Source organism: Hibiscus syriacus, unplaced genomic scaffold (assembly GCF_006381635.1).
Source record: "Hibiscus syriacus cultivar Baekdansim isolate YM2019G1 unplaced genomic scaffold, ASM638163v2 tig00110429_pilon, whole genome shotgun sequence".
Taxonomy (NCBI): domain Eukaryota; kingdom Viridiplantae; phylum Streptophyta; class Magnoliopsida; order Malvales; family Malvaceae; genus Hibiscus; species Hibiscus syriacus.
In genome coordinates this window covers 1,317,291-1,389,379 of record NW_024062733.1, presented here as the reverse complement: position 1 = coordinate 1,389,379, position 72,089 = coordinate 1,317,291, and the positions used below count along the sequence as shown (strand labels likewise).

The 72,089-nt window shown below is 34.8% G+C and overlaps 1 protein-coding gene and 1 pseudogene across 1 annotated transcript; one reads left to right on the top strand and one right to left on the bottom strand.

Annotated features, from left to right (window-relative positions):
* Positions 1-15,586: 15,586 nt before the first annotated feature.
* LOC120124874 (26S proteasome non-ATPase regulatory subunit 6-like) lies at positions 15,587-17,392 on the top strand. Its single transcript, XM_039143443.1, has 5 exons — positions 15,587-15,684; positions 16,632-16,722; positions 16,825-16,970; positions 17,069-17,287; positions 17,356-17,392. Exons 1-4 carry the CDS (start codon positions 15,602-15,604, stop codon positions 17,109-17,111), a joined length of 363 nt encoding a protein of 120 aa, XP_038999374.1. The 5' UTR covers positions 15,587-15,601; the 3' UTR covers positions 17,112-17,287; positions 17,356-17,392.
* A 31,278-nt stretch (positions 17,393-48,670) lies between these two features.
* LOC120124754 lies at positions 48,671-52,134 on the bottom strand (annotated as a pseudogene).
* Between the last annotated feature and the right edge of the window lie 19,955 nt (positions 52,135-72,089).

The following is a 72,089-nucleotide window of genomic DNA, read 5'->3' as shown; positions in this document are numbered from 1 at the left end:
TTCTATACTATGGTATCGGTACTTCTATACTATGGTATCGGTACTTCTATACTATGGTATCGATACTCCCTTTCAGTATCGATACCATTTCTGTATTCTGAAATCTATGGTATCGATACCTTTCTCTTAGTATTGATAGCCACATCAGTATCGATACTAATTGCATCAATATCGATAGTGTTCATCAGAATTCTTCAAATTTAAACCTATAGTATCGGTACTGTTCTTCCAGTACCGATACCCTACCCAGATTTTCTGTTTTTCAGCTCGATTTTTACCAAATTTTCGTTTAAATCTCTTACTTTTACCTCAAATATAATACCCCTAAACTTAACATCACTTAACCCAACTAACTTTCCTCCATTTAGCTTCTTATAACATCTAAATTCTCCAAAGAACATCTAAAACTAAGAATCATACTACTTTTTCTAACATGTTTTAATCACATCCAAGGCTTCTAATCTCTTATTTACTTATTTGACAAGTCAAATCTACTAATAAACCTCAATAAAAAAACTCATATTTCAACATACCATTCAAAAACTCATTTTCTTCAATCTCAAATAAATCATCCAGTTCTTAGTTTTAATCCTCTATAACCCTTCCTTAAGCTTCCATATCACTTAAGGTTTCAAGAACAAACTAAAAATGAAAGGAAAAACTAACTAGCTGAAGCCTTACCTTTGGCTATGGAGGAAAGCATGGTCATGGGGGAAAAAGAAGAAGAGTAGATGACTTAGTTTAGTTTTCAACTTTCCCCTTTTTCCCTTTCTTAAATCCCTAATAAAATGAATTTTAAATTTATTCCACTCTAAAGGACCAAAATGGCCTTTCATTCTTCCATTCTTACTAATTGGTCTTAATCAAATCATTTCTTATACTTTACCATTTATTCAATTTAATCCTCCAAATTTTAAATCATTTCAATATAATCACTGACTTGATATTTGGGTATTATAGATTGAGTGTCATTCAAGTTACCTTTGGAGTGAACTCGTGAGGTTTTGTGAGAGCAAAATTTGGTAAGGTCCTTTTAACATATTTCTTTTCTTTATTTTCACTAATCATGTCTCTTCCATCTAGCATTCTTGTAGTTAAAAGAACTTTGAACATCCAAAGTCAAGAAGATGAACAAATAGATAACATCTTCCATACCAAGTGTCAAGTGGAAGAAAAAGTCTGCATAATGATTATTGATGGAGGAAGTTGCACAAATGTAGCAAGCACCCATATGGTAGATAAATTAGGCCTAAAGACTTCCAAGCATCATTATCCCTTCAAATTACAATGGTTAAATGATGTGTGAGAAGCCAAGGTTACCAAACAAGTAGTTGTTCCTTTCTCCATTGGAATATAAGGATGAATTCCTTTGTGATGTGGTGCCAATGAGTGCAAGCCACCTTATTCTCGGACGTCCTTGGCTATTTGATAAAAGGCTACTCACGATGGATTTTCCAATGAGTATTCTTCCAACATCAAGGAAGGAATATCACGCTGGCACCTATGCTTCCAAATCAAGTCCATGAATACCAAGTAACTTTAAAGCACATATAGAAGAATGGGAGAAAGAAAAGAAGGCCAAAGAAAGCAATATTCAAAAGATAAACATATATGCCAGCAGAGAGATGTTCAGAAGCATTTGTCCACAAAGAAGGCTATACTTGTGCTTATATAAAAGGAAAACTTTCTACTTACTAACCCTCCTGAAGGCTTGCCTTCTTCCATTTCCACTCTTTTGCAGGAATTTGAAGACATATTTCCTGAAGAAATTACAGATAGTCTACCACCAATTCGGGAATTGAACATCAAATTGATTTCATTCCCGGAGCCCATTCCCAGACCAGCATACCGAAGCAAACCCGAAAAAACCCAAGAAATTATAAAAGCAAGTCAAAGAACTACTAGACAAAGGATACATTCGAGAGAGTCTAAGTCCTTGTGCTGTACCGGTCTTGTTGGTGCCAAAGAAATATGGGACTTGGAGAATGTGTGTAGATTATAGAGCCGTGAATCAAGTCACCATTAAGTATAAATCCTATACCTGGGTTGGATGATATGCTTGATGAACTCATTGGTGCCAGCATATTCTCTAAGATTGATTTGAAAAGCGGCTACCATCATATTAGAATGAAGGAATGCGACGAGTGGATAACCGCTTTCAAAACCAAACAAGGTTTGTATGAATGGTTAGTCATGCCTTTTGTCCTAACTAACGCACCACACTTTTATGCGTCTGATGAATCATGTCCTTAGGCCTTACATCGGTAAGTTCTGTGTTGTTTACTTTGATGACATTTTGATATACAGTAAGTCTCTAAATGATCATATTGATCATTTAAGGTCTATTCTTGGCACTTTGAGAAGGGATCACTTATATGCTAATCTCAAGAAGTGTGCTTTTTGTACTGACAAAGTTACCTTCTTAGGCTTCATTGTAAGCTCACAGGGCTTGGAGGTTGATCCAGAAAAGATCAAAGAAATTCAAGAGTGGCCAAGACCAACTAATGTCAGTCAAGTCCGGAGTTTTCATGGATTGCCTAGTTTCTATCGAAGGTTTGTACCAAAATTTAGTTCAATTGCCACTTCCTTAACAGGGATTATTAAGAAGAATTCAATCTTCTCTTGAGGCAAAGAACAAGAAATGACATTCATCGAACTCAATGACTGCTTAACAAAGTCCCCATTACTAGCTTTGCTAAATTTTGATAAAACTTTTGAAGTTGAATGTGACACTTCCGGAATAGGAGTAGGTACTGTTTTGAGTCAAGAAGGGAAGTCAATTACTTATTTTAGTGAGAAATTGAATGGTGCAACTCTGAACTATCCAACTTATGACAAAGAGAGGTATGCATTCATTTGAGCATTTGAAACATGGAAACATTATCTGTTACCAAGGGAATTTGTCATCCATACTGATCAAGAGGCATTGAAGCACATCAAGGGACAACACAAACTTAATAAGAGGCACGCCAAATGTATTGAATTTCTAGAGTCATTTCCCTATGTTATACACTATAAGAAAGGAAAAGATAACATTGTAGTTGATGCTCTTTCACACAGGTATGTTTTACTTAATACTTTGAATCCTAAACTCCTTGGTTTTTCATTCATCAAAGAGCAATATGCTACTGACTTGGACTTTGAAGAAAAGTATCAATTGTGTGAAACAGGTGCTGTAACATCCTAAAGACCAGGCTAGTGACCAAAGTGTAAGATGTTAATTTCAAAAAATTGAAAAGTTCATGACTTAATTAGAATATTTATGTGTAGGATTGAATAGTAAAGAAGAAAGTATGGAAGGGCATAATGGTTATTTGATAAGAAAATGATTTTTTAATTCATCCCTTGGATATTATATATCCACGTGGTAGGGAAAAGAATGGGTAAAAGAATCCAGAAGCCTCTTCATCTTTCTTCCTCCTCCCACCGTGAGCTTCATAGATAAGGTAAAGATTATTCAAGTTGATTATTTCTTGTAATTTATGAGTGGTTTTGACTCTTGGAGTACTACGAAAGCTTATGGAAGTTTAAAGAGAAGTAGAAACTAAAAGATTTGCAAGTTACGTGAGATTGAATAAAAAGGGTTTTTAAGTGATTTGATAAGAAAGAGTTAATAAATGAATTTTGAAGTGAAATTTAAAGTGTTATGGGAATTTGGATGATTAAGTGTGTTAGAGTAAAATAAGTTAGTTGTTATAAGTATAGTTAAGTTTGAAGGATTGAGAGGAAGTCATAATGGAAGGTTTAAGAGAGTTTTGGGTCCAATTTGGAGTTGGAACGAGTAAGTTCTGGGTAAGAGGTATCGATACTGGATGAACAGTACCGATACTTTAAGGAAAAATAGGTGATATCTTGGTATGGGTATCGATATTGGATGAACAGTATCGATACCATAAGGTAAAAGTGGATGAACACTTTAAAGAGTATCGATATCGAAGTAGTAGTATCGATACTAGGGGTATCGATACCAATGTTTAAGTATCGGTACCATTTTTATGAACGAATTCCAGAATGTAGAAAGGGTGTCGATACCGAAGTAAAGTATTGATACCACAATAAGGAAGTATCGATACTGTGCTTGGGGTACCGATACTAATCAGAATAAAATTGTAAAACAAGTACTTCGTTTAACTTATGTTATTAAGGATTGATTATAGTGATTCGAGTTCCGATATTTATACCAATTGTATTATTGTGTAGATATCAAACAAAAGCCAATTCCGGACGAATCGAAGATATAAGATTAATCAAGTGAGAGATAAGAGTTATAGGTGTTTCTTTGACTAGTGAGGCCAAGGTGAGTGCATACACTTATAAGATATAGTGATGTGGGAAATAAGACATCTGATGAGTCTATTTCCAATGTTTTGATTTCATGATTTTATGAATAATAGTATATTGTTTATATGGTTTCTATGTGTACATGAATATAAGTATAGTTGGTATATGTTATTATGTTACATGCATTGTTATACATGAACTATGTGTTATATGTTATCATATGTGTTACATGATCTATGTGGATATATGTGAAAATTATATAAGCTATGTGATATCGAACTACGTGAACATATGAACATGTGATATAAACTATGTGATGTCGAACTATGTGAACATGTGAACATGTGATATAAACTATGTGATATTGAACTATGTGAAAATATGAAAATATGAAATAAGCTATTTGACAATGGTCTATGTGAATACATGCCTATGTGATAAGCTATATGAATTGGTATAAAAGGTAAAGCCCATAAGTATGTGATATGAGAGATAAGGGTATAATTGGCATGCCAAGAGTCGAGGGTTCTACGCGGTCCTTCAGGAGAATATTATATGGTCCTTCGGGACATTTCTACGCGGTCCTTCCTGAAAATACTATATGGTCCTTCGGGAAATTTATATGTGGCACTTCGGTGCAATTTATACGAGCTGTGGTGACAGCATTTGTGCACAACCTCAATGCACTCACATACCTTAAGTTCTCAATGATGTACCATGGGCTATTAAAAGAAAAAGATAAAAATGAACAGTGAATGATAATGATAATGATGTTGGTAATGATAGTGATAATGATGATTATATGTATATATATATGTGTGTGCATATATGTGCTTTCGTTATATGTCGTGTTCCATGTTTTCTTTACATAATGGTGTGAAATGCTTAGAATATGATTAAGTGATGTAATGTTTTTATATATATTTTATATGCCTCACTAAGTCAATGACTTAACGTGTGAGTGTTTCACACGTACGTTTAGAGATGGAAGAAGAGCAAAGCTAGGCAAGTCAGGAAAGCATTTCCTTTCAGAAGATCAGATCAGAAACAAATTATACCGTATGTATTTTGTTATATTGAATGTTGTTAGCATGTAATTAAAGGTTTGAATTGTATATGCTCTGATCAGTTTTGTAAACAAACTTTATTGTATTTATGTAAATTATTAAGTATTTTATTTTCAGTTAGAATTTGAATTTTCTTTATATACTTTGATCAAGGGATTCCACCGTTTTTATATAAATAAAAGTTTAAATTTTCAACTATCTTTTAAAAGTAAACGATTTGAAAAGTAAATGTGACACTTTGGATACGGGTTGGGGTGTTACATTTAATGGTATCAGAGCTATGATTTAGCCGATTCTAGGCTCAAACTGAAGTCAAGTGTTTTTAAAAAGTTTACATGCCAACAAAAAGTGAAAATTTCTTATCTGGTAGTATAAGGAGTGTGTTGTCTTGCTAATAGAGTTATATGGTTATGTTTAATAGATGTCTGGCCACGAAAGCTCCCGAAGTGATGCGGGAGATGATAGACCTGAAGGTAGTCGCAATTCACTTGCCCTGGCAAGGCAAGGTGAAGAGCGGACACCTCAGGAAGTGCATGTACAAGATCAGGGGTTGTTTTTCAGGATATTGAATGTTATTATGACGTTTTTTCAACCTCCTTCTCCCTCAACTCCTAGAATGAATATAGTGAAAGAGTTAAAAGAGTTAGGAGCACCCAAGTTCAAGGGTGAAGCTGAGGAAGGTCCAATTGTTGCCGACCTTTGGTAAAATGATGTGAAGATAATGTTGGAGGGTCTCCACTATTTTGAAGTGGAGAAATTAGATGGAGTAGTTTCGTTACTACGCGGACAAGCTGGAGTATGGTGGACGAATGTCACCATGAGAATTTCAAGTGATCAAGTGATGTGGTTATTGTTTTTAGAAGAGTTCAAGAATAAGTACATCGGTGATCAGTTTATTAGGTAAATGAAGCATGAATTCGTGAGCTTGAAGCAAGGGAATTACACCGAGAATGAGTATGAGTGTGAGCTTAATAAGCTAAGTAGATTTGTTGCTGAGCTAATTCTAACTGAAAAGGATGTATGCATTGGTTTGTGGAGGGCTTGCGCCCTAGATTAAAAGAGTTATTGTTAGCTTTGAATCTGTCCTCGTTTCAAGAAGTGGTTAATCATGCTAAAGATCTAGAGATAGCTTAGAATGAGAGGTATGGAGAATAAATATATCATATAATTAAGAGAACTTGTTCTTCATCGAGTTCAGCACCATCAAAGAGAGGCAGAGATTCTGGTTTTCAACCTCAGACTAGGTCTTCATTTGCATCCTCTGCTAGAAGATCAAATTTAAGTCAATCAAGGTAATGTCAGCATTGTGGAAAGAATCATACCGGAGTATGTCGAGTGGTCTCTGGAGCCTGCTTTAGATGTAGTGACACCGGACATTTTATCCAAGATTGTCCATTGATGACTGATGAGTCTACAAAAACCGAACAATCTGTTATGGTAACTTAGAGAGTTAGAGGCAGAGGCCGAGGAAGAAATTAGTCTGAGTCGTCCACTCAACATGAAGTGTGTTCTAATACCCGGGTCTATAACATAAAGACTAATGAAGATCGCGATGATCTGGAGTTCATTTCAGGTACCTTTCAATTATTTGATAAATATGTGTTGGTTTTGATAGATTCGGGATCAATTATTCATATGTTAGTAGTAAATTGATGATAAAATTGAAAATCCAATTAGAAGTAATAAGTAACGAGATAATAGTGACTAACCCATTAGGGCACAGTACTTAGGTGAATAAGTTGTATCGAGTTCTTTTGAGGTATGAGAAATTTATTCCAAAAAACATAAGGAATTAAGAATGGTTATTTGATAAAGAATAAGGTTTTGTGCAAGTAGTGATGACTATCAAGGTTATGAAGATGTGATAAAAATTAGTAATCAGAGATGAGCATAAGTGATATGAGAAGAGTTATGAAGAAAAACGATGATCTATGTTGCAAGGATATTTTAATTTGTAAAGGAATTAAGAGCTAAGGAATTTAAATGATTGAGTTTAAAGGATCCAGTATGACAAGGGTTATTATGAGGTGTAGATTATAAGTTTGGTATATAAGTAAGCAATTTTTAATTCTCAATGGAAATGAGAAAGAGCTTTTATGAACAAATTGATTAAGTTAGCATTCTTTATTTTAGCAAGGTAAGTGTAATCGGAAGAAAAATGCCAGGCTAAGTTGACCAAGTATAACGTGAATTTGTTTAAGGTTATGTTTCTTCGCTATGTAGACGTAGTCAAAGATATAAGGATTTGTATAAATTAAGGAAGTTGAGATATAGTCGAATGATTATTTCCCTCTGATCAAGTTGTTAAAGATAGGCATGTTACTTTTGGATGGTATAGTTCCAAGAATTTTTTAGAGGATAAAAGAATATTGATATTAATTTTCAGGATAGTATAAGTAGGAATTAGAAAAAGAATATGTGCATCATAATTCGGATGAGGATTTTACAAGAGTAAAGGTTTGGGTTATGTTGCAAAACAATTAGAGAATGATGAAAGAAATCAATTGACTTATGATCTTGAATTGACAATGATTTGGGTTATCGTGTTGGTAGAACACTATTATATACATGGTGAATGATATTATACGGAGTTCTAAAGGTCAATAGTAGGTATAGAATCGAAGGAGTGAAAACACGGGTAATTGATTGAATTCCTTGGAGATTGAAGACAAGTTTATTAAATGCAACTACGAAAAATTAAAGTAGAGGAAGCAACATAAGAACGTGTGGGTGATATGCGTAGATAATTTTTCCATCTCTTTGTGCAATGAAAATTCGAGGACGAATTTTCTTAAGGGGGAGATTTGTAACATCCCAAAGACCGGGCTGGTGGCCAAATTGTATGATGTTAAAATTCATGTCTAATTTAAAAAAATTGAAAAGTTCAGGGACTTAATTTGAATATTTGTATGTAGGATTGAATAGAAAATAAGGAATGATGGAAGGGCATAATGGTCATTTGATAAGAAAATGAATTTTTAATTCATCCCTTGGATATTATATATCCACGTGGAAGGGAAAAGAATGGGTAAAAGAATCCAGAAGTCTCTTCATTTTTCTTCCTCCTCCCACCGTGAGCTCCATAGATAAGGTAAGGATTATTCAAGTTGATTATTTATTGTAATTTATGAGTGGTTTTGACTTTTGGAGTATTAGGAAAGCTTATGGAAGTTTAAAGATAAGTAGAAACTAAAAGATTAGCAAGTTACGGGAGATTGAATAAAAAGGGTTTTTTAAGTGATTTGATAAGAAAGAGTTAATAAATGAATTTTGAAGTGAAATTTGACTTGTCATAAGCTGAAATAAGAAATATAAAGTGTTTGAAATAAATTTAGAGCATGTTGAAATTGTGGTAAGATTCTTAGTTTCAAGTGATATTATCGAATTTTGGATGATTAAGTGTGTTAGAGTAAAATAAGTTAGTTGTTATAAGTATAGTTAAGTTTGAAGGATTGAGAGGAAGTCATAATGGAAGGTTTGAGGGAGTTTTGGGTCAAATTTCAAGTTGGAACGAGTAAGTTCTGGGTAAGAGGTATCGGTACTGGATGAACAGTCTAGGCTATTGCAACCAATGTATATTCTTCAATGGAAATGGGAGAATGTGACGATGAATTTTACGACGGGGTTGCCTTTGACTCCGAACAAAGTAGATTCAATATGGGTGATTGTGGATAGATTGACTAAATCAGCTCATTTCATTCCAGTAAGAACTTATTTCTCCATGTATAAGTATGCTGAATTGTACATCAGGGAGATTATCAGATTGCATGGTGTACCTGTTTCCATTGCTTTCGATCAAGATCCTAGATTCATATCGTGGTTTTGGAAGATTTCACATAGAGCGTTAGGAACTCGATTCAACTTTAGCACAACGTTTCATCCTCAGACTGATGGACAGTCTGAGCGGACTATCCAAATTCTGAAGGATATGTTGAGAACCTGTGTAATAGAGTTTAAAGGATCATGGGAAAAATACTTACCACTTGTTGAATTCGCTTATAACAATAGCTATCAGTCAAGTATTAAAATGGCTCCCTATGAGGCTTTATATGGGAGGAAGTGTCGTACGCCCTTGAACTGGTATGAGCTTAAGGATCAATAAGTTTTTCTTCCTAGGTTGATTCAAGAAACAGAAGAGAAAGTTCAAATGATTCAGAATAATCTGAAAGCTGCAGCTGATAGAAAGAAATCATATGCGGATCTAAAGAGGAAGGAAATTGAATTTCAAATTGGAGATAAAGTGTTTTTGAAAGTGTCTCTGTGGAAGAAAGTGTTGAGGTTTGGACGTAAAGGAAAGCTTAGTCCTCGGTTTATTGGACCCTATAAAATCGTTAAGAGAGTGGGACCAGTGGCATACCAACTAGTTTTGCCACCTGAAATGGAAAAGATTCATGATGTTTTCCATGTTTCCATGCTTAGAAGATATAGGTCTGATCCCTCCCATATTGTAACATCAGAAGAGATAGAAGTTCAACCTGACCTAACTTATGAGGAAGAACCGGTCCAATTATTAGCTCTTGAGGTGAAACAACTAAGAAACAAGAATATTCCATTGGTCAAAGTATTATGGAGGAATCAAAAGGTAGAGGAAGCAACGTGGGAACATGAAGAGGATATGAGGAACCAGTACCCCCATCTCTTTATGCAATGAAAATTCGAGGACAAATTTTCTTAAGGGGGAGATTTGTAACATCCCAAACTACGGGTTAGTAACCAAATTGTAAAATTTCAGAATTTAGTGACTAAAGTAGAAATTATTGAAAAGTTTAAGGATTTATATAGAAATTTTGGTGTAGCATTAAATTGCAAAGAATGATGAATAGAAGGGTAAAATGGTCATTTGACTAATAAATGAATTAAAAATAAAATAGGATAAGGATATATACACGTGAAGATGTTGGGAAAGGAAAACAAAGTTTCCAGAGAATTCTCCATCTTTCTTTCTCTCCACCGTGAACCCAAGGTAGCAAATGTGAGTTTTCTGGTTAGTTGATTATTTGCTAAATTTTAGTTTGGTTTATGATCCTTAGGTGATACTTAAGCTTAAGGAAAGCTTAAGTTATCTTATAATCAAAAGATGAAGAAGTTATAAGAGATTAAAGAGAAGGTGCTTCTAAATGAATTTCTGGAAAAGAGTTGATAAGTTGAATTTGAAACTAAATTTGACTTGTCATCAACTTAATTACGAGATATGAAGTGATAGAATTGGATTTAGAACATATTGAAAAATTGGTATGATTATTGATTTCTATATGGAGGATGGGATTTTGAGGTTAAGGATGTATTAAATGAGTATAAATTGGTTTAAGCATATGTATGTGAGTTAAGAACATGAAAGGGGAGGAAACATGAAGTGTTGAAGCTGAAAAGAGTGAATTTTCATGCTTAAAATATGATTTATGGACAAAGTGTATCGGTACACATTCAACAGGTACCGATACACTCTTAAATGAAAAACCATCGAATTCAATAAGTGTATCGATACATAGGCAGTGTATCGATACCCCCTTGAAACGAAAACTTTTGAATGTAACTTGTGTACCGATACATAGGCGGTGTACCGATACATAGGCGGTGTACCGATACACCGGTTAAGGGATGTACCGATACCCTATAGAGTGTATCGATACCTACATTAAATAAAAATGGAATTCACCTTTCCTTTAGTTTAAGAAACGAAAGATTAGAGTATGTTGTTTGGAATACTGATATGTATCAATGTGTGATCATGTAGATATTGAACGTAATTTTCATCCTGGAACAATCGAAGAATTAGAATCAATTCGAATCAAGTGAGACTAAGGTGAGTGCTTAATAGAGTTATAGTTCAATGGAATTAAGACTTGTGATAAGTCTATTCCCTGTATTAGTTTTCATAGTATAATAGTTATGAACATGCATACATGATGATTGTTATAGATATGTGCATAAGTCATATAATGTTTATATGATTTGATAAACGATATATGATTTATATGATATATGATAGAATAAAAGAAATATGTGACTACAAGGGAAATGACATGAGTACATGAAAATATGAAGCATAAGAATAATGCCCATGTTATATGATATGAGAGCTATAGGTATAGTTGGCATGCCAAGAGTCGAGGGTTACATAGGTCCTTCGGGACATATACAGAGGTCTATTGGGACAAATACATAGGTCCTTTGGGACAAATTTCATATGCCCCTAGTGGGACCCCATACGAGTTGTGGTGACAGCATATGTGCACAACCTCAATGTACTCGAATACCTTAAGTTCTTAGTAATGTACATGGGCCTATAAAAGGTATCAAAAGTGTTTACATTAATACATGTTATCAGATTATTAATATTTACACTGAATCATATGTAACATGATTGAATAATTAGATTACATGTTCATATTATAGGAAATGCAGTATTATTATATTTTTATGCCTCACTAAGTCTATGACTTAGTGTGTAAGCGTTTTACATGTAGGTACTGAAAAGCAGGAGGATCAAATATAAGTTCAGCAAAACAACATATCTCCACTCGAAGATCAGAAGTACTTTACACAATATGTCTTGTTATGTAATAAATAGGTTGGCATGCAAACAAAGTCGTTAAGTATGTATGCTCTTATGGTTTTTGTAATGCTTTGAACATATTTATGTAAAGGGTTAACTTTATATAGTAATGAAAGTTTAAAAATTTTCACAATTTTTTATAAATGTAAACGTTTTGAATAGTCAATGTGATACCTCAGATTCGTATCCGGGCCGGATACGGGTTGGGGTGTTACAAAGTGATTCATTCAATGTATAAGATTTGTCACCATTTGAATATGGAAACAATTTGGGGACAAATCGCCTAAAAGAAGGGGGATGATGTGGTCACGCCTACACTAGATCCAGAGCCAAACAATTCAGAGAAGTACTCTTAACTAAGTGTCTTGAAGCTTTCAATTAATTTGACAAGTTAACACCACCCAATGCTAAGTTATATAATGTTTTAATAGATGAAATGTAACTTAACATATCCACATCTTTATATTACTTGTTGCATGATGTTATTTCAAGCATATTATTGATTTATATTAGTCTTGCATCCATTTAGCTAAGTTTCATTTCATTCAAGAATTGACAGCATGCTCATTCTTTCATTTCTTAGCTCATTTCCATTCAATTCAGCTCCTAAGTCATATACATTAGCTTACATATATTATATCATATAGTTCTTAGCTCATGACATGCATTCATAGCTCATAAGTCCACAAACATGCACGACAGCAAGGTAATTCATTCATTCCAGCTCAATTCCTTTTATTTACCTTGTTTTCTTTGCACATATAAGTACATGGAAGCACGACACACATTAGGGCAGCTTGAGGAAGTATTTGGCACTCTATGGTAGCTCACAATCTCCATGGCAGCTCGTGGAAGATAATGGGAAGCTCAATTCAGCTGGAGGAGCTAAAGGCTAGCTAAACTCAGATCGGTGGACTAAATGAAGCCAAGTTGCTAAAAGTGGCCAAATAGGTAGCTGAAGGCAGCTAGGAGAGTACTTAAGGAACCAAGAAGGTCTCGACTAGGAAGCTCATTCACCACCAGCCCTTGCATTTCTAGCTAGCTACACACTCAAGCAAGCTTGGAGGAGAACCCATGCACGCCCAAGGTGATGCACATGACCAGCCTTCATCCTATGCACAAGGCTGCACCACAAGGCTCTCTAGAACTCCCATATGCATGCCATATGACCAGCAAGGCGTGTGCCATGCGTGTCAAGCATCCAACCAACATCAACATTCGACCAAGGCATGTGTTGCTTCAAATTAGCGCCTAAATTGAAGGGATTCAAGGACTATTCGGCCAAGGCTAATGACTCTCTATTCCAACCGAAACATCACCTATGCTTCTAGATTATTTTTCAAATAATTAAGTATTTTTTAAGGGACACAAGGGTTAGTTGAACCACCATGTATACATTCGGCGATGTCTCTTCATTTCTATAAATAGGCTAGTTCTATTCATTTGTAAACACATCTTTCTTATAATTATTCAAGTGAGATTTATCTCTTTACTCAAGTCCTTGGTGACTTTTATCGACTTATCAAGTATTTCCATACTTGTGGCGTCAACCCCTTCCATTTGATACTTGTGGTTCCTAGATTATTATCTAGTGGGTCCAACTCCTTTCTACCACCCCTTAAATAGTCTTATAAGGTTGGGTATTTTCTCTCCTATAGCACTGGTTCTTCCTTAGTTTATTTAAGATAATATCCTACACTTTTCTTTGTTTCATAAGCCCAAACCATTACCATATCAACCATACTTCTGCAACCAACTCTCAAATCAGAAATAGCCTCTCATTTTCACCTACATCAACTACCAAGCCATTCTATTTGAGCCATTCACTTGTTTGCAGGTTGTTTTGCTTCCTTCCTATATCCGCAATCAAATCAAGGTACGAGTACCTTACATCATAAACACATTGGTGAGGCATCATATGGCAACTTGGTGGAGTGAAGTAACAAGCATGGTGGCTCAAAGTTAGCTTACAAGGTGTTATGATACCTCACATATCTCGAAGGAGCTTAATGGAGCTAAAAGAGTAGCTGAAGGAGCTGAACGGGAGCTTAATCTAGCTGGACATGAGATGAAGTCTGGGGAGCTGACAAGTGAAGCTGGGCTAAATGGATGGGAGCTGGAGCAGCTGGAGTGACACTAGGTGCCTAGCTAGCTACCTCACTTACCTAGCTAGCTACACCACCTACCTAGTTAGCTACACCACCTACCTAGTTAGCTACCAAGTCAAGCCACCTAGCAAGGGACCATGTGTTGTCCATATGACATCAAGTTGGTGCCAAACACCAAAGAGACACCTCCATTCGGCCTAGAGATACATCTTTCCCTCAAACATCATGTGCATTCTGCCTTGGAGAGCAATGCTTTCATCATGGTTCCCAAATGCATTCAAAGCCACCCAAATGCATTCAAAATGCTCCCTTGGCCGAACCAACACTTAACCATTCGGCCTAGGGCATGAATCTTCAATAAAAGACACGAAACTTCATCAAAAACTTGCTTTTTCAAAGACTTTTCACACTTAGACGAATTTATTACTTTGTTTTAGGCTTAGGGACATTATTTTTCATTAAATGAACATGTATCTTCCAAAGGGTTCAACCTAGCCAAATAGATTTGTCACCATTCGACAATGCCGTTTGGAAATCTATAAAAAGCCAATGCCTTGGCATTTGTAAGGCATATTTTTTCATATCAATATACTTGTGAGATTTTCTCTCTTTAAAGTTCTTTTTAGAACTATATCACTTATCAAGTATTTTATACTTGTGGCATCACCCCTTATATTTCTCACCTTGTTACTTGTGGTTCCTATCTCTTTATAGATAGTGGGTCGAAGTCTTTGTTTACCACCCTTAAAGATGCATATAAAGTCTGGGTCTTTGTTCTTTAACATTGGTTCTTCTTTTAGTCTTCTTTAAGTTACTATCTTCATTTTCCATCACATTGCCGAGGACCATCTTCACCAACAAAGGCCACCTTCAAGATGTGCAACATATCATCACCTTCATCACATTATTCTGCAGCCAACTCTTACATCATCTTATCTTTATCTTATTCCATCTATTTCAGTCATTACTTATCATTTATATCATTCTAACTTAAACTTTTCTTATTTGCAGCCCCAGCTTTTAAAGTGGAAACATCACTTATTGTTTATCCTAGATCGGGAAACAATCAAGGCAGCCCATTCTTCTTCACCCTTGGAGGAGTGTGGACGGTCTTACATCAAGAAGTGTGTATTTCTTTTAACTTCCATTTCCTGCGTGTTTGCTGAATAATTAAGAGTGATAGGAACTTTATCGTATATTTTAGGTTTTTCTCGTTCTGATTGTTGATGGGAAGTATAGGTTTTTGGTTCACATGGTTGGTTGAGGTTCATTTAATTCTAAAATTGATGAGCATATATTGTGGGGCTTTTAGCGTATTGTCAGTTCCCTTTGCTTGATGATTGGGAAGTTGTTGTGGATTAACATTTAGGGAAAGAGACAGGTTCCGAACTATTTAAGGATTTCAAGAATTAGAACTTTAATCGAGTGTTTTGAGTAGTTAAATACTAAATTCCTTTCTTTTTCCTTTTGTTTTCTCCATGTTTCAGTCGCAACTGATTGGACATTTTCCTTGACATCAGTGCCTGTTATTATCAGAGGTGTTTTAGTGTTATGGTGTCTTGTTTGGAGTTATAACAGTTACTAGATCAATGCCCTTGCAATGTTGTTATCCAAATGCAGCCGAGCCATGTAGATACGAGTTGAAAGTTATTCTTTTACCCCAAAGAACAGAGTAGGTACAACTTGTTGTAGCTGAATAATCTAAATTATTGAGATCTTAAAATACTCAAAGTGGGAAGAAGCAATACTTGCTGTTTCCCCACTTTTGGTAAATAATAAATACCGACTACAATATTCCAGTTAGTGGCAACCAGAGTGCAATGCTGATTTTATAAAACAGGAAATTGATCAAATCTATAGCATCATTTCTTCTAACACTTCCCGTCCATGAAATTCAAATGAATAGTGGAAATCCAAGTATGCAAGAGCCTTGAGGTGGGTAATTTTTTCCATCAAAAGCTCTTCTATTTCTTTCCCTCCACAACATAGAATAAGTAGTTAGATTTGAATCTGTCACATTTTGTTTTATTTTTTATACACGAATGTATAGACTTCCAAGATTATAACTCCTTGTCAGTTTGAGTCAATCTTTCTCTCTGCAGCATTCACAAAATAGTTAAGATGGATTTGAATTGGTAGCATTTTTCTGTCTGTATAAGAATGTGCACTGATTCAATATTATGAGTCATTTTCAATACAAGAATTGATATGAATAGTGGAAATCCAAGTATGCAACTGCAAGAGCCTTGAGGAGGGTTACTTTTCCATCTAAAGCTCTTCTATTCCTTTCCCTCCTCGACATAGAAAAAGTAGACCGATTTGAATCTATCACATTTTCTTCTTTCTATACAAGAATGTGTGGACTTCCACGATAGCAACTCCTTTTCAGTTTGAGTCAATTTCTTTCTTCTGCAGCAATCACAAAATAGTTGAGAGGGATTTGAATGTGCATCATTCAATATTATAACTCATTTTCAATTGCTTGAGAGTTTTCATGGTGATATCATTAGGATTTGGAACTAAATGGTGTTCTCAATTACAGAGCTAATCATTTCTAGGAAAGAGAACTGTTTTCTTCTTGAATTTTGTTTAAATCAAGTCTGCCCTTTTGGATTGAAGGATTACTGATGCTGAAGAAAACTTAGATGAAAGTGAAGTTCGAGAAGCGCATTTAGCTAAATCCTTATATTACATTCGGATAGGTAAAAAGGTATTTACTATTTTAAGTTATTACTCTTGAAGCTATTCCAGCTCATCTATTTATGTTTGAGTGCTGTATTCCTCATCTTGACCTCTGTGCTTCTCAATCTATGAGGAAGAATTGGAGCAACTGAAGGTGACAGAAAGCAAGACTGTTGTTGTTGGGCAAAACATGTACTTGGTGTTCTATACATTGCAAATAGGCTTGTTCTATATGGATTTTGATATTATTTCCAATAGCATTGATAAAGCGAAAAAGTATGTAATCATATTTATCAACTGTTTCTATTACTTCAAACTTTTGCATAACTTGAGATGTGTGCCTTTTACGTGCTGTGCTCCTGTTTTGGTTCCAGCTTGTTTGAAGGAGGGGTGACTGGGAGAGGAAGAACCGTTTAAATGCGTATGAAGGCTTGTATTGCTTGTCCATTCCAAAATTTAAGAAGGCTGCCAATCTGTTTTTGGATTCCATTTCAACCTTTACAACTTCTGATCTTTTCCCTTCTAATACATTCATATTTTACACTGTGCTTACAAGTATCATAACATTGGATTGAGTTTCCCTGAAACAAAAGGTAACATTCTTGTCCTATTACTTGTATTCTTTATTATCTGGGTCAGTTACAATGTCTAAATCTTGAAGGTGGTTGATGCTCCTGAAATCCTGACTGTGATCGGAACAATTCCACATCTTTCCGAATTTTTGAACTCTTATATGATTACCACTACAAATCCTTCTTCTTGGCCTTCGGTATGCATTGGTCTAACGATTTATTAATACATAGCAAATTGTTAGTTTGTGCCAAACTCCATCCCTTATCCAATTCTACTACTATCCAACATTTAAGAATTTGTCTCATGATGGGTCAAAGCTATTTTTTTCACGGATCTATTCATTCTATTTGTTTGAATTATATATCAGCTGGCCTGACATAGCGTATAAAACTGGACCGATATTTGCATCCTCATTCCCGGTTTTCCATGAGGGAAGTCAGAACTGTTGTGTACTCTCAATTTCTAGAGTCCTACAGGAGTGTTACAATAGAAGCCATGGCAAAGGCTTTTGGGGTGACACTGGAGTTCATTGATATGTGAGTAACCTGTAATCACCATTTTTCCTTCTCCAATACATATTACAAAACCCAAAATATAACCCAACCTAAAATCAATACCCAAATTCATTTTACAACCAGGCCCTAACCCAATACTCCACCAGGCCCTAAACTAAAACTTCATACTCAAACCGGCCCCAAGCCAAGACCTGAACCGGCCTCAAGCTAAGACCCGAACTGGCCCTAACCAAGCCACCCAAACCCCCCCAATCAATTGTAGCCGACTCAGTGCCCAACCAACACGCCACCATCTCCATCTCCATGCTCTTGCAGAAAATAGAAAGCAAGCAAGCAAGAATTTTGTAATCATTTTTACTTCTCTGTAAAATGGGTATAAAACCTGAATGAAGGTTACTGTAAAACGGTCGGTTTTCTGGTCAACAAAACACTGTAATATGGTTTTCTCTGAAGTAATAACAAGAGTTCAAAGGTTATTTCCATTCGGTTTTATATATATTCAAACTATATTTATTTTTATTTTTTTGTTCTTTTTCGTGTTTTGCTTTCGGTTTTGAATCTATGTGAAAACAAAAGTTTTTTTAGACATCGAAATAAAAATAGTCTTTTAGTTTCCTTTTAAAAAATAATAATATATATATGTGTGTGTATATATATATATATCAAATAACAAGCAAACTAGGCCCTTTTTTATTTCAAACAACAGTAATATCCAGCCATTTTTACAGTAAAAATACGAAAAAAATAAGAGGAACGTAGATCGGTCATTCATAAGCTCATTATGAATTCCGTGGGTTGCACACTTAGTGTCGATACGGTCGTTCATAAACTTATTATGAATTTCATGGGTTACACATTTAGTGTCGATACGGTCGTTCATAAACTTATTATGAATTTCGTGGGTTGCACACTTAGTGTCGATACGTTCGTTCATAAACTTATTATGAATTCCGTGGGTTGCACGCTTAGTGCTGATACGATCGTTCATAAACTTATTATGAATTACGTGGGTTGCACACTTAGTGTCGATACGGTCCTTCATAAACTTATTATGAATTATGTGGGTTGCACACTTAGTGCATAAATGGTCGTTCATAAACTTATTATGAACTTCATGGGTTGCACACTTAGTGCCGATACGGTCGTTCATAAACTTATTATGAATTTCGTGGGTTACACACTTAGTGTCGATAAGGTCATTCATAAACTTTGCACACTTAGTGCCGATACGGTCATTCATAAACTTATAATGAATCACGTGGGTTGCACAGTTAGTGCCGATACGGTCGTTCATAAACTTATTATGAATTATGTGGGTTGCACACTTAGTGCCGATACGGTCGTTCATAAACTTATTATGAATTCTGTGGGTTGCACACTTAGTGTCGATACGGTCATTCATAAACTTATTATGAATTTCGTGGGTTACACACTTAGTGCTGATACGGTCATTCATAAACTTTGCACACTTAGTGCCGATACGGTCATTCATAAACTTATTATGAATTATGTGGGTTGCACAGTTAGTGTCGATACGGTCGTTCATAAACTTATTATGAATTTCGTGGGTTGCACACTTAGTGCCGATACGGTCGTTCATAAACTTATTATGAATAATGTGGGTTGCACACTTAGTGTCGATACGGTCCTTCATAAACTTATTATGAATTCTGTAGGTTGCACACTTAGTGTAGATATGGTCGTTCATAAACTTATTATGAACTTCGTGGGTTGCACACTTAGTACCGATACGGTCGTTCATAAACTTATTATGAATTTCGTGGGTTACACACTTAGTGTCGATACGGTCATTCATAAACTTTGCATACTTAGTGCCTATACGGTCATTCATAAACTTATTATGAATTCCGTGGGTTGCACACTTAGTGCCGATACGGTCGTTCATAAACTTATTATGAATTTTGTGGGTTGCACACTTAGTGTCTATACGGTCGTTCATAAACTTATTATGATTATGTAGGTTGCACACTTAGTGTCGATACGGTCGTTCATAAACTTATTATGAATTTCGTGGGTTGCACACTTAGTTCCGATACGGTTGTTCATAAACTTATTATGAATTTCGTGGGTTGCACACTTAGTGTCGATTCGGTAAATGCAATACATACATTAAGCAAAATACATCTGACTATCATAACATATAAGTACATAATAAATGCACACACCTGGTTTGCCTCGCTATTATGCCCAGAATGTAAATCCGACTAATCGGCGACTTTATCCTTGCCTTTCTGTTTGCTTGACTCAGTAGCTTGATTATGATCCACACAAGCATCCATAATCACACATACCATACAATTGTAAATATATTTTCTTACATTTATATAAATTAATAAAAACTCAAAAGTACTATTATTCTCGAATTCTATTTAAGCTCATCTTAACCTATAATTTCAGGTTGCTTAGTATCGATACCTTTTCTATGGTATCGATACACCCTTCAGTATCGATACGATTTTTGCATTATGGAATACATTTTTTAATAATGATATCGATATCTCCCTCTTGGTATCGATACCTCACTTCAGTATCGATACTGCTTGCATAAGTATCGTACTGTTCATTGTGTTCATCCTCATTCCTCAAATTTAAACCTATAGTATCGGTATCGTTCTTCGAGTACTGATACCCTAACCCATATTTTACATAGTTCACTTCGATTTTTACCAATTTTCTGCCAAAATCTCTTATTTTTATCCCTAGCTATACCAATAAACTCATCATTAATTGAACCAACTGTCTTACATCCATAAATCTCCTTATAACATCCAATAACTCCAAAGAACCCTTTAAAACTAAAATCACACCCAAATTTCAAACATGTTTTTAACCACTTCTAAAGCTCCCAATCTCTTATTTACCTCTTTGACAAGTCAAATATACCTTTAAACTTCAATATCAAACCAAATTTCATCAAATCCTTTTAAAACCCATTATCTTAAATCTCAAATAAAACCTTCATCTTTTAGTTTTAATCCTCATTAAACTTTCCTTGAGCCTCTATAACACTTAAGGTTTCAAAACCAACCTAAAAACGAAACGGAAAACCAACTAACTAAAGTCTTACCTTTGCTATGGGGGGCTCAGGGCGTGAGGATGAAGAAGGAGAAGAGAACACTTCAGACCTATCTTTTATTTCGCATATTCCCCTTTTATTTAATAACCCCATTTAAATGAATATTAAATTCATTCCATCAAAAGGACCAAATTTCCCCTCCATTATTCCATTATTATTAATAAGTCTCAATCAAAATATTCTAAATCATTCCATATACTATTCAATTTGCTCAATTTAACCCATCAAAATTTAAATTTTTCACTATGGTCACTTATTCGATATTTGGGGTATTATAATTATCCCCTTAAGAAAATTCGTCCTCGAATTTTATGAAGTACCTAATAAGAAGAGGTGTGGAAACTACATCCTCATGTCCTCATCTCTTTCCCAAGTAGCTTCTTCTAATTTATGATTTTGTCAAAACACTTTAAGCAGAATGATCTTCTTATTACGCATTTCTTTGTTTTCTCGTGCCAAGATCCGCACTGGTTTTTCCTCGTAAGTCAAATCTGGTCGGATCTCAATTTCCTCTGGTGTGATGATATGTGATGGATCTGATCGGTACTCTCTAAGCATCAACACATGAAAAACATTATGGATCTTGTCCATATCGGGAGGCAAAGTTAACTGATAATCTACTAGTCCGACCCTTTTTAAAATCTGATAAGGTCCAATAAATATTAGACTCGGCTTTTCCTTTGCACCTGAACCGCAATACTTTCTTCCAAGGTGATACTTTCAGAAATACCTTATCTCCCACCTGAAATTCAATCCATTTTCTCTTCAATCACCATAAGACTTTTGTCGATCGGAAGCTATCTTAAGATTATCTTGGATAATTTTCACTTTATCTTCCATCTCTTTCATTAAATCCGGGCCAACAAGATCTCGATCTTTTAGCTCAAATCAATTTAATGGTGTTCGACACTTCCTCCCATACAAGGCTTCATACAGAGTCATTTTAATACTCTATTGGTAATTGCTATTATAAGCAAATTCCTCCAAAGACAAATATATTTCCCATGATCCTTTAAATTCTATCACGTATGCCCTTAGCATATCCTCCAATACCTGAATAGTTTACTTTGACTTCCCATCTGTCTGTGGATGAAAAGCCGTACTGAAATTCAATCGAGTACCCAATGCCTCGTGCAAAGACTTCCAAAATCTCGAAGTAAACCTGGGATCTCGGTCGGGTACTGGCGAAATTGGTACTCCATGCAACCGAACTATCTCTTTATATACAACTCCGCATATTTATCCATCGAGTAATCTACTCGAACTAGAAGAAAATGAGTCATCTTGGTCAATCTGTCCACAATTACCCATATTGAGTCCTTTTTACTAGGTTTTGAAGGTAGTCTTGAAACAAAATCCATTGTAACTCGTTCACATTTCCATTCTGGAATGGATATCGGTTGTAGCAATCCAAAAGGCACTTGATGCTCAGTTTTCACTTGATGATATGTCAGGCATCTTGCAGCAAAATCTGATATAACTCTTTTCATGCCAACCCACCAATATCGACTCTTTATATCCTAATACATCTTATTCCCGCTTGGATGCATAGTCAAAGGACTATAATGTGCCTCGGAAAGAATATATTTCTTCAATTCTTCATTATCTGGAATGCAAAGTCTTCTACAATAATATAAGCATCCATCAGTCCTAATTTCGAAGTCTTTGGCCTCATCTTTTTCTTTTTTGCGCAATTCTTGCCAAGCATTTTTCATCTTTTCCTTGCAGCTCTTTCATCCGATCCCAAAACATCGCTTTTTAGCTTAAGCTCAGCTATCAAGGCGCCATCTTCCTTTAAAGATATACGTGCATCTAAAGCTCGTAAAGCTGCAAAAGTCTTTTGGCTAAGTGCATCAGCTACCACATTAGCCTTTCCTTGATGATAGTCGATGATCACATCATAATATTTTAAATGCTCAATCCATCTTCTCTGCCTCAAGTTCAATTCTTTCTGAGTCAACAAATACTTTAGACTCATGTGATCTGAATAAATATGGCACCGCTCACCTTACAGATAATGACGCCAAATCTTCTAAGTGAACACAAGCGCTGCCAATTCATGTCATGTGTCGGGTAATTTCTCTCGTGAGCCTTCAGCTGTCTCGAGGCATAGGGCACAACTTTCCCTTCTTGCATAAGCACACATCCCAATCCATTATGAGATGCGTCACTAAAGACTACATAATCTTTACCCGACTGATGTTGTACAAGCACTGGTGCTTCTGAGACAATCCTCTTTAACATTTCAAAACTTTCTTGGCATTTCTCCGACCAAACAAATGGCACATCTTTCCGTAATAACTTAGTTAGCGGCGAAGCTAACATTGAAAATTTCTTCACGAACCGTCTATAACAACCAGCAAGCCCCAAGAAACTCCGAACTTCATAAATATTCCTTGGGGTTGCCAATCCAATATAGCTTGAATCTTTTTGGGATCTACTCTTATGCCTTCTGCGGAGACTGTATGGCCAAGGAAAGCAACCTCAGCTAACCAAAACTCACACTTGGATAATTTGGCGTACAAATTCTTTTCTCAAAGAGTCTGAAGAACAACATGAAGACGAGCATCATGCTCCTCTCTTGACTTTGAATACACCAAAATATCATCGATAAATACCACCACAAATTGATCCAGATAAGGTTGGAATACTCGGTTCATCAAGTCCATAAATGTTGCAGGAGCATTTGTCAATCCGAATGGCATCACCACAAATTTGTAATGTACATACCGAGTCCAAAAAGATGTCTTGAAAATATCTCTCCCTTTAATCTTTAATTGGTGGTATCCTGACCGAAGGTCTATCTTAGAGAACATTGATGCGCCTTTCAGTTTATCGAACAAATCATCAATCCTCAGAAGAGGATACTTATTCTTTATTGTTACTTTATTTAACTGTCGGTAATATATGCATAATCGCATAGATCCATTCTTTTTTCACAAAAAGCACAGGTGCTCCCCAAGGTGAAACGCTGGGTCTGATAAATCCCTCATCGAGCAGTTCCTGTAATTGGGCCTTTAATTCTCTTAACTCCATTGGATCCAATCGATATGGAGCCATAGAAACAGGTTCAGTACCCGAGTAAACATCAATCTGGAATTCCACCTCACGGTCTAGAGGTAAGCCCGGTAATTCTTCCGAAAAAAATATCCAGAAACTCCCTAACTGATGGAATATCAACTAATCTCACTTTCGAAATTTGAGTGTCTATCACATTGGCTAGAAAAGTTGTACATCCTTCCGACATCATTTTCCTTGCAATTATTGCTGAGATTACATTGGATGGTGATCTCGCTTTTTCGCCGATCACTACAATTTCTGAGCCTTGTGTATCTTTCAAAAGTAATCATTTCTTGCGACAATTAACCCATCCATGGTGAGGGGACAACCAATCCATGCCTAAAATAACTTCAAATTCGTCAAAAGGCAACTCCATTAAGTTTACCGGGAACACAATCCATTGAATCTTTATTGGGCATTTTCTACATACTCGAGTTACCCTTGGACTATGACCCATAGGGTTTACCGCTATCATCTCACTAAAAATTGGTTCTAAAGGAATTCCTCTAGCTCTAACCAACTTAGTACTAATATAAGAGTGGGTAGAACCAGTATCAATCAAAACAAATACAGGTTCATCAAAAAGATGAAATATACCTGTTAAAATCTCCGGGTCATCCCGATCCTCATTAATCTTAATATTATAAATTTGAGCCACTCCCTGAGTCTCTTTTCGCTGGTTGGACACATATTGTCCACCGAATTTTCCTCTTCCTCTTCTTCTATTAGATGTTGTTATTGATCTCTCAGTTTGCACTGATCTATCGCCGGATCTCTTTGGACAATTTTGAGAATACTGACCAGTTTCACTACAATGAAATTTACCATATGTCTGACATAGATTAGTTGTTTCTCTATATGCTCTACCCGAGCTAGCAACCAATGATAGTGATTGCTTATTCTTCTGCGAAACTGCATTCGAACCATCTTTGTTATTGTATCGGGAGCTAGAACCCTTGCCTTTCTTAGCATGATGGAAAGTTGAAGACATCCCAACTCTTTTTGTCGTCTACATACCCTGCTCCGCTGCTAGAGTCTCCCCTCGAGCTCTTTCAATGGCCTTAGCTTGGTTAATAACTTCTTCCAAGCTAGGAAAATTTAAAGCCAACATTATCTCTTACAACTTAGGCCTCAAACCCTCAATGAACCAATCACGTCGGGCTTTATCATTGGAAACTACCTCAGTAGCATAACAACTAAGCTTGTTGTACTCAGCCTCATACTCATGTGCTGCTCGATCGTCTTGTTTCAGATTAAGAAACTTCAGTAGCATCTCCCACATAAACTGCTCCACGATGTTCTTGTTCTTAAACTCATCTTGAAAGAATTGTCAGGTCGCTTCCTCAGGTGGTGCATACACCGTAGTGTTCGTCCACCACACTCGAGCTGATCCTCGAAGTAAGGATACAGCTCTCCCCAGCTTTTCAGAATCTTAGCATTAAAGACTTTCCATCATCACCATCACGTCGTTTGACCATAAATTCGCATCCATCAGACCTTCATCCTCTTCTCCACATAACTCAGGAGCTCCCAAACTTCTCAACTCTTTTGGGATTAACATCCACGGTGCTAGAGAGATAGGGGGAGGCAGAGGAGGTTGAAATCTAGTCAAGATTTCATCAAGGGCCTGCATAAAAGCTTCAAACTCTGGCACTGGCATACCCTGATGTGTCGGTGCACAAGCATTTTCGAACGGGATCAGATGCTCACTATTAGCTTAATAGCTCTCGCTACCCGACCCATCTCTAATTTCTTGACCAGTCGCTCTTCGCGAATTCGTAGAATCCGACATCTAATAGAATATACAAAAGGATAACACTTAAGTTAGTAAGGAGTGAAATTAATACATCAGCATATCATAACTATCAAAATACGAATTTATTATTTTCAAATCATTGTAAGTTCTTTGGGGTGCACACGTAATGCCGATACGATCATTCATAAGCTCTTTATAAATTTCGTAGGTTGCACACTTAGTGTCGATATGGTCATTCATAAACTTATTATGAATTCTGTGGGTTACACACTTAGTGCCGATACGGTCATTCATAAACTAATTATGAATTCCGTGGGTTGCACACTTAGTGTTTTTCGGTCGTTCATATACTTATTATGAATTTCGTAGGTTTCACACTTAGTGTCGATACGGTCATTCATAAAGTTATTATGAATTCCGTGGGTTGCATACTTAGTGTCAAATGGTCGTTCATAAACTTATTATGAATTCCATGGGTTGCACACTTAGTGTCGATTCGGTAAATACAATACATACATTAAGCAAAATGCATCTATGACTATCATAACATATAAATACATAATAAATGCACTCACCTGGTTTGCCTCGCTATTATGCCTAGAATATAAATCTGACTAATCGGCGACTTTATCCTTGCCTTTCTGTTTGCTTGACTCAAGAGCTTGATTACGATCTACAAAAGCATCCAAAATCACACATACCATAAAATTGTAAATATACTTTCTTACAATTATATAAATTAATAATACTCAAAAGTACTATTATTCTCGAATTCTATTTAAGCTCATTATATTAAATCAAAAATAAAACCTTCATCTTTTAGTTTTAATCCTCATTAAACTTTCCTTAAGCCTCTATAACACTTAAGGTTTCAAAACCAACCCAAAAACAAAAAGAAAAACCAACTAATTAAAGTCTTACCTTTGCCATTTTATTTCTCCTATTCCTCTTTTATTTAATAACCCCATTTAAATGAATATTAAATTTATTCTATCAAAATGACCAAATTGGCCATCCATTCTTTCATTCTTACTAATAAGTCTCAATCAAAATATTCTAAATCATTCCATATACTTTTCAGTTTACTAAATTTAACCCACCAAAATTTAAATTATTTCACTATGGTCACCTATCTGATATTTGGGGTATTACAATTCCCCCCCTTAAGAATATTCGTCCTCGAATTTTAAGAAGTGCCTTATAAGAAGAGGTGTGGAAAATGCATCCTCATGTCCTCCTCTGTTTCCCATGTAGCTTCTTCTACTTTATGATTTTGCCAAAGTACTTTAACCAGAGGGATCTTTTTGTTACGCAATTCTTTGTTTTCTCGTGCCAAGATCTGCACTGGTTCTTCCTCGTAAGTCAAATATGGTTGAATCTCAATTTCTTCTGGTGTGATGATATGTGATGGATCTGATCAGTACTTTCTGAGCATAGACACATGAAAAACATTATGGATCTTGTCCATTTCGGGAGGCAAAGCTAAGTGATAAGCTACTGGTCCGACCCTTTTTAAAATATCATAAGGTCCAATAAATCTCAAACTCAGCTTTTTTTTGTGTCTGCATTGCAATACTTTCTTCCAAGGTGATACTTTCAGAAATATCTTATCTCCCACCTAAAATCCAATCTCTTTTCTCTTCAGATCAGCATAAGACTTTTGTAGATCAGAAGGTATCTTAAGATTATCTTGGATAATTTTCACTTTATCTTCCATCTCTTTCATTAAATTCGGGCCAACAAGATCTCAATCTTTTAGCTCAAACCAGTTTAATGGTGTTTGACACTTCCTCCCATACAAGGCTTCATACGGAGCCATCTTAATACTTGATTGGTAATTGTTTTTATAAGTAAATTCTGCTAAAGTCAAATATCTTTCCCGTGATCCTTTAAATTCTATCACGCATGCCCTTAGCATATCCTCCAATACCTGAATAGTTCGCTCTGACTTACCATCTGTCTGCGGATGAAAAGCCGTACTAAAATTCAATCGAGTACCCAATGCCTCGTGCAAAGACTTCCAAAATCTCGAAGTAAACCTAAGATCTCGATCGGGTACTATCGAAATTGGTACTCCATGCAGCCAAACTATCTCTTTTATATACAACTCCGCATATTTATCCGTCGAGTAATCTACTCGAACTGGAAGAAAATGAGCCGTCTTGGCTAATCTGTCCACAATTACCCATATTGAGTCCTTTTTACTAAGTGTTGAAGGTAGTCCTGAAACAAAATCCATTGTAACTCGTTCCCACTTCCATTCGGGAATGGATATCGATTGTAGCAATCCGGAAGGCACTTGATGCTCAGCTTTCACTTGCTGACATGTAACACCCCCAACTTGTACCCGACCCAGATACGAGTTTGAGATGTCACATTGACTTTTCAAAGCAATATACTTGTATAAAATGGTAGAAAATTTAAACTTATAATAAGAAATCCATTAATTTACATAAGTTTAATACAAAAGTTCACAAAATAATCAGAGCATATACAACTTAAAGTTTTGATTACATGTCAACATTGATTTTCATAACAAAATAACCTACTGTTCAAGTTGCTTCTGATCTGATATCTGGAGGAGTGATGTTATCCCAGCTGCCTAACCTTGCTCAGTTGATTTCCTCGATCCTACGTGTGAAACACTCACACGCTAAGTCATCGACTTAGTGAGGCACAATATATATAATGATACTATAATTAAATATAATAACATGAAATCATATATTCATTCAATGTAAACTACTTAATCATGCATTTCACACATAATAATTTATCATAGTATTTAATGTTATTTCATATTATATCTTTCATTAGCCCATGATATAATACCGAGAACTTACGGTGTGTGAGTGCCTTGAGGTTATGCACAAATGTTTTCACCACAACTCGTACAAAATGCATCGAAGTGCCACGTAGAAATGCACCGAAGTGCCGCGTATGAATGCACTGAAGTGCCATATAAAATGTCCCTAAGGACCACATAGAAATATCCTTAAGTATCATATATATATTCCAAGGGACTAAATATGTGTCTCAAAGAATCGCATATATGTTCAAAAGGATTATATATATATCCCGAAGGACCACATAGAACCCTCGACTCTTGGCATGCCAATTATACATATAGCTCTCATCTACATAACATGGGTTTTTCACAATTCACATAGTTTATCTCTTATAGACATATAAGTTTGTAGATTTTATCATATCGTTCATGTAAATATCTCATACATGTTCACTTAGATCATTGTCTTATAATGCATATCATATGAGTTCATGTCATATATCATATCGTGTAATACAATCAAGACATGTTCACACCCTATCATTTATGATTATGCTTCTACTCATGCAATCATGTATTAAATAGGTTGGTACTAGACTTATCACAAGTCTAATTTCAATATAATACTATAAACATTCTATAAATATACACTCACCTTAGCCTCACTATTCCAAGCAACCCACATATATTTCTTTGTCTTCCTCTCGATCAATCTTACTCGTCAATTGTTTCGGAACTTGTTTATACTCGGTATCTACATAAATATGATTTCCAAAACAATTATCAGAATCCTTAATATTATGACTCGATCTTAATAACCTAAGCTATATGAAAGACATAATTCCCATTTTCCTTATTAAGTAGTATCGGTACCCAAGATACAGTATCGCTATTTCCCTTATAATGGTATCGATACCGTACTTAAGTATCGATACCAATTTCGATTCTGTAATCCTTACTTCAAAAATGGTATCGATACCTGCCTTATGGTATCGATACTCATGATATTGATACTACCCCTTTCGGTATCGATACCTCATAAAGATGTTTGTATAAAATGGCCTTATGGTATCGATACTGTTCATGTAGTATCGATACCTACGCACTATTATAACCTATAATAGATGTGTAGTATCGGTACCAACTCATCTGGTACCGATACCACCCACCCATAACAGACTTATTTCACCCAAAAATCATCAACTCTTTACTTAATTTCCACCTTTAAAGTTCCTTTCATACACCAAACCCAACTACAAGCACTTTAACTATCTTTTATCATTCTAACACCTTATTAACTTCAATATCTCAATCAAATTCTTGAAACCAAGAATCTTACAAATTTGTCAACATAATCCAAACTTCTTAAATCTTTTGGGATTAACATCTGCGGTGCTGGAGGGAAAGGGGGAGGCGGAGGAGGTTGAAATCTAGTCAAGATTGCATCAAGGGCATGCATAAAAGCTCCAAACTTTGGCACTGGCATACTCTGATGTGTCGGTGCACTAACGTTTTTGGACGGGATCAGATGCTCACTATTAACTTCATAGCTCTCGTTACCCGACCCTTCTCTAATTTCTTGACCAGTCGTTCTTCGCGAATTCGTAGAATCTGACATCTAATAGAACATACATAAGGATAACACTTAAGTTAGTAAGGAGTGACATCAAGAGTATTCTAACTACACCCTATCAGTAACCTTGACATCTTAGTAGCATGTAAACCCTTTTTACAGTAAAATACACACGGTTTCGGCTAAGAATCGGCTAAATATGGCTTTGATACCAATAAATATAACACTCAATTCCAGTATACATTTTCGTACACGAGTCATATATGTCACATCAATTTTAAAACTTTCCGCTTTTGAAAAACCAGTAAAAAAATATTGTTTCCATTCATAAAACATTTTAATTTAATAAATAAAACATTTTTAAATTGTAATATGTAAACAGATCTTAAAGGCTTTAACATATTTCATTTTTACATCATCATAAGTCAAAATACTTTTCAGAGCATTATAATAAATCTATTGCATGCCAACTAACAACATCAAAAGTAAATATAGTTGTCATACAGTTACTGATGAGGCGATCCTTGAATGACAAAGTCAGATACACTCCTTACTCTGCTCGCTAAAACCTACGCGTGAAATAAACACACGTTAAGTATTTACTTAGTGAGTCAATAACACTAATGAGGTAAAATCAATACATCAGTATATCATAACTATCAAAATACGAATTTATTGTTTTCAAATCATTATAAGTTCTTTGGGGTGCACATGTAGTGCCAATACGGTCATTCATAAGCTCATTATAAATTTTGTGGGTTGCACATTTAGTGCCGATACGTTCGTTCATTAACTTATTATGAATTCCGTGGGTTGCACACTTAGTGTCAATACGGTCGTTCATAAACTTATTATGAATTCCGTGGGTTGCAAACTTAGTGCCGATACGGTCGTTCATAAACTTATTATGAATACCATGGGTCGCACACTTAGTGTCGATACGGTCGTTCATAAACTTATTATGAATTTCGTGGGTCGCACACTAAGTGTCATTACGGTCGTTCATAAACTTATTATGAATTTCGTGGGTCGCACACTTAGTGTCGATACGGTCGTTCATAAACGTATTATGAATTCTGTGGGTCACACACTTAGTGCCGATACAGTTGTTCATAAACTTATTATGAATTTCGTGGGTCACACTTAGTGTCGATACGGTCGTTCATAAACTTACTATGAATTCTGTGGGTTGCACACTTAGTGTCGATTCGGTAAATGCAATACATACATTAAGCAAAATGTATCTATGACTATCATAACATAAAAGTACATAATAAATGCACTCACCTGGTTTGCCTCGCTATTATGCCCAAAATGTAAATCCGACTAATCGGTGACTTTATCCTTGCCTTTCTTTTTGCTTGACTCAGAAGCTTGATTACGATCTACACAAGCATCCATAATCACACATTCCATATAATTGTAAATGTACTTTCTTGCATTTATATAAATTAATAATACTCAAAAGTACTATTATTCTCGAATTCTATTTAGGCTCATCTTAACCTACAATTTCAGGTTGCTTAGTATCGGTACCCCTTCTATGGTATCGATACTTCTATACTATGGTACTGATACTCCTTTCAGTATCGATACTATTTTTGCATTCTGGAATCCATTTTTTAATAATGGTATCGATACCCCACTTCAGTATCGATTATACTTGCATAAGAATTGATAATGTTCATCGTGTTCATCCTCATTCCTTAAATTTAAACATATAGTATCAGTATTGTTCTTCTAGCACTGATACCCTAACCCATATTTTACATAGTTCACTTTGATTTTTACCAATTTTCTGCCTAAATCTCTTATTTTATCCCCAACTATTCCAGTAAACTCATCATTAATTTAACCAACTATCTTACATTCAAAAATCTCCATATAACATCCAATAACTCCAAAGAAACCTTTAAAACTAAAATCACACCCAAATTTCAAACATGTTTTTAACCACTTCTATAGCTCCCAATCTCTTATTTACATCTTTGACAAGTCAAATATACGTTTAAAGTTTAGAATCAGACCAAATTTCATCAAATCCTTTAAAAAACCCATTATCTTAAATCTCAAATAAAACCTTCATCTTTTAGTTTTAATCCTCATTAAACTTTCCTTAAGCCTCTATAACATTTAAGGTTTCAAAACCAGCCCAAAAACGAAAGGAAAAACCAACTAATTAAAGTTTTATCTTTGTTATGGGGGCTCGGGACGTCAGGATGAGGAAGGAGAAGAGAACACTTCAGACCTATCTCTTATTTCTCCTATTCCCCTTTTATTAAATAACCCCATTTAAATGAATATTAAATTTATTCCATCAAAAGGACCAAATTACCCCTCCATTCTTCCATTCTTACTAATAAGTCTCAATCAAAATATTCTAAATCATTTCATATACTTTTCAATTTACTCAATTTAACCCATAAAAATTTAAATTATTTCACTATGGTCACAAATCTGATATTTGGGGCATTACAGGAGGAGTCACCAGAGCCCTGAAAGGTTAACGGTCGCAATCGTTTTCATGACGATGGAGGTCGTTTCGTGCGAAACTGAGACTAAATATGTGACGAGGAGCCCGAGACGAGTCTCCCCGTAAATTTTGGTGGCCACCGACAACGACGACGGCCGACGACAACTGGGACGACGACCGGAGAAGGAACAACTACCGGCGACTGGTCGAATTCTAGAGAAAGGGAAATCTAAGTTTTTTTAAAAAATGAAAAAAATGAAATTTAGAAAGAAAAATGTTTGTATATATAGAAAAATTTAGGGGAAATCTCATTTTAGGTCCCTAAACTTTCCTGTGCTTTTACAAAATGGTCACTAGAAGGGACTGTTTTTAATATTTTCCCTTTTCTGTTTATTCTTCGATTTTTTTGTAAAATTACGATTTAGTCCCTATAACTTTAGCGTGTTTTTGCATTTTAGTCACCTGTAGGAATTGTTTTTGTGATTTACCTATTTTATGCATGATATTTATTTTTAGGGTTATTTTCCTTTTAGTCCATGTATGTTTATCGTGTTTTTTGTATTTTAGTCCATTATCTATTTATTTTTATTTTATTTCGATCTTATTTATTTTAATTTAGTCTTGTTTTATGTTTAATTTACTACCTTTTAGTTTAGCAATTTCACATTTATGCAATTGTGTCCTTATTTTATGTTTATTTTATTTTTTTTCCATGAGTTTTTTACTTTTTTATTATTTGTTATTTTAGTTATTTTAATTAAGTTTATTATTAATTGTTTTGTTTCATAATTTAATCGTTAGAATTAGTTTCTTAGATTAGGTTAACACTCAAATCGAACTTAGAAATTAGGACGACACATTAGTCATTAATTAGGGAGCAATTCGAGTCTAGTTTTTGCATAAGATGCATGATTACTCGAATCGATTGCTCGAATTTTAAATTTTATAATTAATTAATATTTTCAATATAAAAAGAGGCATTTTAGGCTTAGTTCCTTTTAATATGTTAATTTTGACAATACTTAGAATTTTGGTTTATTATTTAGTCCTCAACTTTAGAATTTATTGATTTAGGTTCTTAATCTTTTGGTCTTTTAAAACTCGATATTTTTAGTCCTTTGACATTTTAGTCCCCGAATGTTAATTAAACCTTTACTATTGACATAATCAAATAGGTTAAATAAAGCCTCTATTTTTAGCTAGACTTCGATATAGTCCTCTTAATTTAGGGAATAATTCGACTCGGCCCTCGCATAAATGCTTGAGAGACCATCTCGGCTATTGGATTCAATAATTGGTTTAAAAATCAAATATGGTTAATATTAGAACCTACACTTCTAGGTTTGTGCCTTTAGGCCCTTTAATTTTCATAATTTGACACTTTAATCTAGAAGAAGCCTTAATTTACTCTTAGTTTAACTAGGATAGATAAAGTTTGTCTGATTGCATTTTATTTTTAACCGTAAGGCAATGTTAACTTATTAGGGAATTAATTGTATATCTCCCGCAAGTATGCTCAGGGGGTGACTACTGGTGGTTCCCGAAATAAGTCGACATCCTTTTCAAAATCGCATCATGATTTTCTAAAAAAGAGGTAATATTCGGTTATCAAGCACAAAATTGATCTCCCGCGTTTATGCTATGGGGCGAATGCTATCGGCTTTAATAAACAAATAGCCTTTTCAACTTTGCATCCGTAATGATTTTTAAATTAAATAAAGAACGAACTCAAAATTTCCAATTTTAAATATAGGGTAATCAACTAGGTACCAATTTTTTGGTGCTTGTGGGGTGCTAATCCTTCCCCACGTGTAATTGACTCCCGAACTCGATTCCTGGATTTTCATAGACCTTAAAACTCGGTTTTTCAATAAAAAAATGTTTTATTAAAATCACCTGGTTTTTATGGTGTCCCAATCGCACCTTAAATGATTGGTGGCGACTCCTCACATTTCAAAATTCTTTCCGAAAAGAAACCACCGAGTCGGTATCGGTCTTTCCCTACCTCGACGAAAAACGGTGTCGACAACTTGGAGACTCCACTGGGAACATTTTGTTTTTAAAACAACTTGAGAGTCGAGCCACGAGTTAGTTACCCTATATTTATGATTTTGGAAATTACGAATTCGATCTTATTTAATTTACGGTTCATTATGTTATTTCAAAAGAAAAAAAAAGTTTTTCTCTCTGGTTAATGCTTACACTTCCGTGAAATTATTTAAGATTGTTGCATGTCATAGCTCTAAACCCGAGCTTAATCCAAGTTTACCTAAGTAGGGAGAAACGTCACACCTCATGAGGAGCATTGGGCTTCCTTGTGTGGGTATGATAAAGTATCTCTGGAAAGCATCCTAAGATGCCTATCCGGATATCGGATCCGAGGTACGCTTTTAGCGATGTGATCCCCTGAGTAGAATCTGATTCGCAAGTCTGTAATGGGCCAGAATCAGAGTCAACCTTAGCAGGTTGTGAAGATGGCTTGGGAATCATTTGCTAGAACCCAACCTCATTAGAGAATTTAGTAAATCTACCTCGCTAGAGCCATGTGGATAACCTAAGAGAACTAGAACGCATACAGTTAGTACTATTAATTTTCTTTATATGCTTTATTTTTCAGTCTCAACTTTGAGTAGAATTCAATTATTGTTGCTAAGATTACATTTCTTTGACTAATCATTTCAACTGACTTGATTCTTTTTGTTTCTACTACCATTGATTTCCTTTTTGTCTGGTCTTGTTGCATTTTTGCATGAACATGACATATCCTTCAAAGGTATTGATCCCTAAAATAATTGATCATTTAGAAGGTTCTTGAAAAACAATGCCCACAATAATTCCTTTCACTGGGATCTGTAGAATTTCGAAGATGCTCTACATAGATCGAGTAGCGTCAAGAGAGAGTCTACCTACTAAGGAGACAAGCCAGACATCTACCTCCTGAGATGACAAGGTGGACTCAAGAAGATTCGACGCTGAAGCCAATAGCTGAAGATCAAGAACCATCTCGAAAAGATTTCTGAAAGTAGGAGATGAAGTAAAAGCTTTGAAGACGATGCAGTACCCAAATGCTCGCGTCAGCTGGACAACTTGAAGATGGACCAGATTTTCATTTTCCCATTGTACCGAGACATTGTCGGTTTTTCAAGAATTGTTCAAGGAACAATTATTTTTTGGATTAATTCCTTGCTTCATTTATATCTTGCATTTTGCACACCCATTTTGCATTTGTATGTGCATCTTTGTATCTTTGCATTAGCATATATACATTGTACATTACATGGTATACATTGCATCTCAACGTGCATTAATTACGGATCCTGGGAGTAACTTACGGGGAATCTTGTCATAAAAGTTTTGAGGTACGATCAAGTCACCCTATTCGTACCCAAAAAGAATTGAGAGCTATGGATGTAATGTTAGCCCCGTCTGAAGTTCGAGGCACATCATGGAGGTATGTGGGGCACCGAACAGCAAGGTCCATAATTTAATTAACCCAAGAGCATAAACCTTTAAAAATAAGACATCCCGGTGAGAACCGAGAAAAATTCTTTCTTCCACTGTGAAACCTTATGCACTGGCTTTGTCCTGTTTGAACGTGTTTTTATTCTTTCATTATTTTCTCAATAAATATTTTGTTGATTCAACTTATGTCGTTTTCCAAGGTCATGAGCAATAAATCAAGTATTAATCTTGCAATTCTTTGAATATCAAATGAATTAAAGGTTTTTTTTACTACTTCATTAATTATGGATCTTTGACAAGTGGCAAGATTAGACCTTCCATACCCCCATTCCAAAGCCGAAAGAACCACTGCTTGGTTCCTTACACAAAATGACGCATGTTTACTACCATAAGACCAAACCTTGACTTCACTTCCCTCTGAAACAATAAAGTCATGCCCCTATCCTCCCCGATGCACCAAAATCCGTACTTTTACCTTTCCAGAAGATAAAACCTTTCCATAACATTACCTTTTTCAGAATTACGACTTTAAAGCCACACATTTCCCTTCCTAGACATAGAACCAACATTCATTTCCCAAACTCAATAACTCCTAGGAGGCATAATGAGGACCTTTCCTCCAAGAAAGATAAGATGGAGAGTTGCGGATCAAGTTTTTGCAAGAGAATTCGAATAATTGGGGTATATTAGGAGCAAAGTGAAGTAGGAATAAATGGAATCATTGAAATAATTCTATCATGCATTAATTACATTGTTTTCATGTAAATAAGATTAATCATGAATACTCGTCCCCTGGGGATACCTCTTTTATAAACACTTCCGTGTATGAGATGATGAACGGCTTTGTTTCATTTATCCTTTCAAATATATATATATATATATATATCCTTTTTTGTCCCCTTTTAAGCATATAGTATTTTTTCCTTCTGATTCAACCCTAACCAAGGATCACCCCCCACACTGGGGGAAAATGTGAAAGACATCCGCTCGCACGAGTGAAGATCATCAATTCAGATTTCGCTATAGAAGCAAGTCATGATGAAATAAAGTAAGAAATAACAAGATACCGTAAGGTGGGCCAAGTACAAAGCACTCAAAGATCAAATCGAGTTGACGACATAGAGAAAAACAAGAAAATATATAGCAAGAAAACACACAAAAAGAGAGAAAAAGAGAAGAAATAAATAAGAAAGAAAACTGATCAAATATTTTAAGACGAGAGGTTCAAAGATCTAGAATCAATTTGCCCGAAGATCAGAGAACACCAATGGAAAATAAAAAAAAATAAAAGACACGTAAGCAGATTCAAATCGGGAAAACACAAGATTGAAGACAACAGGACAAATTGATCCTTGGTTCGATAACCCTTAAACACTTGTTTGGGCCTATTTATCCCTTTCTTTCATAACCGTGAGCCCTGACCTACATTACGTGCCTAAAAATTCCCTTCTAATCATACATGGATTTCTAAGTGGAGAGACTATCTTCAGATTTCATTCTGCCCCTCATGGTTAATTTTATTTGCAAAAAAATGGTTTCCAAAATATTTAATGCATGATAGGGAAAAATAATAAAAGAAGGGTTTAAGACGTAAAATTTTAGATGACGTCTTGAAACCAAAGGAGAAATCGAGTTGAAAACCTGAAAAGACAGCTCAAACATGAAGATTGTCAACCACTGCACAGAATACGATTTTATACATCTTGATAAAGCACTACGCAACCCAAAGGCACTCACGAGGGCTGGGAACCAGTGAACATTTCCTGAAGAAAAGCATAACGACTGCTTCATCAGATCAATAAACATCGAATCGAGGACGCAAAAAGCCAACCTGCAACATATTTCCTCCCCAAATTAACCTGAAACACATTACCTTCCCAAGTAATCCTAAGCCTTATATTAGCATTAATCTTTACACTTTTCAAATGTATATAATTTTTGAAGGATTAAAAGAAAATTTGACTTATTTGATATTCAATGAACTCTTGTTTTACAATTTATTTTGATTGTGAATCGGAAGAAAATGACAGCACTTTTGAAATTTATTCAACAATTTTTTTCACATTTCTAAAAGAAAAGAAAAAATTCAAACAGGATAATATAAAGTGAAAAAGTTCATTAAGGCTGGTGAGGCTCATTCTGCCTCTATCGGAGAAAAAGAACAAACGATGCCAGAATAATGAAGCATTTATTAAAAGAAAATAATTTGAGAGATCAAAAGGATTGGAGGACATAACTTTTAACACTTCCTTCTGATGTTGTCAGAAGTAGATGATCGCCTTAGTTGAAAATGGAACATATCCCAGCTCACAGCAAAAATGAAAGACAAATATGTTAGAAGAATTGATCACTTCTTAGGTGTTCATCTGGTTGTGTCATCATGAAGAGAAACCCTCAAGTTATTCGTTAACATTGTTTATTAGCAACACAAGAGTGAGGCCATTCGAGATTAAGGTCTTGGCATAAATAGAGCCATGAGTACCCACATTGGGGCATTACCAAAACCATATGTCATTAAGATCACAAGATTTAAATCAAGTAGATCTGGCAGATGAGCCTCACCGCTTGGAGTGCCCAGGGAAGAATGAAAACAAACAGAGCTTACCTATAGAAACAGATCATTCATACTTCAATTGGAAGATGAGTTTTGAGAAATAAATTTGATTGAGCGATCGAGTCAATGACAGAAATGGCGTCAAGGCCATATACCTGGTCATAGCAAGAATTCGAGAGAGAAAACATTTCCTCTGAAACGAAGATAGAAAACAAAGGCCACAGGATGATCAGGTTGATCCTCCGAAGATTGTAAACCTAAGCGAGCAAATTGCTACGTCGATATTGAGGCTAGCTCCATTCAAAGATGATCAAGTGAATGAGGACTGAGGTCTCTGCTTTGATCCAAAAGAAGAATTAATGATCAACATTACATTTAGATTACATATCCATTGTCCTCACATATCATGCATGAAAGCATATATTTTTACAGATTGTTCAAAAGAATAAGAGAATGAAAACACAGAATTTAAGCCTTAAACGAAGGGAATTATATTTCGAGTGGCAAAACCTCAAGAATTGAGGAACCCAATCAAAGAAGAATCATTACTTTGATGTGGGGGAACGTTACCCAAATGACATGATGTTTTCAAAAGAATTTTTAAAGAAATCAGGTCTGATTTTCAGAGGCTCCTTGATAAGATGTTTTCAAATGAACTTTTAAAGGAAGCTAAGGCTAATTTTTAGGGGTTTCTTGATATTTTCAAATGAGTTTTTAGAAACTAAGCCTGATTTTTAGGGGTTTCTTGATGGTGATTTCCAATGAATTTTAAAAAGAAGCTAAGCCTGATTTTCAGGGGTTTCTTGATGATTATTTCCAAATAATTTTTAAATAAACTAAGCCTAATTTTTAGGGGTTTCTTGATGATAACTGAAAACGAAAGATTTTAAGAAACTAAGTTTGATTTTCAAGGGTTTCTTGATGAGTAAGTCCTTCGGGCCATCAGTAAGGCTTTCGAGCATGATGCTTAAATCCTTTGGGTCATCTATAAGTCTTTCGAACAAGATAATAAGTCTTTCGGGCCATCTATAAGACCTTCAGGCAGGATGTTTTCAACATTTCCTTTGCTCTATTCATAACACTTCGAATCAGCAACGCCCCACCAGAGGGGTTAACATTTCCTATTTCTCGATTCACAACTCTTCAAATCAGCAAAAGTCCTTCGGGCCATCAGTAAGTCTTTCGAGCATGATGTTTAAATCCTTCGGGTCATCTATAAGTCATTCGAGCAAGATGATAAGTCCTTCGGGCCATCCATAAGACCATCGGGCAGGATGTTTTCAACATTTCCTTTGCTAGATTCACAACACTTCGAATCACCAATGCCCCACTAGAGGGGTTATCATTTCCTATTACTTGATTCACAACACTTCGAATCAGCTTAAGTCCTTCGGGCCATTAGTAAATCTTTCGAGCATGATGCTTCAATCCTTCGGGTCACCTATAAGTATTTCGAGCAAGATGATAAGTCTTCGGGCCATCCATAAGACCTTCGGGCAGGATGTTTTCACATTTCCTTTGCTCGATTCATAACACTTCAAATCAGCAAAGCATCACTCAAGGGATCAACATTTCCAGTGGAAATATCATGATGAGAAGAACCCGTAGCTTGAATAACTGAAGATGGAGACTCAGCAAAGAGAACGAAGCAAAGATTACATCATTTGCATCAAGGACTCGACAATTTCACAGAAAGAGATGAATTGACATTCCCAGCAAAGAGTTCACAGCTTGACAAGAAGAAGAGAACAAGATGAAAAATGGTGCTTTATTATCTTTGCTTCATTCCCATTTCACAACAATAAGCAGAGAGGGGCAGCTGTAATCACCATTTTTCCTTCTCCGATACATATTACAAAACCCAAAATATAACCCAACCTAAAACCAATACCCAAACCGGCCTCAAGTCAAGACCACACTAGGCCCTAACCCAATACCCCACTAGGCCCTAAACTAAAACTTCAGACCTGAACCAGCCCCAAGCCAAGACCCACACTGGCCTCAAGACAAGACCCAAACCAACCTCAAGCCAAGACCCGAACCGGTCCAAACCAAGCCACCCAAACCCCCTAATCAATTGCTGCCAACCCAGTGCCCAACCAACAGCCACCGCTCTCTGCCCCAACCTATAGCCACCATTTTCTCCCCAACCCCAACAAATCCACTCCAACACGCCACCATCTCCACGTTCTTGCAGAAAATAGAAAGTAAGCAAGCAAGAATTTTGTAATCATTTTTACTTCTTTGTAAATTGGGTATAAAACTCGAATGAAGGTTACTGTAAAACGGTCGGTTTTCTGGTCAAAAAAACAATGTAATATCGTTTTCTCTGAAGCAATAACAATAGTTCAAAGGTTATTTCCATTCGGTTTTTTATATATTCAAACAATATTTATTTTTTATTTTATTTTTTGTTCTTTTTCGTGTTTTGCTTTCGGTTTTGAATCTCTGTGAAAAACAAAAGTTTTTTTAGACATCAAAATAAAAACAATCTTTTAGTTTCGTTTTAAAAAACACTAATATATATATATTTAATAACAAGCAAATTGGGCCCTTTTTTTATTTCGAGCAATAGTAATATCCAGCCATTTTAACAGTAAAAAATATGAAAAAAATAAGAGAAAGGCATATCGGAGTTACCTTGGGTCGTCGGAGGAGTCACCGGAGCTCGAAAAGTCAAACGATCTCGGTCATTTTCACGACGATGGAGGTCGTTTCTTGTGAAACCGAGCCTAGATCTGTGACGATGAGCCCGGGACGAGTCTCCCCGTAAATTTTAGTGGCCAACGGCCACCGACGACGGCGGCGGCCGACGACAACTAGACGACGACCAGAGGAGGAACGACCATCGGCGACTGGCTGGATTCTAGAGAGAGGGGGAGCCTCTCTCTCTAAGTTTTTTTTAAAAATGAAAAAAATGAAATTTAAAAAAATGATTGTATTTATAGAAAAATTTAGGGGAAATCTTATTTTAGGTCCCCAAACTTTCTCATGTTTTTACAAAATGGTCATTGGAAATGACCGTTTTTAATATTTTCCCTTTTCTATTTATGCTTCGAATTTTTAGGTAAAATTACAATTTAGTCCCTATAACTTTAGTGTGTTCTTGCATGTTAGTCACCTATAGGGATTGTTTTTGTGATTTTTATACATGATATTTATTTTTAGGGTTATTTTCCTTTTAGTCCCTGTATATTTAGCGTGTTTTTGAATTTTAGTCCCAAATCTGTTTTTTTTATTTTATTTCGATTTAGCCTTTGAATTTCGATTTATTTTAATTTAATCATATTTTATTTTTAGTTTATTCCCTTTTAGTTTAGCAATTTCACATTTATGCAATTAGGTCCTTATTTTATGTTTATTTTATTTTTATTCTATGATGTTTTTTACTTTTTTTATTATTTGTTATTTTAGTTATTTTAATTAAGTTTATTATTAATTGTTTTGTTTCATAATTTAATCCTTAGATTTTGTTTCTTAGATTAGGTTAACACTCGAATCGAACTTAGAAATTAGGACGACACATTAGTTATTAATTAGGGAGACATTCGAGTCAAGTTTTCGCATAAGATGCTTGATTACTCGAATCGATTGGTCAAATTTTAAATTTTATTATTAATTAATATTTTCAATATAAAAAGAGACATTTTAGGCTTAGTTCCTTTTAGTAGGTTAATTTAGACAATACTTAGAATTTTGGTTTATTATTTAGTCCTCAACTTTAGAATTTATTGATTTAGGTTCTTAATCTTTTAGTCTTTTAGAACTCGATATTTTTAGTCCTTTGACCTTTTAGTCCCCAAACCTTAATTAAACCTTTAATATTGACATAATCAAATAGGTTAAATAAAGCCTCCATTTTTAGCTAGACTTTGATATAGTCCTCTTAATTTAGGGAATAATTCGAGTCGGCCCTCGCATAAATGCTCGAGCGACCATCTCGGCTATTCGATTCAATAATTGGTTTGAAAATCAAATAGGGTTAATATTAGAACCTACACTTCTAGGTTTGTGCCTTTAGGCCCTTTAATTTTCATAATTTGACACGTTAAGCTAGAAAAAACCTTAATTTACTCTTAGTTTAATTAGGATAGATAAAATTTGTCTGATTGCATTTTATTTTTAACCTTAAGGCAATGTTCACTTATTAGGGAATTAATAGTATATCTCCCGCAAGTATGCTCAGGGGGTGACTACTGGTGATTCCCGAAATAAATTGATATCCTTTTCAAAACTGCATCATGATTTTCTAAAAATGAGGCAATATTCCGTTAACAATCACAACAGCTGATCTCCTGCGTTAATGATGTGGGGCGAATGCTATCGACTTTAATAAAAGAATATCATTTTCAACTTTGCATCTGTAATGGTTTTCAAATTAAATAAAGATCGAACTCAAAATTTTTTATTTTAAATATAGAGTAATCAACTAGGTACCAATTTTTGGGCGCTTGTGGGAGTGATAATCCTTCCCCACTCGTAACTGACTCCCTAACCCGATTTCTGGATTTCCGCATACCTTAAAACTCGATATTTCGATAAAAAAATGTTTTATTAAAATCACCTGGTTTTTAAGGTGTCTCAATCGCACCTTAAATGATTGGTGGCGACTCCTCACATTTCAAAATTCTTTTCGAAAAGAAACTCCCGAGTTTGTGTCGGTCTTTCCCGGCCCGGAAGAATAACGGTGTCGACATAACCAAATCTAGTGGTATCTTAGCATAGGGTTTAGGGTTCATTGATGGATACCCTTTCCCTACTTATATCATCGTTGTTAAAATTAGTTGAATTTGGTTGTATTATTTTTCCTACCCTGGCAAAATGTTTCTTTCTTCCGTGATCCCAAGGAACTTCACGTTTCATTGCAGCAGGGAATGAGTGTTTGAAACGAGCATAGTTTTTCTTGAAAGTCCTTTTAATACCCATCTTCAGTAGAAAAGCTAGAAAATAGGATCTACACTAGCATCAGTATTTTGGGAAAATGCAGGTTTTCTCCTAATATGTGAAATATTTAGAAGGGTGGTCATGAGGTCTCAAATGAGAACATTGTTAAAGAATAATAAGCCGAATATAATAGTAATGTATGGTAATATGATGACATCGAGACGCTTTAAAATATGCATTATTTTAGTTTTTTCTTTTCTTTTACTTTGGTCAATAGGTTGTTGTAAAAACAATAATCTTCAACGATATGATCGGTTGAGGCGTATTCTAGCTTTAAATTACACAAACAAGGAATTTCAAAGGTTGAATTACTCTAGTGAAATTACTTTGTTTTTGCTCTTAATGGATTATAATCCAAATTTTGGATGATTTTAATGAGTACTTATAAATTCACTTACGTGAAAGGATACGTTTTATAATCTTAATAAATTCATAACTTTGAATGGTCCTAATGAGACAAAATTGATGAATTCACTTACTTGAGAGTTTAAGTTTTACACACTTAAGGAATTAACAGTCCATGATTTGGATGATCCTAGTGACACGGACTTGATAGATTTATCGACTTGAGAGGTTCAACTTTAGGCTCTAATGATTTCATAGTCCAGGATTTGGGTAGTCCAAGTGAAATAGACACAATGAATTCATTAAATTAAAATGATAAACTATTAATTGTTCTTAAAGAATTCATATCTCATGTTTTGAGTTGCCTTTGTGAGACGAACTTGATCAATTTACTAAATTTTAAAATTAAAAGGTTGAGCTTTCTAAATGTTTTTAATGATTTCATATCCTTGCTTTGGATAATCTAGAGCACTTACCAACATCTTGATGTATATTGGCTAAATTTGTTGATCTATCACAGAAATCACGTAGAGAAGAAATTAGTTATCTTATAAATTTATTCGAATTTTAACAAGTTCTAGATTCATTACTTGTTAAGAGAAGAATTACTCGTTCCATTATTCATTAACTCCAAATATGTTCACTAGTACTTAAGTGACTAATTTCACTATTATTTTTCCCCGCATTCAAAATTATGTATTTATTTGCATTAGTGTCGCTTCTGTCGCAGCACTGCTCTCATCGTCGTGCTACTCTTGTCGCGTCGTCGGTCTAGCGTTGCCCTTATCACAGCGACAACCCTTCATGTTCCACCGTTTGGTATCTATTCTGCCACTGTTTGGTACCTGTTCTGCCGCTGTTGGTAACTATCCGACCAGCACTGTCTCCTCGCCGAACAGCCCATTCGATACTCATCCTAGTGTCGATCTCCTCAAATCTCCGATTGTCAATTATAGCAGTGTTCCCTACTAGTTCGCGACATATCCCAAGCTCTCAATTCCTCGGCAGTCATGGCATATCCTTCTTCGTCCAAGTCTGTCTGCACTGTTAGTGAAGGTAGTTCTCCTTTTACCTTCTTATCCCCTTCACCAAGGTGTGTCTCTTGGATTGTTGATTCCGGAGCAAGTGATCATATGACGGGCAACTTCAGTTTATTTTTCACATTTCACAAAAATGGTATCTCATGCAGTGTTCGTACTGCTTATGGCTCTCTATCACCAGTTAAGGGCAGTGGCTCAATTCGCATTAATAGCCACATTACTCTGTCTAATGTTCTATTTGTTCCAAGTTTGACTTGTAATCTTCTTTCGATTAGCAAATTATCTACCAATTTGGGTTTTACTTCTCATTTTACTCGTGATTATTATGAATTTCAGGATTTGACCTCGGGGATGGTGATTGGCAATGCTAGGTGTCGTGGTGGACTCTACATCCTTGACGCTCCTCCTATACTCTCGTTCCTAACCACTCATCTGCACCATTTATCTCTTCTTTTGTTTTAGTTTCTCCCACAGATACAGCTGCCGACATTATGTTATGGCATTTTAGGTTAGGTCACCCAAGTTTTTCTTATCTTACAATATTGTTTCCCAAATTATTTATCAATAAAAATCCCACATCATTTTCTTGTGACATTTGCTCTCTTGCAAAACACATTCAGAGTTCTTATCCTCATTCTCCCTCTCACTCGCCTAAACCTTTTTCCTTAATACATAGCGACATTTGGGGACCTTCATGGGTTACGAATTTACATGGAATTCATTGGTTTATTACTTCTATTGACGACCACTCTCGTACCACTTGGACCTTTCTTATGAAGGACAAATCTGAGTCGTGTACGATCTTGAAACGATTCCACAAAATGGTTGAAACACAATTCCAAAGTTCCATTGGCATCCTTAAATCTAATAATGGTGGGGAATACCTCTCTCAGTCGTTGGGATCCTTCTTCTAGGAAATCGGAATAGTCCACCTCACTTCATGTGTCGACACTCCACAACAAAATAGGGTCGCAAAACGTAAAAACTGTCATCTTCTTAAGGTAACCCGAGCACTACTTTTTTCTTCTAATGTTCTGAAATGCCTTTGGGGTGAGGCTCTCTTAATAGCTACTTTTATAATCAATTGTATGCCTAGTAAGATTCTTGCCTTTAAGTGTCCACGGGATATCCTTTCCACTAAATTCCCTCACTTCAAACCTTTTACTTCTTCTGTTCCTCTTTGTGTCTTTGGTTGTACTACCTTTATCTATGACCACAATCCTCATAAATCTAAACTTGATCCTCGGGCAATTCGGTGTGTCTTTTTTGGTTATTCATCCCATCAGAAAGGTTATCGTTGCTACTATCCTTCTACAAAAAGGTTTTTCACATCTATGGATGTCACTTTTCAAGAACATAAACCGTTCTTCTCAAAAACCGAAATCCAGGGGGAGAGTGAGTTTGAATTTCAATTTTTACTGATTATTATTGAGTTACTCATCAGTCTATCTTCTACTGAAAAATCTACCACTCCACAACCTCCTACCACCACCACATCTGATAATGCAAACCAATCCATTAATCCCATCGACTCTCATGGAACACCTACACCATCTACCGATATTCTCATCTACAAAAGACGACCTAAACAAACCCTACATTCCACACCGCAACCAATGCATTATCAAGAGCTAGAACCGAGTTTAAATCCATTGATAGACAAATAAGATAGTGACCAAAGTAAGTTGGATTTGGTAATTGATACTAATGAGTTATCAATTGATAAAAAAAAGAGTTAGACGATGTACAACTCATCCTATTAGTAAATTTGTTGCTTATGGGAAACTAATATCTGGTTTTAAGACTTTCAAACCTCATGTTGATCATATTTACATTCCAGAGACCATAGAGTAGCCATTAAAAAATCCTGAGTGGAAGAAGGCAGTTGAAGAAGAAATTTCAACTCTAGAAAACAGCAAAACCTGGGTCATTGTTGATCTATCTAAATACAAGAAACCAATCAGCTGCAAATGGGTCTTTACTGTGAAATTCAAGGAAGATGGAAAATTTGAGAGATATACGGCTAGACTTGTGGCAAAAAGGTTCACTCAGACTTATGGAGTTGATTATCAAGAGACCTTTGCTCCGGTTGCAAAACTCATCACTGTTCGAGTTCTATTATCCTTTGTAGTGAACAAGATTTGGATACTTCACCAACTAGACGTAAAAAATGCATTTCTCAATAGAAATCTTAAAGAATAGGTCTATATGCAAGTTTCACGAGGAATTCATTCTAGAAATAACTGAAATCCTTATATAGTCTAAAACAATCACCTCGAGCTTGGTTTGATAGAATCACGAAGGTAATGTTACAAGACAACTACAAACAGTGTCAATCTGATCACTTTGTTTTGTAAAAACTGCTCTTGATAAGAAGAAGTCAATCTTGATTGTCTATGTTGATGATATCATTATCACGGGTGATAACTTGGTAGAAAATCAATAAGTTAAAGACATTACTAGCAAAAGAGTTTGAAACCAAAGATTTGGGAACTCTGAGATATTTCCTAGGTATGGAGGTAGCGAGATCACGAGAAGGAATTGTCATAAATCAAAGAAAGTATATTCTAGACTTACTTTCTAAAACTGGAATGACTAATTGTAAGCCCTTGAAAACTCCTATGGAAGTTAACTTGAAATTGTGTAAAGATGGAAACCCGGTAAACAATGAACATTATCAGAAGCTAGTTGGTAAACCCATTTATCTATTCTAACTAGACCTGACATTGTTTTTTCCTGTTAGCATTGTTAGTCAATACATGAATGATCCAAGAGAAGAACATCTGGAGGCAGTTAATAGAATCTTAAGATATCTAAAGATGACTCCAGGACATGGGTTGATTTTCAGAAAACATAAAGACAGAACAGTTAAAATCTTCTCAGATTCAAGCTGGGCTGGAGAATTAACAGATAAAAGGTCGACCACGGGATACTACTCATTTGTGTAGGAAAACCTAGTGACATGGAGAAGCAAGAAACAATCAGTAGTCTCTAAAATCAATGCAGAAGCAGAATATAGGACAAAAGCACTCGGAATGTGTAAAGGAATTTAGCTACAAAGACTCTTAACTGAACTAGAGATGTGCGACAACAACAATTTTGAACTTCAAAGTGACAGCAAATCTGCAATAAGCATTGCAAAGAATCCGGTGCACCACGACAGAACAAAACATGTGGAGATCGATAGACACTTTATTGCAGAAAAAGTAAATGGCGGAATTGTGAAACTAAACTATGTCCCTTCACAAAACCAGCTAGCAGATGTATTGACCAAGGCACTTCCAAGGATTACCTTTGATGAAATTACATCCAAACTGGGTCTTCACAATATTTACTCCTCAGCTTGAGAGAGGGTGTAAGTAGTGTTTAAGGTAAACTATGAATCCTAACTTATCTCTAAAACTATCTCCTAATTTATAGAAAAGATGACTCTTATCTTATCTAGGTCTCTAATTCATGTATATAAAAATCTCATGTATCCTCTTGTGTAATATGCAATTGTTCTTTGAATAAAAATAATTTCAGAATAAAAAAACATGTTTACCAGAGCCGGAAAACTCTATTTCTACAGTTTCTTCTGTTGTTCTTCATTTCTCCCCATGGTTGTGCTATTGGTGTCAAATGGAGGAAAGTATAAAATTCGATCATAATTTTGCAAAAAAACGTATCTTGTTTCCGATAAACAAGATGGGAAAACAATCAATCAATTTCTCCATCCTCTACACCATTTTCTGGCTTCGGGGTACTTTGAGGTGTTCATCTTCTTCATTCTTATCATCTTCCTTAATGTATAAACCTAGTTGTTCGAGGGGATTACTGCCTTCCCGGAGATTTCCTCCTCCACATCATTTGCTGCCTCTAGAGCAGTTTGGGGAGGTTCATCTTCTTCTTCCTCCTCCTCCATGTATAAACCTAGTTGTTCAAGGGGAATACTTCTACAGTTCGCTCCATCTACAAAGTGCATTTCTAAGTCTTGTATAAACTGACTGCTCTCATTGATATCCACAGTCTTCTCCATCTGCAAAGCAAATAAACTTCTCAGTGACATTAAGACAATGACACAAAGCATTATCCCCCCGAAAAAGAAAAGAGATTTGATTTACCTGTAAAAGTGCTTGACGTGCAGCTTCTCTCTCTATCTCCCTCCTCCTTTTGGCTTCAGCAACAGCTTCTGCTTCTGCCTCTGCCTTTTGCCTAGTCTCTTCAGCAGCCTTGGCCTCTGCTTGTAATCTTGTTTTTTCTAATAAGAGAGAAAAAGAAAAAAAAAATCATAGAGCTAGAGATCGGGATGGTTACAAAAAAGGTTCCTATATTCTCCTCCAATTAAAGGAATGATTAAACAAAATTATGAAGTTTAAACCTTCTCTCTGTCGCCTTTCAAGTTCCTCCCTCTCCATCCTCAGTTTCTCAGGATCCCCCTTCTCACCCTGTGCTCAATCATGTTATAGATGAACCAAAAGGTTACGCATGATTAACTTCAAGTCTAACAATCTAACCACGATATATGTGAGAATAATTGAATCAGTCATCTGAACCAACCTTTTCAAGTGCCTTTTCTCGAGCTTTAAGGATGGTGTAAGCAAACCGGTTCTTCAACAAAGTTGCACGATAAAGCTTTTCAGGGGAGACTTGCCTCTCAGATGCAGCACTCTCCTCTATAATATTACAGCATTATGGGTGAGATCATGCCCCAACTGTAACAGTGCAGAGCCTTCTTAATAATTATGATTACCTTCTTGGTGGCCTTCTTCGTCGAAGGCACTAGACTTATCATGAGAATTTAGTTCAACTTGACAGAACTCATTTAAAGACTCTGTATGAGCACAAAAGTGTAGCCATCTTATATTGACACAAAATAGATTTTACAGAGGCATGCATGTGCATAAAAAAAATGAGGAAACTTACGGTTTCCATCATCAGGAAAAACACTACTTTTCTTTGATTCCACATTTGTTTCAGAATTCAAATGTTCCTATCACATAGGGATGGGAAAGACAAAAGGGTTAGAATGGTAATAAACTGTATCTCAAGCAAGTCACAGCAAACACTCAAAATTTCCAAATTATCATGATATCGAGATACCTTTTTAGAATTAAATGGACAGAAGCTTTAGCAGAACCTGAATCTGAAAAGAAAAATATACAACGAAAATTGCAGACTTTTAATAGAAACAGCGCAAGTTTATATTTATAGTGAAGCATGTTGCAAATTATACAGAAAAGGTCAAAAGTCCTTACAAGCTTACCAGTGCCACGACATAATTATGAGATCTAAAGCAGCAACCACACATATGTGATTTTTATAGTTTGATTAAAATGGTTCCCAATATTACTTAAATCAACAATTAACATGAAGTAGGAGAAACCAGGCAGTAGGCAACAAATTTCATCAACTAAAAAATTAATTAACAGAATGGTTTTGATTTGAGAAACTCTTCCATGGAACCATGAAAACCAGTGAAATGGTTACCATCTGGAGCTCCAATTTTATTGGGATACATTCCCATGAAGACATAGGATAATAAATTGCAAAATTGATAGCAAGAGTTTCATTCGAAGACCCAGAAGATAAAACAACGATAGCTTGTTACTCAAATGTTATTCCCCTTTCTTTCTTTCATCTCGTATATCATGCCCCGAGTTTCAAGATTCATCTCTGTTGGCTTTGCTCAAATCTAAATTAAAGAGAATCAAGTTACCTAAATACAGCTGAGACAAAAAGGCAGCCAGCAGAGAAAGAAAGCCAGACTATGGGTAAGCTTGAAAAAGGACTGCTCAAAAGATTCAATTCCATCAATGAAAATTTTCGGCACAAGATTCATATTCAGAAGGCAATACCCAAAGACTAAATTCCGATCCAAGTCTTCTACATATTAGGACAGATATCAAAACAATATACATAACCTTTTGCCATTCACTCTGAGTTGAGGAATTGAGTAGAAACCAGGAAAAACGTTTTACCAACCAATCAACAACAATGGAGAGCATCAAAGAATGAATGATCTCACGCTAAAAAAACAGCTTGAGGTTGACAAACTATGGTCTATAAAATTGTGAATAAGCTCAACAAAAATGAAAATATAACATCAAAACTCTTAGTATATATAACTTTCAAAGAAAACTGAAAACTTCCCATGCATAGAAAAGACTATATCATAACCCAGCATATTTTCCAGATTTAAAAACATATATTTCCTATTCAAGTTTTCTTCAATGATAAAGAGGCAGATGCTCATTTGGACAAGAATTGCTCAAAACAGGATCTCTGAAGCATAATAAATAAGGAAAAGTTCACTAACAGTACAATTGTACAAACCACTATAAGAAGAGCCTGATTCACCACTGAATCTACTGGAACTACTGCATCTGCTATTTCTATGAGTTGAACCCTTCTCTATCTCTACCAGAGGATAGCCACTACCAACTATATCTATGACCTCGACAACTAGATCATTGCCTAACAAGAAAGAGAAGAAGTATCAATTTATGTCATAATTTGGTTTACTGCCTTGCTATATGTAAATAATCCACAAATGCAAAGATCAGTAAATTACCTTTACAAGGCTGCAATGATGAATTGCTAAACCCTGACTCGTTAAGAAGCTACAACAACAGAAAAGACAAAGTAATATCATAGATGCCAATATCATTCTGGATAAAAGAAAGATACCAAAGGATGAAATAGATGCATAAGAAATTAAGAATACCTCCATTTCACAGGATTCAGCTTTTGCCTGGTTTTTCTGCTTCTTATGCAAATAATCATCCAAAAGTTTTCTCAATTGTACAATGTTCCATTACTTAGAACATCGATATAAATCTTAATCTCATTCTCTCCATCTTGACCATCACAAGAACTCAGCTCTTTAAGAAAGTCGACAATGTTTTCAGGCAATTCTCCTAACAAAGACTGTAATTCTGTGCTCAAATTATGCTTCTCCTGATCGGTCATGATTTGTCTGATGGGGTCCGGCTTGATCATAGTGTCTTTTGGGTTTATTTTTTTCTTTCTAAAAGGTAAAACATTACTATTTGTTTTGCCTTCTATAGGTGCAGCTGCTGTGGAATTCACAGCATCAACATCCATGGTTAAAGGAAGCTTCTTTTCTATAGCTTTCCTTCTCATTTCAAAATATTTACTGTGCCTTGGCCATGAAGTTGACATCATTTCCAGGTGGGTTATATGTCATTGCATTAGAAAATGTAAGGCGAACATCAGCAGCAAAGTCCATTGGATTTGAATAGTACCCTGATGTCATCCTCTACTAAAATGTTGGTCTAGGCAATCGGCAAAGAATGAAATGTTCAATTATAACTCTAATTAAAGAAATCCCCGATCGGTAAATAAAAACAAAACCCAACATTATGAACATTTTTTTCTTAAGTCCCCATTCAACGTAACATCAAGAATACCTAAAACTCTTTCTTTTCTTTTCTCGCCTCTCAAAGAAAATCAAATTTCATTTATTTTCCCGCTTTTTTATCTAATGATAGAAACGAATTCACGGCAGGATGGAGATTTGCTTAAAGAAAGAATTATTGAAGAAAATCGAACGAATCAATACTTACGGGCAAAAAAAGTTGAAAATGTAAGCTAAGATCGTTTATATCCTTTAGAATTGAGATCCAATCCAACCAAAAAAGAAATTCGAAATGCGGCTCAAGCCCTAATCCTGTCTCCGCATGAATCCTAATTTCAAAACCAGGAGCTCGCAGCAGAGCCACAGACTTTTCCCGATTAGAAACCCTAGATAGAGAAACTGAAACTCCCTTTCCTCTCAGTCCTGGACAAATCTTGGCCTCGCAGCTCGAGCAAAAGCAAGAAGGAAAATTAAAGAACAAAAATGTTAATAAGAGAACGAGAAAGAGAGAAAAATGTAGTCGTTAATAGGCAAGGTCTTACGCTTCGCCTCTCTACTTAATAGCCCAATGGCCTCTTTTCCCGCCGCTGCGGAACTGATGTCAGCCCTTGATATTTTCAGTTTATGAAATCCAACGGTTTATATTATAAGTTCTGATCCACCATCAGAGACTAGATCTGACGGCTGTTATTGGTACGAGTCAAATCTTTGATGACTTTCCTTAGCTCAATTACAATTAGGATGGACATAGGATTCCAACCTACAAGTTTTGATCTGATCCAATCCATTGAATCAATTTTTAAAAAAAAATTAGATTTTCATATTAGGTCGGGTTGAATTCGAGTTTAGGATGAAAAATATTCGATTTGATTTGACTCGAAAAAATTATGATTTTACCTTATATATTTAAGAATTATTACAATAATTTCCCTCAATATAATTAAATCTCTATTTAATTGAATAAAAGTAATATTTTTAATAAATATATTATTTTGGGTCAGGTTCGGATTTTATCTCAACAAAGTGGGCCAGGTTCGGATCGGGTGTGAGGTGTATATTTTCGAATCGAATTTGAATCAGGTGAAGGATGTATAATTTTCGGATCAGGTCGAATAGACTGAAAATCTGACACCCAGCCCATGCCATGCCTAATTACAATATATTTACAAAATATATATACTTAATACAAGAGTCCTAATATATTATCTTAATAGTTGAAAGAGGTATTATTTTCTACCAACAACTGATTGGTCTAGTAGGATAAGGCACTAGATCCCTTAAGTAAGATCAGAAGTTCGAATCCTGAAGATTACGAATGGAATAAACTAGGTTGGGAGGATCGTTCTTGCCTCTACAGTATCTGATCCGGATTAATCGATCAATAATCCGAATATTAATAATTATACCCAAAAAAATATTGTTTTCTCTAAAAATTCTAAATACAAATAACTGCATTTTATAGTGTTGTTAATGTTCAAAATATAACTCATTTCTAAGATCATTTAATTTTATTATAAATAGCGTTAAAGTACACTTTAAAAATGATATTCTCATCCTCATTATTCAACTTAAAATAGTGGATACTTTTTTTTCTTTTGAGAATATCTCTAATTAAATTTTTTCTTTAGAGACACTCCTTTTGATTTTTATAAAACTTTTTTAAGTGTGGTTTGGAATTGGGAGAATATTAGAATTACTAAAGTCCACTTCATCTTTCGTGTGTTCAAAATTTAGAGAGTGAAATTAATCTTGGAGACAATTTGTCCTTTGTAGCGATTACACACATTGAGGTGAATTCACTTCTAAAGTAGTGGTTAATACCATGAAACGGTTGATCAATTCTCTACTTACCTATTATATTATTTTTCAATCAGTGTTAATGTCTCGTTTTACAACAGTCTATTTTCCAACACATGGTGTATTGTTGGTGGTAATCATTCAAAACTATTCAAAAAAATAATTATTAATTTTTTTAGAGTAAATTACTGTATTGATACTTTTCTTTCATATTTCTACATTTTTACTTAAAAATTCAAAAAATTTAATTTTTGGTCACTTAGGTTATTGTTTTATTAAATTTTGGTCACTCATATTATTGATAGTTACATCTTGGTCACAAACTATTAACTTCCGCAAGTTTAACGACTTAGCAAGTTAGTCAAAAAGGGTTAATTTTTAATTTTACTTCTAAACTTTAGATATAATACAAGTTAAACCTTAAACTTTAGGTGAAATATCATTTTGACCACTAGAAGATAAAATATCAATTTAATCATTGAGTTAAAAAAAAGTCTCTCTTCAATACCACCGCTCACCACCGTTATCATTGATCATCGTCGATTGACATCGACTACCATAAACTTCGATTGTTAGACCCCAAAATTTATGATCCACTTCTTTTTTTCATTTTGAATACGGTTCTAGTATCCATTTCACCAAAAAAATATTCGAAACTCAATAAATATAGAGTAAACCCTTCGACTTCCTTTAAAATTAAACTATAATAATAAATTTATTATTTATATTCCTTTAAAAATGAAAATATTAAAAATCTAAATCTATATCATAATCAAATGTATAATATGTTTATTTATAATATTATTATATTATTTTTATTATGCATATAATGTTAATTATAATTCAGTTACATAAACAGTAGATTATGGTCCAAGGCCATTTTCAGGGGATTGTCTCATGAAAGGCGGACTAATATACGACTAATATACGGCGTTACCGGATACATTAAAAGATATTTAACAAATTTGGTTTAGCGCTACCAGAAATATCGAGTAATAATAATGTTGTAGGTGGAAATCATGAAGAAATATTAAAAAATTTGGCAACCGGCAAACTTAGCTTGTCGGTTTGTGTCGATACAAGTGAAAAATGTATCGATCCATAGCAATATAACAGGTAAAAATATGACAAAACCGGTTTCATTATGATAAAACCGGTAAAGCGCTACTGGATATGTTGAAAGTATCGATTAGATTTAAATAAGTATCGACACTTATGAAATTTAAAAGAGAAGAAATTATAGCGCCTATAAAGTGTCGATACTTTATAAAAATGTATCGATCCATAACAATATAACAGGTAAAAATATGACAAAACCGGTCTCGAAATGACAAAACCGGTAAAGCGCTACCGGTTATGTTGAAAGTATCGATACTTTAATATAAGTATCGACACTTTTGGAATTTAAAAGAGAAGAAGTTATAGCGCCTATAAAGTGTCGATACTTTATAAAAATGTATCGATCCATAACAATATAACAGGTAAAAATATGACAAAACCGGTCTCGAAATGACAAAACCGGTAAAGCGCTACTGGATATGTTGACAGTGTCGATACTTTAATATAAGTATCGACACTTTTGGAATTTAAAAGAGAAGTTATAGCGCCTATAAAGTGTCGATACTTTATAAAAATGTATCGATCCATAACAATATAACAGGTAAAAATATGACAAAACCGGTCTCGAAATGACAAAACCGGTAAAGCGCTACCGGATATGTTGACAGTATCGATACTTTAATATAAGTATCGACACTTTTGGAATTTAAAAGAGAAGCAGTAATAGCGCCTATAAAGTGTCGATACTTTATAAAAATGTATCGATCCATAATAATATAATAGGTAAAAAAATGACAAAACCGATCTCGAAATGACAAAACCGGTAAAGCGCTACCGAATATGTTGAAAGTGTCGATACTTTAATAAGTACGCGTAATAAATTATCGATACTTTCAAAGAAATAGGTAAATATCCTATCGAAAGTATCGACACCTGACATAAAAGTATCGACACTTGGGTAATTGTATCGATTAAATATAAATAACATATCCGGTGTAAATATAAAGGGCATAGCTAAATTTCCTCTGAAAATATATAGAGTTTTTGAAATTGAAGCGTAATTGTTGCTGCATTTCAGAAGGCGTTTCTAAAGCGAAGTTTGTTTGTTTATTGCTGCAGTCGAATCGAAAAGTACGTTGTTTGAAACCCTAGTTTTTTATTATTACAGTAATCGGAAATAGGATTTTTATGTGTTGTTTGGGATTTTCAAAGTAAAGAAGCATTTGTGACCGATTACATGTAGAAAGTGATATTCTAGGTAGATGATAAATATCGATACTTTTATTTAATATAAATATCGATACTTTTATTTAATATTATAGGTAGAAAATGATATTATAGGTTGTATAAATGTGTCGATACTTGGAGTATTGAGTGTTCCTATTCGTTTGAAGGAAATAGGGATTAGGGTTTTTGGGTTTGGTTTGGGGATTTTGAATCGAAGCCAAGAAGGATTTGGGACCGATTATATAATATTATAGGTAGAAAATAAATATGGATACCTGTATATAATATTATAGGTAGAAAATGATATTTTAGGTTGTATGAATGTGCCGACACTTGTTGTAGTGGCCATTCAAATTCTTTTGAAGAAAGTCGTTTTACCACAAGAGTAGTTATCAATATTTGATAAAGTGTATGTAACAAGTATTTGATTTGATTTGCGTAAACTGATATCTGAAGGAAAAATGAAGTCAATGGGTGGAAAAATTGTTGGTGGCGCAGATGACTTTGAAATTGAGGCCGAGAGTCGAAAGCAACCAAAGGGTGGATATATGTACTTCTAGTAAGTATCAATGTCTTTTTGTTATTATTGTTGAAATGGTAATTGGATTAAAGTATTTAAGAACTTTAAATTGATTACAAATTTTAAATGTTGACAATATAGTCGAATGCCAAATGATGAAGGAAGATGGCACACACATCGGTTCGGTATGTAAAATAAAATTGACATTGAGTATTATTTAGCGTTAATGTATTGATTAAGAAACATTTATGCTTAATATTAGGTGAAAAATGATGTGCTGGCGAAATGGAACTCGATGAGTGATGATGATAAGGAACCTTACATCAAACAGTCAAAGATGGATAGTGAAGAATATAAAGAACGGAGGAAAGCACATGAAAAGAAGGTGTTCATTAAACTTGTAAATACGTTGATACAAGATATATAAGAACAATAACATTATATATTGTTAAAAATGTAGGAAGTATCGACAAGGTGCAGCATAAACAGGGTGAATTCATTAATTGAACACCTTAAGGAGAAGGATCAGTTGAATGTGCTGAGAGATATGGGGTTTGGATCGTTGATAGGAGTAAGGGATCGACCAATTCGGAGGGAATTGTGTCGATTTTTGATGGAGCAATTTGATGTCAAACAATGTATTGCTAAATATGGTGATTATTCATTCCCTCTGGGGTCCCATGTGCTGCAGCCGTCTTGGGGTAGAAAATCAAGGCAAAAGTGTTGTAAAAGTCTATAAGAGTAAGAACTGGAAAGCACTTGCCTCCAAATATGGTTTGAAGCAGAAGGTGACATATGCTGAAGTTGAAGATGATATAAAAAGTGGATCTTACTGGGGGTGACTTGAAGGCCCGAGTTCTATTGTACCTTTTCGGGATATTTCTTTGTCCAACGGGTGCTACGTCAATGAACAAGGACAGTATGAAGCTCATTTGATGAAGGTTTAAAGGGTGAATTCAATTGGGTTGAATGTGTCCATTCGAGATTGATTTAATCAATAATCACCTTTTAAAAGGGTAGCCAGAGATACCTCAAAGGGTGCATAGCAATCTTATAGGTAACTGAGTTGAAGAACGTTTTTGTTTTTTATATAAAATGATAGTATAGTTATTATATAAAATGATAAATTTTATTATAAATGCAGGTTGCACTGTTCGATTTTTGGTGGGGCTGTGATAGTTTGTCGGCTTATGAAAGAATCGGAGTGGCACACATCCATGCATGGGGGAAGGAAGAGGTGGTTAGAGTGATGGCGAAGTTGAAGTTGGATAGACCGAGGAAGCAAGAAAGGGTAATAAATGTAATTAAATAATATTAAAAATATAATCAATGTATTAATATTGTAATTTAATTTTGAAGGTTATTGGCAAGGAGGTAGAGGCGGCAGAGGAGGAAGTGGAGGTAGTGGAGGAAGTGGAGGCAGTGGATGCAGTTGAGGAAGAGGAGAAGGAAGAAGAGATAGTACTAGTGGGGGATGACGGTGAGGGGGATGACGGTGAGGGAAAACAGAGTAAATTCGACATTTTGATGTCTGAATTAGCGGATGTAAAAAAATTTCTTTTTGATATTTCGAAAAGACAATAAGATTCGAAGAGAGGATAGACATGTTTACGAGGGAAGTGGGTGGAAAAATAGATGGAGTGGTGAAAGAAGTGGAGGAGTTGAGGGGTGAATTGAAGATGGTGATGGGTGGAAAAATTGATGGAGTGGTGAAGGAAGTTGTGGATTTCAGGGGTGAACTTACGGGGGTGAAGGGAGTGGTTGAGAAAAACTTGGGTGAAGGGAAAAATGAAGGGTGAAATAAAAATGATGAAGAGTTATGTAGAGGAAAAATATGACGAATTGAAAAAATATGAAGAAAATATGGAGGAAGAAGAAAAGATGGAGGAAGCGAGGAGGAAGGATGTCGATGTGATCTATACACCGGAGAGTGTTATAGATGCAGATTTGGAGTCAGAATGTCCTGCACCCAAGAAGAAGAAGCGTAAGGTAAGCTGAATAAAGAAAACTTAATTTTATTTTTATTATGTTGTTGTGACAAAAAATTTTATGCAAAATTGTAGGTTGAAAAAGACGAAATTCCAAGCGCAATTGGTGAGCTCGAAGCTGCAATGTGTGATTATTTATAGAATAGTGGGTTAGAATCGTCGTAAGTGAAATATATTGCTTTGTGAGTGTTATTTAAATATTTCATGACAAGATATTAATCCTAATGATTAATACAAACATGTTGTAATCGCAATGGGAAATCAATACGCTACTGTAAACGATGTTAAAACGTTGAAGCCTATGGAATGGGTTGGCGATGCGGTAAGTAGAAAGTAAAAAATATTAAAACCTATTGAATATGTTCTGATTGTGTAATTAATTTTGTTAGGTTATTGATTTGCTCGCCTGGATATTATGCTACGATACAAAAAATTTACCCAAGAAGATTAGCTACCTTCCATACCACTTATCGGTGAGTTAAATTAATAAATGTTGAAAAGTAGTGTTATAGACGGTAAATTAATAATGATTGTTGCTTAAATGTAGCAACAGGCATTGGAGGCCAACGGCAACTTAACAGTTGATGGTATTGCGAGCTTTTGGGGTCCCATATTGAATGACTATGTGAAATTCACCGGCTGTGACAAGGTAAGACACCATACGACTTTCAAATGATGTTTTCGGATATATAATGTTGAAATTGGGTGTGAAATTATAATGCATAATTTGTTTTCATCTGAAGCAGCTAAACAGAGAGTGAATGATGCTAAGAGATTGGTATGTATGAAAGGAAATTATGTAAATTATAATGCATAATTTGTTTGGATCATAACTTGATATTTTTTTAATGCAGATGAAATTATTAGATAGTTATAATAAGAAACGCATTTGGGTAGAAGCATGTGGCTCTCTAGGAAAGGTCCCCTTGCAAAGATTCAAATTTGTGGAGCATAAGATGAATGAGCAATTGAATGGGTATGAGATGTTATCATAAATAGAAAGCTTAATTTATACAGGTGTCATAATTGACATGTGTGGTATTCAAATTTTGTAACAGATATGATTGCGGCATTTATGTGATGATGCGGATGGAATTGATCACTTCTAGAGGGGCAACTGCTGATTTTGTAAGTGGAATTAAAAATTAATTTTTGGTTAAATTGTTAAAAGTTGTATATTGAATGTTGTGGTTTACAATACTTAACGTACTAACAATTTGAATATAGGTTGTTGGACAATGGGATCGTATGTGACTATTAAACGATCTCGTAAGCCACAATCAAAATAGAGTAAGAGAGGAGATGACAAAAAATGCCATGAGACACAAGAATAACAAAAGGAAGCGATGATGTAAATGTAGGGTTAATTTTGTATACGCTTTATAATTTTGTATACGATTTTGTAATTTTGTATGTGAATGTAATTGTGTATGAGATGAGAAAAGTTAGTAATATCAATAGGTTGTTGTACATGTTTCTTATACACAGTAGGAGTCATGTTGATACTTACGATATATGGAGATCGTTGTCTGCATTATTCCAAATGTCACTAACATAATTGTCATCATGTGCGGGACTGAATGGTCATTTCATATTTGGGTATGTACAATAACTACAAAATTCAATAACTTTAAAGTAATAGGTAAATTTACAATGTATGTGGTAAAAATAGACTTTTTAATGACAAAATTAGTAAACACGAAGATTTGTTTCCAACATTTTGTCCAGTATGGTTCCCAAACATAAAGTTTCCAAAAAAAGTAATAGGTTTAATGAGAGAATAGGTAAATAGATGTGTCGATTCGTTTATAAAAAGTATTGATCCCAAAAACATTGAGAACGATAATTTTAATGTAATAGGTAAATTTACAATATAACCAGTAGAAATTTATCGGTTTTATGAGAAAATAGGTTTGCATAATGTATCGACACTTGATAAATTTGTGTCGATACTTATTGTCCAGAATGAATGTACAAACGAGGTGCACGCGTAAAGTGTCGATACATTTATAAAAAGTATCGATCCCAAAAACATCGAGACTTAAAATTATAATGTAATAGGTAAATTTACAATGTAACCGGTATAAATATATCGGTTTTATGAGAAAATAGGTCTACATAATGTATCGACACTTTATAAATTTGTGTCGATACATTTTTTCCAGAATGAATGCCAAACTAGGTGCACGCATAAAGTGTCGATACATTTATAAAAGTATCGATCCCAAAAACACAGAGACTTAAAATTATAATGTAATAGGTAAATTTACAATGTAACCGGTATAAATATATTGGTTTTATGAAAAACTAGGTCTACATAATGTATCGACACTTTTTAAATTTGTGTCGATATATTTTGTCCAGAATGAATGCCAAACTAGGTGTACACATAAAGTGTCGATACATTTATAAAAAGTATCGATCTCAAAAACATCGAGACTTAAAATTATAATGTAATAGGTAAATTTACAATGTAACCGGTATAAATTTATCAGTTTTATGAGAAACTAAGTATGCATAATGTATCGACACTTTTTAAATTTGTGTCGATACATTTTGTCTAGAATGAATGCCAAACTAGGTGCACGCATAAAGTGTCGATACATTTATAAAAATTATCGATCCCAAAAACATCGAGACTTAAAATTATAATGTAATAGGTAAAATTACAATGTAACCGGTATAAATATATCGGTTTTATGAGAAAATAGGTCTACATAATATATCGACACTTTTTAAATTTGTGTTGATACTTTTTTAAATTTTGCGTTTTTTCCCTTATTTATAAGTTAGAATCGATACAAACTCAAATCGAAAAACCCTAAACCTAAAGGCAGAAGAGAACTTCCATCCACTCTAACGAATACCAGCATTCATAATAGAATCCGATCAGATCTTCAAGTAAATTTATCGATATTTTGCCATAAATTAGGGTTTGATTAATTTTCAGATTGGACTCTTTTTTTCCTTAATGTGTTTGTGTTCCAATGTAACAGCATCCACATCGAAATGGCTCTAAAACGTCAGAGGCGCGGTCCTTCTCAAAGTTCTTCTCAACCAAGCTCTTCTCAACGACAACCTCCTTCTCAACCAATCGTTTCTTCTGAACAAATCAGGTCTTTCAAAACTCTGAACTTTAGAACCGATGAGGAGAAAGAAAGATGACATAGGAGTTTCAAAGTAAGGAAGATTCATCCCGAACGTCTCATTGACCTGGATTTCTTGTTCGATGATAAATATCATTTTAGTTTTAAATCCACATTTACGTCTTGGGGTTGGCTTGAATTCCTTAGTGTAGAACAAAAATATTACCCCAACCTAGTTAGAGTCTTATACAATAATGCTTCCTTCGTGCATGAGCCTAATAAGAGTAATATAATAGGAATTAATACCCATGTCATGGGGAAGAATATATATATATCTCTGGAGACTATTGCTTCGGCTATAGGTGTCGAGAATAAAGGGGATGATGATGAAAATGATTTAGACACTACAATAGAACGGGTTGATAGAAGTAGCCCAATTCACCTAGATGTAGAGTCGAGAGTGTTTCACAAAATGCTCACTTGGTTTATTCGGCCTTCTGGGGGAAAATTTTCAACTATTCGAGACCGCGATTATTGGTGGTTAGCACAGTATAAATCCAAAACAGCTCCAAACATTGCTAAACTGATATTTAAGACAATTATATATATGGTCACAAAGGGAACATCAATTTCAACTTCACTACCCTATGGATGTGTCATCACCCATCTGTTGAAGAAGGAAGAAGTTGATTTTTCTCATGACTCCCCTGTTCGCTTAACCCGGAAGATTGACATGTTATTAATGACTAGAGTGGGATACAATTTTGTTGAAAAGTAAGGAATATGGAAGCATGTCAAGGATATCGGATTAGAACAAGAGAAGGAGCACGTGGACCCCATTGGCCATGAAGACGACCAACCAATGGGAGACGCAATGATGGAAGAAGCTCCAGAAGCTCCAGGTGGAGAGGATGTCACAATTAAGACAGTGATGGAATACATGGTCAATTTTCGGGAGCATATTGATTCCCTTGTGAGCAAAATGCAAGCCGATATTGCATCATTGCGCGATGAAGTCTCCATCTTGCGTGACGAATTACGTCAACGACATCAAACGAGTTAGGTAACTAATGATTTATGTTTCTAAACATTTACACGTTGTAAAATGTATTTGATTTTCTTTTAACATATGTGGACAACCAAACGCGCAATGAAGATGACGATGAATATGAAGATGATGATGATGATGATGATGATGATGATCCAAACAAGTATATCGTGTCTGCAACACCGCCGGCAAGAAAACTTGTAATTTTTTATGTCAATGGTGTCCTTGCGTACTTCTCAAAAAATCCAAGAGGTTTTAATTATGTTCATTTGTATCTATTATTTTAACATATAAGCGTACAACTTTAATCTCATTTTCTTCATGTTGTAGATGTTATCCTAAGAAGGGGAGTACTTGAATTTATGCATTTTTGTTTACAAAATTTTGTTGTTGCCATATGGTCTTCAAAGATGAGGTTAGAACTGTTAAGCAATTGAATTACTATAGACAAAATCGTTAATATACAATTAAATGTTAACATTCAAACTTGATTACAATATCAGGCATAACATCGACTGTGTACTTCAGAAACTACCTTTTATCTCTGACCGATTTTTATTCATTTGGGTAAGATTAATGTCATTACACTTTGTTGACTTTTATTTGTCTATGATTCCTACATATTTATGTTCAACTGTTTGTAAACAGGATCAAGTAAATTGCAAAAAAGAAGATAATGTTACCTACTGTAAAGATCTCCAAGATGTTTGGAATACGTATCCTGATTTTAACTCCCTAAATTTACTGTTGGTCGATGATTCAGCGCGAAAAATGATTTATAATCCGGTAAGTTACATTTATGCCATATGTTTTATAAAGAAAACATGTTTTCATACATTGGTTGATTAAGAATTTATGTTTTTATAAAGAAATACAATTACATATGTCCACATCCCTTCGACGCTTCCTATTCGGAGGACAATGTTCTAGGTATGACACACATTTATTCCTACTTATACGAATTTAGTTTCTTGTTAGTAAATTTGCACCTGATTAGTTTGATAATTGAAATTATTTATATATGTCCTCAGAAAAAGGCAATATCATACGAGAGTATTTGGAAAATTTGTTGAAGGCTCCTAATGTTCCGGACTTCGTTAGAAATAACCCTTTTTCATCGGATTAATTTTGTTGTGGGTACATTATTTGAACATTGTTATGTATAAATTTGTTGTGTATGTATGTTTTGGTTTGATTATATTGTCTGTATATTTTCATTCGATTCATATAATACACATAATGCATTATTTTCAATTTAAAAATACTATAACATATAACACAGTAACTGTGTATTTTAATATTCCACGGTATAACATGTGACTTATACAGTAAATATTTCATTCGGATGCGATGGACTATCTATATCCTCTTCTCTTCCATGTGAGTACTTTATTCTCATGTGACAAGTGTGACAACCCCATCAACTCACAACTCAGCTTTGTACTGAATCAATATTGTCTTTTACCGGCTTTATGGTTCATAACGCATGTTACTTTAACATTATGAATCAATTATGCAATTTCCATATTCAATTTAAAACTGCATTTCATTTTCATTTCATTTTTAATAGGAGTTTGAATTTAAATTTCAATTTGAGTTTGAATTTCAATGTAAATTTCGGCTCCACTATAAATATTAGCCCTAAACCGAAATTCCATCCATCCAAAAAATAACTTACTCAATGGATTCATCGGGAGGTAACATCAAATTCCATTTTTAAGGTAACAACTTACCTTTTTCAAAACTTATTAACTTAGATAATTTGCATGTTATCATTAATTATTCCTAATTTCCATTGTTTTTTCCCCAACTTTAAACGCGAGGGAAATCCCGAGCATCGTATTTTTTGGTTAACAAGCAAGAAGATTGGATATCCGAAGAATGCCTTTCGGATGTTATCCATTTCAGCCAGGTCATTGAGATAGATAAACCCTAAATCGAAACTGTCTTAGTGAAACATACTTGATGTAGAAGCAGCTGCATATTTAAAATCTCAACGGCGATACATTTGGTTCTCAAACATTTAAAGCATCAGAAATGGTTCGGACGTATGATCTTGGTGGTATACGGCAAATGCAACAAAGGGCAACAAAAAATCCCGATAATTGAGGGCTACAACTTGTAATAATAATAAAAATAATTGAAGGGTACATGTGTATAAACTATCGATACTTCGCTAAATTAACAATGTAGACGGTAAAATTCTACCGGTGCAATGATAATAGGCGTACATGATAAGCGTCTCAGCTTGTCATTTACGACTATTTTCATTATACCAGCGAACTTTTATCCGTTTACATTTTTAATTATACAGGTACTTATGCTTTACATGTGTATCTTCCATTATTTAACATTATTATTAAAAGATCTAGCGTTTAATTCTCGAGATTTTTTGGATACGTTTTGTTGCATTTATCGTGTACCACCCAAATCATAAGTCTGAAATGCTTCCGATGCTTTAAATATTTGAGAACCAAATGGATCGCCTTCGAGATTTTAAATATGCAGCTGCTTCTACATCAGCTATGTTTCTCTCAGACGGTTTCGATTTACGTTTCTCATCATGAGCTGGAAGAAATGGATAATATTCAGAATGCATTCTTCGCCTATCCAGTCTGCCTTCTTGTTACTCAAAATTATGACGGTCGGGATTTCCCTCGTGTTTCATTTAGGTTGATTGCTCCGAATATATAACGACATTTGATCTCCGAATCGTTGTTGGTTGATTGGTCGGGCTTTTATATCCATATTTGCTTCTCTGTACACCGATACATTTGAGGATTGTTGAAATATCAATACTAGTTATTAATGTATAATATATATGCGTGCAAATGTATCGAAACACATTATTAAAGTATCATTTTCTATAATCTCCACAACAAACTTTCCATACTTAGAATTTCTAATTCGGTTAAAACTTGAGAAAACGTATAAAGTGTCGATACGTTTATAAAAAGTATCGATCCCAAAAACATCGAGACTGATAATTATAATGTAATAGGTAAATTTACAATGTAACCGGTAGAAATTTACCGGTGTAAATAGAAAATAGGTCAACATAATGTATCTACACTTTTTAAATTTGTGTAGATACTTATTATCCAGAATGAATGTCCAAACGAGGTGCACGCATAAAGTGTCGATGCATTTATTAAAAGTATCGATCCCAAAAACATCGATACTTAAAATTATAATGTAATATGTAAATTTACAATGTAACCGGTAGATATTTACCGGTGTAAATAGAAAATAGGTCAACATAATGTATCGACACTTTTTAAATTTGTGTCAATACTTATTGTCCAGAATGAATGTCCAAACGAGGTGCACACATAAAGTGTCGATACATTTTCTAAAAGTATCGACCCCAAAAACATCGAAACAAATAATTATAATGTAATAGGTAAATTAACAATGTAACCAGTATAAATATACCGATTTTATGAGAAAATAGATCTACATAATGTATCGACACTTTCTAAATTTGTGTCGATACATTTTGTCCAGAATGAATGCCAAACTAGGTGCACGCATAAAGTGTCGATACATTTATAAAAAGTATCGATCACAAAAACATCGAGACCGATAATTATAATGTAATAGGTAAATTTACAATGTAACCGGTATAAATATACCAGTTTTATGAGAAATAGGTCTACATAATGTATCGACACTTTATAAATTTGTGTCGATACATTTTGTCCAGAATGAATGCCAAACTAGGTGTACGCATAAAGTGTCGATACATTTATAAAAAGTATCGATCCCAAAAACATCGAGACTTAAAATTATAATATAATAGGTAAATTTACAATGTAACCGGTATAAATATACCGGTTTTATGAGAAAATAGGTCTACATAATGTATCGACACTTTTTATATTTGTGTCGATACATTTTTGTCTAGAATGAATGCCTAACTAGGTGCACGCATAAAGTTTCGATACATTTATAAAAGTATCGATCCCAAAAACATCGAAACCTATAATTATAATGTAATAGGTAAATTTACAATGTAATCATTTGATTTTACCTGTGTAAATAGAAAATAGGTCAACATAATGTATCGACACTTTTTAAATTCGTATCGATACTTTTTTAAATTACGCGTGTTTTTTTCCTTCGTTATTTATATACAAACCCCAAATCGAAAAACCCTAAAGGCAAAAGAGAACTCTTCCACTCCGACGAATACCAACGTTCATAACAGTTACGATCAGATCTTCATGTAAATTTATCGATATTGTGGTATTCAAATTAGGTTTTGATTGATTTCCAGATTGGACATCCGTAATTTTCCTTGATGTGTTCGATAGGTATGTTGTCGAAACCCTAATTTTTAAGAATATTAGTCTTCGAAAATAGGGGTTAGGTTTTAAAGTTTGTTGTTTTCGAATTGACCTATTATAGGTTGAAAGTTTAATCTTTGTTCGCGAAGATGATGACCTTCAAATGGAGCCTCAGCGTATCAATATTGAAGAAAATCGAAATCGACCAGTAAGTATCAATGTATTCATGTAATTGTTCTTGAAATGGTAATTGGATTCAAGTATTTAAGAACTTTTAATTGCTTACAAATTTCAAATCTCTACAGTCTGACTAAATGTCAAATGATAAAGGAAGATCATAATCATGTTGACTGCATAGCCAATAAAACCCCCTTTTAGGGTCCAAATGGTAAGCTAGGAATTCGTAAGACAGGCTTCCTTTGAGGGTTTAGGGATTGAATCCCTCCAACGTAAGGAGTTCATGATTGAACATTACATATAATAGTTGTATTCAGTTGTTTAGGGGGCAACTGGTGATTTTGTAAGTGGAATTAAAAATTAGTTTGCGGTTAAATTGTTAAAAGTCGTAGATTGAATGTTGTGGTTTACAATACTTAATGTACTGACAATTTGTATGTAAATGTAATTATGTATGAGATGAGAAAAGTTAGCAATAGCAATAGGTTGTTGTACATGTTTCTTATACACAGTAGGAGTCATGTTGATACTTACGATATATGGAGATCGTTGTCTGCATTATTCAAAATGTCACTAACATAATTGTCATCATGTGCGGGACTGAATGACCATTCCATTCTGTCTTTGAAAAAATCAGTTGATGTAGGCTGCGTGCTTGTATTCAAACTCAGCTTGACTTGAGGACATGTTAGTTTGTTATGTCCCTCACCGTTACAGAACCCACATCGCCTAATTTTCTTCTCGACCTTGTTCTTTGGTATTTCTTTTCGCTTGCGTTGTTTTCGTTGAGGGTCGCGAATGTTGTTTAATACACTGATCTGGTTGACTAAATCATTCAAACCAAACGAGTTTTCAAATTCTTTTGTTAGTCTTTTCATCTCATCTCTTGCGGTTTTAAAAGACGCGTCTGTCTTTGATGCAGTGTAGCATAACCTAATTGCCGTTGCACGTAGAGAAGCAAACCTTGCCATTTGTATTACTTCTGGAGGCACATTCAAGTCAACAAAACTGGGTGCAGAAGCCTTCGCATCCTTAGTCCACCTACTTTGAATCAAAGACCCGGGCAAATATGTGTAATCTAAGTGCTTCAAAACGTGAAGTTGATGGTGACATGAAAGTCCAACGGTCTCGAATTTTCTGCATGAGCAATTTAGGGTTTTCGTACGAGAATCAAAACTAATTTCAAATATCCTATTTTTTCTTTGTACTTTGTCAAAATATAATTTTGACATTCATCTGATAAGGACTGAATCTCTTCCTGAATCAGGTACAATGTCTCCCGTTGAAGTTCTTCTTGGAACGCACGAAAAGATTCGCGCGTATAAATCTCAGCAGCATGACTTTCAAATTCAACCAGTTTTGTGATCTGGAAGGGCTTCGTCTAGGAACTTAAGTAATCCGCTTTCAACTCGTTCATACGTATTCTACTAATTCCATCTTCAATTGCACGAACAACATCTAAATATGTCCACTTGTGTTTCAGTGCAATTGCGAGTGAAGCATTCATAGACTCGCACCTTGTGTTGAGCGAATATTGGAAAAGAAATGACCGGTTAGATATGCTTGTGCCCATAAGTGCCTAGTATTTCCTTTCTCAATCACCCATGGATGCTTTTCGACGTTGAATTCTGAAACAACTGAATGCCATTGAATATCAAATTCGTCGGTTGTCCACCAGAAAGCCATGCATTTTGAGAATGTTGCTGTAAATTTTGGGTCACCAATGTTAGCTTGTGCATTGCGAGAAAGATGCCAAGAACATAATATATGCTTAGCATAAGGGATAAAAGATTTGATAGCCCTCTGCATTGCCCTATCCTCATCGGTGACAACTGAAATAGGCAATTTATTCATCATGGCTTCTAAAAAATTCTGTAGCACCCACTCGAAAGATTGGGATGTCTCGTCAACGATTATGGCAGTAGCAAACACAATTGTGTTATGGTGATGATTAACACTGAAAATAGGCATAATTGGTCGACCATACAAATTATCTTTTTACGTTATGTCGAACGTAATTACATCACCGAAGCATATGTAATCTGATCTCGATGTAGAATCCGACCAAATAAGATTATGCAATGCCCTTGATTCGTCTACCGAGTATGTCATAAAAAACCTGGGATCATCATGTTTCTTATAATCAAAGTAAGCAATAAGCGCATTCACATCCCCATTGACTATTTCCTTTGTTTTACCTCTTTGAAGTGCATTGTAGAGTTATGTGTGAATCCAACATTATGATAGTCCCCTGCCTGCTGCGTTAAATAGTTCATTACTTGTGATGTGTCAACACTGACCTCTTTCAATGTTTTTGCCTCATCGATATCAGCCTTACTTACAGCTCTATTAGAACGCATAAATGGTGTCATAGTAGGTGTGCACAATGCATGATTATGTTTCTGATAAGACTTACTTATAGCCCAGTGATCATTTGTATTTGTTGTTGTAACTACGACTCTAGCCTTGCATCATGTTCTTGTGACTGGCGTATGAGCACGTTGACGATCAACAATATTGACTTTTGATACTCTAAACCCTTCTTTGGAACAACTAAATTCTTGTGTCTTCACATTCCCTTCCATGTCAAGCCGTGTTGTTCCCCGACGTGCACTAAACTCATGTTCCCGTGCGAATCCCTTGTAAAAGTACCAAGCTTGATCACGTGAAGAGAAGAGCTTACCCACCAATTTGTCAGATTCATCAACATTATGTACTTCATGGCATTCCTCGGTTGGCTTAACATTGTCTGCATCAGTATGATCCATGGTAAAAATTTTGTTGTGCAATTTCAATGGTCCCAACAGAAGTTGATGGAGATGTAAGTAAAGGTTCATTGAACAACATGTTCCAGTGGTGCTTTCAATAGGGTGTGGTATTGGTAGTGGTAGTTGAATGGTGGGTACGACATTAAATTCGCAGGACATATTTAGGTATGTACAATAACTACAAAATTCAATAACTTTAAAGTAATGGGTAAATTTACAATGTAGGTGGTAAAAGTAGACTTTTTTAATGACAAAATTAGTAAACACAAAGATTTGTTTCGATACATATGTAAACATATATGTCGATACATTTTCTAAAAGTATCGACCCCAAAAACATCGAAACAAATAATTATAATGTAATAGGTAAATTAACAATGTAACCGGTATACATATACCAGTTAATCATAAAATAGGTCAACATAATGTATCGACACTTTTAGAATTTGTGTCGATACTTATTGTCCAGAATGAATGCCCAAACGAGGTGCACGCATAAAGTGTCGATACGTTTTTTAAAAGTACCGATCCCAAAAACATCGAGACCGATAATTATAATGTAATAGGTAAATTTACAATGTAACCGGTAGAAATATATCGGTTTTATGAGAGAATAGGTCAACATAAAGTATCGACACTTTTTAAATTTGTGTCGATACATTTGTCCAGAATGAATGCCAAACGAGGTGCACGCATAAAGTGTCGATACATTTAAAATTTTATCGATCCCAAAAACATCGAAACCGATAATTATAATGTAATAGGTAAATTTACAATGTAACCTGTACAAATTTACCGGTTTTATGAGAAAATAGGTCTACATAATGTATCGACACTTGATAAATTTGTGTCGATACTTATTGTCCAGAATGAATGTCCAAACGAGGTGCACGCATAAAGTGTCGATACATTTAAAATTGTACCGATCCCAAAAATATCGAAACCGATAATTATAATGTAATAGGTAAATTTGCAATGTTACCGGTATAAATATACCAGTTTAGTTAGAAAATAGGTCAATATAAGAGCTACCTATTACATTATATAAGTGTTACCTAATATGTTATTGTACTTGATAATATTTCCGGTTAAATGCCTATTTTATTATATAAGGACTACATATTACATTATATAAGCGCTACCTAATATGTTATTGTACTTGATAATATTTCCGGTTAAATGACTTACATAACTGGTCTAAATTTTAACTGGTCACTTGTTTAACCTGTCACGCCGTTTTTTAAGCTCCGCACAGTAGAACTTCCCGAGATTATGCCATATATTATGTTTTTATTTTTTTTCATTCATCTAATTTTCATATAAAAAAGTATATTGTATATTACTTCAATTGAGAATTCTTATTACTTAGATTTGAAGAGCCGTGGTGAGAAGCAATTGCAGGCACGAGTTTTTGGACTTAAGATTTTAGATTAATTGAAATATATTTTTAAAAATATCATAAATTAATTGAACTAATTTGGTTTGTATAAATTTAGTACTCCTTCTGTCTTATAAAAAATGTCACTTATTGACTTTTAAAAAGTAAAAAAATTTAAACTTTAACCTTGATTATTTCAAATATTTTAAATAATTAAATTTTATAAAATATATATTTGAAAACTAATTGATAGAAATTTTTTAAAATATATTTTACATATTTTTATGAATGATAAATTTTAAATATTAATTATTCAAAGTTTAAAAATTGACAAAAAAGTCAATAATAGACATCTTTTGTGGGACAATGAGTATTAAATGTGAGTGCCATATTAATTGCCATAGCCTATCTATGTATAAAAACTATAATACTCAATTTTGTTCGGATAGTTGGGCTCGAATTGAAAATAATTAAAAAAATAGTTTTGGGGTCATTTTCAATCTGATTGAAATTATAATT

Coding starts and splice junctions, on each gene's coding strand:
- LOC120124874 (XM_039143443.1), top strand. CDS start 15,602: ATGCCCTTGCAATGTTGTTATCCAAATGCAGCCGAGCCATGTAGATAC. Junction 15,685..16,631: donor CTTTTACCCCAAAGAACAGA/GTAGGTACAACT, acceptor TTTGGATTGAAG/GATTACTGATGCTGAAGAAA. Junction 16,971..17,068: donor AGCATTGATAAAGCGAAAAA/GTATGTAATCAT, acceptor TTTTGGTTCCAG/CTTGTTTGAAGGAGGGGTGA.